This window comes from Helianthus annuus, chromosome 10 (genome assembly GCF_002127325.2).
Source record: "Helianthus annuus cultivar XRQ/B chromosome 10, HanXRQr2.0-SUNRISE, whole genome shotgun sequence".
Lineage (NCBI taxonomy): Eukaryota > Viridiplantae > Streptophyta > Magnoliopsida > Asterales > Asteraceae > Helianthus > Helianthus annuus.
The window spans coordinates 113213568-113285656 of NC_035442.2; the positions used below are offsets into that span (position 1 = coordinate 113213568).

General features: G+C 37.9%; 1 protein-coding gene across 2 annotated transcripts; it reads left to right on the top strand.

Annotated features, from left to right (window-relative positions):
- The first annotated feature begins 5776 nt into the window (after nucleotides 1-5776).
- Nucleotides 5777-30872, top strand: LOC110884732 (G-type lectin S-receptor-like serine/threonine-protein kinase At4g03230). Of its 2 annotated transcripts, XM_035978496.1 has the most exons (7): nucleotides 5777-6194; nucleotides 28977-29111; nucleotides 29246-29436; nucleotides 29509-29719; nucleotides 29822-30059; nucleotides 30151-30301; nucleotides 30382-30872. In XM_035978496.1, the coding sequence occupies exons 1-7, from the start codon at nucleotides 5831-5833 to the stop codon at nucleotides 30691-30693; spliced, it is 1602 nt and encodes a 533-aa protein (XP_035834389.1). In that variant the 5' UTR covers nucleotides 5777-5830; the 3' UTR covers nucleotides 30694-30872. The 2 variants fall into 2 exon arrangements, with proteins under 2 accessions (XP_035834389.1, XP_035834390.1); XM_035978497.1 differs by lacking the exon at nucleotides 28977-29111.
- Nucleotides 30873-72089: the final 41217 nt, after the last annotated feature.

Genomic DNA, 72089 nt, shown 5'->3' on the forward strand with positions numbered 1-72089 from the left:
AAGAAATCTTTTGTTAGATATGTAATAAAGATTCTTTAATAATTTATCTCTTCCTGAGTATAACCTTTGACAATCAATCATGCTTCTTCGTGTCTTGACGCTTATATTAGGATTTGGTTTAGTTATGAACACTCCTAGGTAATTTAATCAAATCCCAAACATTATACGAACACATAAAATCAGTTTTACTAGAAAACAGTTTTATTCCATTCAGAAGATTGATTGACGCTAATGGCTTAATTTGAAGAGATAGGACTAGTAAACTTTTCCAAAAATCCATTTCAACTTCAGTTAGGGAGGTTATGTAATCATCAAAGTTAGGAGGTTTTTAAACCTAGATGACCTCCTTAGTTGATTATTGGGTTTGTTAGAAGTTTCGGTTTTCTGGATTAGCTCTTGGTTAGGTTGCTATCATTTTCATGATTCTAAGTTTGTAAGAGTTGGTGCAGTATGGTGTACAAGAGGTGTAATCGGAGTTAAATTTGGAGTGAAATTTAATGACACTCTTACCCCGCCTCTTGATTTCCTTGCAAGTCATGATAAGGACTTTGACTGCTCCCACTGACCTTAGAAATCTTTAGGAACTCAGCATGCTTAGGGTCAATATTTAACGACCAACAAATTCTAATAGGGAAACAAGTTAATGACGTTAGTCGTTGTGATTTCTCTTTTTGAGGATTATGTTAGTTTAGGTACGAAATCTAAGTGTGCCCACAATTAAGCAACAATGAAACTTTTGTAAGAGTAGCATTAGATTTTAAGGAGACAAGTTTTGATGGAACAGTGTCGTGATGGGACGGTGTCTTGTACAAGAGGTGCAAAGTGAGGTAATGTGAAATTTCCACTCTCCCACCTCTTGCAACTATTGCAACTTATTGTTAAGGCACTTAATGCTCTCACTGATCTTTAATATCTCTAGAATGCTACAAGAGAAGTTTCAATGAGCTACGTGACGTGGGAACCAATCACATATACGTTAGACTTTATTTGATTTCTTTAATGTCTAGATATCATAAGAAAATTTAGGGACATATTTAATAGAAATCTTATTAAGTATATATATATGAATAGATTTCTTCTAAGACCGTGGTCCATATGCGACAAAATTTAGATACAAGTTGATAGTCTTTCAAATGATAAATGAATTATGTCTGAATAATCCATTTGGAATAAGTTCCACGAATGTCAATGAATGACGTATGATGGACCCATACTTATTCCTTAAGCCAAGTAATATTTAGGGCGATTACGCCATGATTTAAAATCACATAGAATGAGATTAGATAAAAAATCATCCTCATTAACCATGTCATGATTTCTCATGAATTTTGGTTATAATGGATGAAATTTACAAGTCTCATTTTCCTTTTGTCAAATTCTCATTTGCACGATAACAAAAGTTGTGAAAATGTAAGGTATCATCTAGTTTCATCTTAGTAATGTTTCTATCCAAATATTTAGAACAAATAAGATGAGAGTTTAAGGTAAGTGTGACTTTATGTTGACTATGCAAACCTCACAACCTTCATAACATTGCTTAATTATGATACTATATTCTGATTAATCTTCAGAATATATAAGGTATTGAAAACGTTGTTAGAAGACTGCTTATTATGGTTCTTATAGCTTTCACTCTTAATTTTGTCACTAACTCTCATGTTAGTTATTTGTCGAGTTTTGGTAAGGAAACTTATGGAACTAGAGTCAACTAATCACGTGTTAATTGGAATATTAAAATTATCAGACTTAAATATCATTAGTAAATGACTATCTAATTAATTTATCCAACTGTTCTTTAGAATAATGGATAGTCTCGTTGCTTATGTCTAGTCTAATGACACAATTATGCACTGAGATTTTCCCTTGAAGAACCTTAAAGTTGGAATTTTTACTTGTAATTTGTCTATGGACCTTAGAACAATCCTCTTTTAAAGTTTAAGTGGTTGTAAGGTGAGTAACAATTTATTTTCCAGCTTTAAACATTTATTTATTTGTACATATGTTTCTTATCAACACACTCGTTAAACTTTGGTACTTTTGAGTGTTATAGTTGATTTATAAGGCATCAAATTGTACAAGTGAAAATCTTAGTATGTAATGTACAGGAAAAATGTACTTATTTCCATGCGTAAGCCCTTAACTTTATGGGTCATGGTATTGTGCATTATAATGTATTCACATATACCACTTAACTTTATAGTTTAGAATTTTAAATGAAGGCATGCATCTTAGGAGTTCTAGTGATTATTCCATATATAAGAGATTAGCCTTAGGAAAGACTTAATCTGAAATAACTTTAGTGATAGCATTTATGTTAGAGGGTTCTTGATTATCATAAGAGACATCATATTCGATTTATCATATTCATCATGCTCTAATTTTCTTCTGTAGTATCTTTATCAGAAGAGAGCAATAGGATTATCGTGTCTTAAGAGATAATCAAGGATTTAATTTAAAAGCTAATTCTTATAGAAACTTTAAATAAAGCAAAACATTTTTGGCTTTAAGAATTAGAGTGGGTGATATATTGAGTTGTAGAAGAAAATTAAAGTGACTAAAATTTATGGGTACTAAAAGATAAGGCAGACGGAATTATCATAAAATTAAAGAAGGATCATTAATATAAGGATCATTATGTGAAGAGGTTGTGATATGTCTATTACTAACATCAAAATAATAGACTTATTTAAAGTTCTACTTAAACGAAGACAAATCAGCTTTGGCCAGAAGTGTAATCATTTAAGCATGTGTGCGAAGTAATCGTGACAAATAAGCTTTGGCCAGAAATGAGACAATCACTTTAGTTATGCACTTGTTAAGTATGCTATATATGAAAGAATTAAATCAGCTTTGGCCAGATATTAAGACATTCACGTTTGTAATGCACACTTAACATAGCTTTCGTAATACTTGAACGATAAGTAGATGTATCAAATCAGCTTTGGCCAGAAATGATACATCAGAAGCTCATTCAAGTAAAGCCATTTTGGTTTTGTAAAACATTATTTGATCCTGATTAATTAACTAAGTATTTACAAAACCAATCATTTAATTATCACATTAAACAACCTAAAGTAATGAGGTTGAGATTTTGAGTTAGTCTTAGGTCTCGAGTGAGATCTTGACTCAGTTATCAGATCTCGATTCAGTTATGAGGTCTCGAGTGAGATCTCGAGTCAGTTATGAGACTTGACTCATCTTGTAACATTATGAGGTCTCGACTCAGTAAGGTATCGAGTCGCAACCTCAGTGTCTCGAGTCGTAACCATGGTCTCGACTACTGTGTTTTATGAAATCTCAAATCCATAATGAGGTCTCGAGTCGCAACCATGGTCTCGAGTTGTAAGGATTTGAGAACACTTATGATGTCGAGTCGAGACCTTGTGGTCTCAAGTCGAGATCTCGGTCTCGGCTCGTTAAAATTTATCTCGAAACTCCTTTTACAGCTGTTAATGTAAAAGCATAACTGAAAATTCGAATTCTTAGGGATTTTGAGATATGGTTTCCTGTTTTAGTGATGATCTAATTTCATCAAATATTTTGAAAATTTTATCTGTTGATCTAATAACAGTTTTTCGAAAATTTTTAATAGTTAAAACAGATCAAAACATGGAAAAACACTCAATAATCCAAATCATATTCCAAAACATAAAGGAATTTCGAATTTTCTAAGAACACATGATGAACCCTAAAAAATAAAATAATAATTCTGGAACCCAAAACCTGAAAATTAAGGCTTCTAAAACAGATTTCGGATTTGTTAATTTTAACTATTATGATTTCGTGTCATTGATTTAACATTCTTTTCCGAAAACAATGATTTCGGGTCATGACTCGAAACCGGCGGTTATGATTATGAAGTTATTCAAAATTTCTGGTTTCATGATTTTAATCCGAGAATTAATGGATACGAAAACAGAACTGATTAATCAACATATTGCTCTGATACCACATGTTGATCAGTTCTGATTAGACATAATGGAAAACATGAAAACATACCTTTGATTGCATCAGCACAGGCCAGCAGAGAATCCAGATGGAGACGCAGCAACAGTGTTTGACATGATTGTCAGCTTGATCTGGTTCCTCCTTAGGGTGCATTCTAATGATGGTGATGATGAAACCGAAAAGGGTAATCGGTTGAGGAGAGGAGGTCGATTGATGTTATGAGAGTAATTAGGTTATGTGTCTAACCCTAAAACCTCTACATAAGTCTCCTTATATATGCACCCAAGAGGAAACCGTAATTAGTTAATAAGGGTAATTAGGTCCATCAACAATTACCAACTAATTATTTAATAGGTTGTTATATATTTTGATCCATATAATGTAAATGATTATAATGGCTACTGGATTAAATATAATTTAAAAATATATTTAATCTTACATGCAGGGCTTAAGCATGCTAAAAGAATCACTAAGATCTTTATCTATCTTGACCAAAAGCCTGGAGCATCATCAACTAAAGAGGTGAACTTGGATATTTGCAGGGTTTTATATTGGAAGTTCTTATTTTTCTCACTAATGTTATGCTTTTAAAATGTACCTGATGCATATTATTTTAAGCCTACTTTTACATGTTTAATCATTATAAAGTTTAATAACTTTTTTTTTTTCAATTTTACTAAGTTTGATAATCACATGGAGGAATGGATACTTGTGTGTTTTAGGGATGAAACAACGATGAAGGATACTTTTGTTTTATGGATACTTTTGTTTGAAACGGCGATCTTCTTTTAAATATCACTCCCAAACAACGATCTTCTTATAAATTGCAATCCCAAACAGCGACCTTTAATACATTTCTGCATGAAACATCGATGTTCTGATACATTTCTGATTAAAACAGCGATCTTCTTATAAATTGTAATCCCAAACAGCGACCTTTAATACACTTCCGCATGAAACAACGATGTTCTGATACATTTCTGATTAAATCAGCGACCTTGCCTTAGATATTTGTACTGAAACAGCGATCTTGTATGAAGATTTCGTACCCAAACAACAACCTTGTAAGAACTTCAACTTTTTCTTTTTCTGAATTATGTCAGATGGGGGGATAGAAGGTCGCTGTTTGGTTAAGCGACCTACCTAGATTTGTAAACAAATTTCTGGATCACCTACAAACACTCTTTTGATGGTGAAACCACCTAATTATGCAAAAAATTCTAGCATGTGCTATACTTGTGTAGACCAATAAAAGGAAACCAAAAATGAATAGTAAAAATGCGAGGCAACACAAAGTTGTAAAATTATATAGGTAAAATTTAATATTGTCTTGGGTGGCTAGCTATATCTAATATAAGTATAGTATTCCCAACGCATCCACATCCTTAAAATTCATTGAAATCATCTAAAAACATCACTCAGTCCGGATACCCCATCCGCATAATCTAAGAAAAGCTAAAGTGAATCCCATATTTGGGGCTTCTCTATTCAACCCCAAATTCAAGCAACCAATTACATGAAGACATATAAGCATATTAGTTAATCTATAGGGATAATAATATAAAAGGATATAGAGAAAGGGATGGGGAACAAGATATGAGGGGTTGTTTATAAAATGAGATATAAATTAAGCAATGACGTTTTTAGTTAAATTATAAAGATGAAAATGAAGATTGAATTATGAATTATAGTGAGAATCATGTTGGAAAACAAAGAGGAACTTTATCAAATAGCAACTTTATTAAAGAGTAACTTTTAACAAACAAAGACAAGATAAAGACAGCCACTTAAGTGGACGTTGACGAAGAAATAATTTACGACAATCATCATATCATGCACACTTATCATCACACCCAATCTTCAATAGTAGAAATTAACTACCATGATTTCATCAACAACCAACAGCCATGTCATCTATTTGTGTACCTTCTTGGTTTGTTGTTATTGCTACTTTTGTTCAGCTAAAGACAATATAACGACCAGCGACGAACCCATCAAAGACGGTTTCAACTTAGAATCCGAGGGGAAGAAGTTTCAAATGGGCTTCTTTTCACTTGGGAATGCATCGGAAGTTAGACGATATGTGGGGATATGGTATAGAAGGGATCCAAAGACGGTTGTGTGGGTTGCTAACCGTGATAAACCAGTGCCGGATTACACTGGAGTCCTCACTGTTGCAAAAGATGGTAACTTTAAGGTGCTAAACATTAAAGATGATGTTTATTTCACGACAGACACAGACACAGGTAACATGGCTCAATTTAATTATTTTCTGAAATTTTACGTGTACTCTAAATACAGATTATCTTCACATCTTTATAAGTCTGTCCTCGTGTCATCAGTTACTTAAAGTCTGTAGATTTTTAGATCAAATTAATCAGAAAGTATATATATTCTATATTCTATATTATTATATTATATATTATAAAATAAGGGTCAAGTTATTCTACAAAATCTTCTAATTGTAAGAAGTGTAAGAAGGATTTATAGAGTGACAAGTGTCCAATAACGTAAAATTAAACCCACTACATCACCACCCAAAATCTAAACACCCACCCCCACCCCACCCCACCACCACCCAAAAACCTAACCCCCCCCCCCTCCCCCCCAAAAAAAAAACATAAAAAAAAATCTAAAAAAAAACTAAACACCCACCCCCACCCCCACCCCCACCCCCACCCAAAAACCTAAACCCCCACCCCCTTGGCAAAAAAAAAAAAAAAAAAAAAAATGGGGGGGGGTGGGGGGTTTAGGTTTTTGGTGGTGGTGGATATTTAAGGTTTTTTGTTTTTTGTAGTGGAGTTTTTTTGTGTATTGGGTTTTTTTAGGTTATCAGACACTTGTCACTCTATAAATCCTTCTTACACTTCTTACAATTAGGATCCTTTGTATTTGATCCTAATCCTTATAAAGTAGAACTTAATCAGTAAAGTTAGATTGGCTTTGAATAAAGTATAAAGGAGAACTTGATCAGTAAAGTTAGATTGGCTTTTACAATTAGTGGAGTTTTTTTGTGTAGTGGGTTTTTTTAGGGTATTGGACACTTGTCACTCTATAAATCCTTCTTACACTTCTTACAATTAGGATCCTTTGTATTTGATCCTAATCCTATAAAGTAGAACTTAATCAGTAAAGTTAGATTGGCTTTGAATAAAGTATAAAGGAGAACTTGATCAGTAAAGTTAGATTGGCTTTTACAATGTAAAGTATAACTCACTACGCAACAATAATTTATATTAGTAATGTAACTGATCAGACTTTTAATTTTCACTTTCGTTATCAATAACTATCACATTCTAACATAAAAATAACTTTGTCTGACCCTGATGAAAAATAACTGATTTTTATAACAATCATAGTGTTCTAGTTAATAGTTTTGAAACAAAGTAATGAATAAATGGATGTTTACTTCTCCGTTTGTATAATACCTGATTTTCTAGTCCAGCCTAGAGGGTGTTTGGAGTTGAGTTTTAAAGGAGATTTTTAAATTATTGAGTTTTGAAATTGTAAATAATCAATTTTGAGTTTTGAGTGTTTGGGTAAAAAAAATTAAAAAGTTGATTATTTGCGTTTAGAAAGTTACAAAACGCACTTTTCCAAAAGCATCCCCCCCCCGTGCGGCAAAAAAAAAAAAAAAAAAAAAAAAAACTATACCTCACCAAAAAACCCCAAAAAAAAACATAAAAAAAATCTATAAAAAACTAAACACCCACCCCCACCCCCACCCAAAAACCTAAACCCCCACCCCTTCGGCAAAAAAAAAAAAAATTTTTTTTTGGGGGGGGGGGGGGGTTGGGGGGTTTAGGTTTTTGGTGGTGGTGGATGTTTAAGGTTTTTTTTTTTTGTTTTTTGTAGTGGAGTTTTTTTGTGTAGTGGGTTTTTTTAGGTTATTGGACACTTGTCACTCTATAAATCCTTTTTACACTTCTTACAATTAAAATCTTTTGTATTTGATCCTAATCCTATAAAGTAGAACTTAATCAGTAAAGTTAGATTGGCTTTGAATAAAGTATAAAGGAGAACTTGATCAGTAAAGTTAGATTGGCTTTTACAATGTAAAGTATAATTCACTACCCAACAATAATTTATATTAGTAATGTAACTGATCAGACTTTTAATTTTCACTTTCGTTATCAATAACTATCACATTCTAACATAAAAATAACTTTGTCTTTGTCTGACCCTGAAAAATAACTGATTTTTATAACAATCATAGTGTTCTAGTTAATAGTTTTGAAACAAAGTAATGAATAAATGGATGTTTACTTCTCCGTTTGTATAATACCTGATTTTCTAGTCCAGCCTAGAGGGTGTTTGGAGTTGAGTTTTAAAGGAGATTTTTAAATTATTGAGTTTTGAAATTGTAAATAATCAGTTTTGAGTTTTGAGTGTTTGGGTAAAAAAAATTAAAAAGTTGATTATTTGCGTTTAGAAAGTTACAAAACGCACTTTTCCAAAAGCATCCCCCCCCCCCCCCCCCCGCGGCTACTGCAACAAAACGCAATTTTCCAAAAATTGATTACTTGCGTTTAGAAAAGGATTTTCACTTGTTTATTTTTTTAAATATATATTTGCCAAACACTCAAATAGTTGATTATCTGATTATCGTGATATCAACCAACATAATCAAATCCAAATACTATCTTTCAACATCACGTTTTGTTACACTTAATTATCTGATTCTGATTATTCAAAATACATAATTTATTTTCAAAACTCAACCCTAAACACCCCCTAGCCCGCCACCACCAGCAGCGGCCGCCACCACCCACCGCCATCAGCCATCACCACCCACCCACCACCATCAGCCGCCTCCACCACCATTCACCACCACCCACAACACATTCAATCGGGTTGACCCACTTCACTTCCCCTGACGTCTCTTATTCGGCCACTCGTGGTCGTACTGAGCGTCACCGTTAACGGGCTGCATATGCCCAACCCATGGTGGCAAATGGTGGTGGTGGAGGTGGAGGTGAGGTGGTGGTGGTGGTGAGCTGAAGGTGGCTGATGGTGGTGGGTGGTGATGGTTGATGACGGTGGAGGTGGATGGTGGCGGGTGGTGGGTGGTGGCGGATGGTGGTGGTAATGAGAGTGCCACATAAGCAACCACCTCTTCATATAACAACGGTTTGTGTCACGTCATCGTCCACGTCATCAAAAAAATAACTGGGTTAGACCTGAGTTAGAAAATGTCTGTTGATAAACAATAGAATAAAAGGTGAGACCATCGATAGTTATTTTTGTAGTTAAAACCGTTACCCACCAATCACAAATGATTAGGATTATTAAATTTCATTATTCCTTCTTTTAATAAAAAGGTCTTGTGAAAACCAACTGTGTTACGTTAGTTATGAAATTTTTACTAGTAAAATAATTTAATTATGTTATAAAATTTAAACATGTAACCGTTATCAAAATTAATTTTATCATATTAATTCTAACGTTAATAGTTTAAAAAAAAATGGAATCAAATTAATAATTTAAGGCGTAATGGATTATATGGGCGGGAAGGAGCTCGATAATGTCCCTTGGCGTTATAGAGGCATGAAGATAGATGGACGTTTCTAGCATAATGCCAAACGAGAAAAAAAAATTGGAAAATAATGCTTCAAAAAACATTAAACGACGTTAAGTATTACATATTTTTTTAAAGAGACATTAGAATACTGAGTTAATGCCCTTAACAACATTAAGCACTAGTAATGGTCTAAAAGAATTAAAGGATAAAAGAGTGATGGAGTGCCACTTCTTTACTTCCCTCACTATCCCTAATCATCTATAAACCCTTGAAATGCATCTTTTTCGATTTTCCTCACCAAGTACAATTCAAGAAATCATAACCCGGTATGAGTTTATGTGGTCTGTGTGACACCTAGGATGGTGTTCTTGTCAGTTCCGACTAGGGGTGTTCAAAACCGGATATCCGAAAATTCGGAAATCCGAATTTCGGATATCCGAAATTTTCGGATACCATATTTTACTATCCAAATCCGTATCCGAAATTTCGGATATCCGAACCGAAATTTCGGATACGGATTCGGATAGTAAATCGAATATCCGAAAATCAAACTTTTTATTTAATTTTTATTTTTTCATTATTTTTTTCATATTCGGAAACGGATATTTTGGATAGTTTCGGATATCCGAATATAAGTTTTTGGATATTTTTCGGATATTTAGGATACTTTCGGATATTCGGATATCCGAAAAAAATGAAACTTAAATTTTCGGATATTTCGGATATCCGAAATATCCGAAAATTTTGAAAATCACTATCCGAATCCGAATTCGAAAAATTCGGATATCCGAATTTCGGATGTCCAAAATTTCGGATATCCGATTTTTTGGATATTTCGGATTCGGATATCGGATATTTCGGATCGGATTTTCGAATACGGATAGTTTTGAATACCCCTAGTTCCGACCCATATGGTGGATGGGGCACCTTACCGTACCAAACTTCTAAATCTACCCCCGAGTCTCATTTAACAGGGGGAGGGGAAAGAAAAGAGATGGAAATATCACTTTTACTATGTTAGCCCAAAATAAGAATTTTTAATATATCTAGCCCCATGGTTTCTATAACTAACCATTTTGGCCCCTAAGTCTAGAGATCATGGGGGCCAAAATGGTTAGTTATAGAGACCATGGGGGCTAAAATGGTTAGACTTAGGGGCCAAAATGGTTAGAGACCATGGGGGCAGATATGTTAAAAAATCTTATTTTGGGCTAATATAGAAAAAGTGATATAACCATAGGGGCCAAAAACGTAATTTACTCTATAAAAAAATATGTTCCCGAGTTTTTTTAAGGATAGGAGGTGAGGGAAAAGGGAAGAAATTTGTCCATGATTTAGGTTTAGGGTTAAGAGATCCTAGTTAGGGTTCAACGAGTCGGTTCCAACGACGCTAGAATGAGTCCAATCGGAGTTTGTTTGAATCGGTTCCCCACTTTTTTAGTGTTCGCTAATGAACCTCACACTATATATATACATATACATATATATATATACATATATATATATATATATATATATATATATATATATAGGAGTTGGCCAGAAAGTCCAAATTTCCTAAAAAGTGTAAAAAGTCATAAAACACACCAAAAACCCACAAATAATATGATGAAGATTACTAAAACATCATGTATGTGGGTTTTGTGTTGTGTTTTAGATGTTAAGGCTCTGATTGTGGAATGAAAAATATTATTGTGTTTTTTGTTGTTTAGCATTGTGTGTTTTATATCCATAGTTCTACGATGATGTGTTTGAAGTTTTTATGGACTATTAGAGTTTGAATATGGTGTTTTAGTAATATTCATTCTATTATTTGTGAGTTTTAGGTGTGTTTTATGCCTGAAATTATTGTGTTTTATGACTTTTTACACTTTTTAGGAAAAACACACTTTCCGTAGGATCCCCACTCTATATATATATATGGGCATGATTTAGGGAAAACGCCTAAAATTGTGAAGCGGTGAGAACGCCCCTCATCCGTTGGATGAAAACAATCTATGAATTATATTGCCGCGGTGGCTTTTTTCATAAATAACCTCAATTTTATTACGTGTACGCGCTTCATTAAGGGTAAAGGGGTATTTATACTGCTCTATACAAAACGCCAAACTCATGAGTAAAACGCCATTAAAATTCTCGCCTTAAACTACAAGCCATACACATCATCTTCATCTAAATGCCATTAATATAAAACGCCAAACTTTGTGTTTAACAGATAAAAAATGAACAAACAGTAACTCAAATGACGGTAGATTCGTTACTAACATTTATTATAATAAATTGCCGCCTAAAATACGCGCCAAGATATCTTATATAAACAACGTCTCAGACCTTCCATTGAACACACAAAAAACAAACGCTATATTTTACTAAGTACCATTCAATTTATAAACGCCAAAAAGTTCAAAAACCACAGATTGCAAACGTCGTTTCTTGAGGATTCAGTTTTGTTCTCAATAAAGTTTCGCTGAATGGGATGGACAACGTTGTTTGACAACATTCTTAAGTGAGGATTAACAATGTTGTCCATCTCATTCAGCAAAATATTATTGAGTTAATCATCACCAAATTAGAGGTTTAAGGTATTTTTATTTACTGAAAGGTATTCATTTTTTGGCGTTTATGTGTGTGTCCGATGTTATATTGTTTGTTATGTAACTTCCAAATCACATGTTATGCACAAAAATGGAAAAAATGTGAGGAAAAAAACTTAAAAAATGGTATATGAAAAATATAAAACGCCAAATGCCAATATTTGTGTGTTCTGAAAAAATTAAAAAATATAAAAAATGCCCAACTGCACTTCACTTGCTCTCGAAGACCGCGTCGATTTTCTTTTAATTACAGGCTTCTAGCATGTCGATGCGTAGTGTCCGAAAGCTTTACAATTCTTACATTGTCTTTCTTTCGTCCCGGTCTTCCCTTTTTTTTTTGTTTTTTCGATTGCTTCCTCTTGTTTGGATTTCAAACGCTTGTGAGATCAAGAACATTTCAACTTATACCTAACAGGGACTCTTATCGGATTCTTGTCGTTTTGATATTGACCTGTTATCTCCGCAAATCGATCCCTGGTACTAGGAGGAGGAGCAACAATCTGCATATCTTGAACCTTCTTCATATAAGATTGAACATGATCTTTGTATAAGGATAGCTCCTCCTTATTACCAGATAGATAAACGGTTCAAAGTACACTCCGTTGCAAAAATAATTTCTCGCATCATACTTTGCACATCGGGATCAAGCTCGGTCATAAATTCATGACTCATTGAGTAATCGAAAGAGCAATTTGGCGAAGCCTCTTTACGCCATCTATTCAAAATGTACTGTTTTGGAAATTCCCTAATATCCAAACTTCTCAAAACATAAAATATATGTCTACATAGCAAACCAAACTGCTCCAAACGGCAGCATGAGCAAGTGCTGGTGCAATCAGACTTATGGTACATTACCTGAAAAACGCTAAAAACAATGTATGTATAAAACGTCATGAAGGCAATGTTTGTATAAAAGACCATCAAACAACTAACACAAAAAACTCCATGCAAAAAAAAATGTTTAAAAATATAATAAACGCCATATTCAGAAAATGCTAAAATAAAAATAACCAAAAACGCCATTGTTTACCTCAAATAAGGATGTAGAAGAATGCTGGAAATCATTCATGTAGAACTTAACAAACGCATCGGACTGATCTTCATAATGTTGATTTAAGCAATCCCCAATCCCGATTAGCTTAGTTTGAACGTCACAAAAATATTTTTTGTGTATATGTTAGCAACTTGGCCCTCCAACACTTTATAGTTACTTTTCAACTGGGGGCGTTTGTATCGAGATTCATGATCATTTTTCCAGTGCGTGTGACGCTATGCTTCTATTGCAGTTTCGTAATGAGTCATGAACTCAACAAGAGTAGATTTTGAATTGCACACTTGACCAGAAAAATGGTTCTCAATCTCTGACCTCGATCTCGTATGCATAAGGCCCGACAGTTCCTCCATTCTATCGTATGCAGGGATCCAAGATTCCCTAAGTGCAAAAATATCATAAAACCAGTTATTATCATCTAAATTGAACTCTCCAATAACCTCTTCCCATCCTGATTCAAACTCTTCAGGTGTAAGAATATCCGTCCACACAACACCACAAATACGTTCTTTGAAATTGGTGGAATTGCATAGCCTAACACCAACCTATATATAACACGGAAACGCCATGAAAATATATACATTAGAAACAACAAACTAACATGAAAAACAGTTATGATGGACAAAACACCATATATCTTAAAATGCCAAACATAATAATAAGAAAATCAACCTTCAGAGAAAGTTTATCTATCTCATGCCACATGCATAACCGATGCCTCGTTTCAACAAATACAACAGATATAGCCTTCTTCATTGATTGATCTTGGTCAGTGACAACAACTTTTGGTTGAGAACAAATAACTTTTAGAAAAATTCTCAACAACCGTATATACGTATCAGCAGTTTCTGACACCAATATTGCAGCACCAAATGTAACATTGCACTGGAGATTGTCTATACCAGTGAACAACGGTACAAACACAATAGAGTATCTGCAAATGAAACTCCATTGAGAAAATGAAACGAGAACAAAACGGCAATGCATGTAAACACTGAAAATGCCAAAAAACAAAAAAATAGAATTATAAATACTACTTGTTGGAACGATACGTGGTGTCAAACGAAATCACATCATCAAACACGTGGTAATTACGTTTGGATTGATCATCACACTAAAAAAGTCCCTTCAAACGATTCTCTTCCTCTTTGAAGTAATCGTACGAGAAATTAGGATGGGACTGTTTTTTTCATCCAAATGTCTCACAACCATCTCACCGTCGTATTCCCCTATAAACAAGTTAATTTGCCTCTTGTAGTTCTTAAAATCAACTTTACTTGCGCCCACGTCTTCAAAACCACCAAAACAAGTCTTCATAACATTAAACGCCTTAACTGGACCCAAATTCAACTTAGACATGCGATGTATAACATGCTTCTGGAGCTGAATGAGGTGTCGTTCTGATGGAAGAAAATGCTTATCAGGCTCTTCAACAAAATCATGGTTGTGCTGCTCAACAAACTTATAGACCTTCCATGATCCAGCCTCGAATATTACACATAATAGTCCTCCACAACCAGTCCTCTTTGAAAAGTTGGATCGCACAATTCGTTCCTTTTGATTCGGGTCCAACGTAGCAACCTTCTTGTCCTTATATACCTTAGATCTCATACACATGTAACACTTAATATATTTTTCTCCTTTGGTGTTTATCTTTTCAGCCCCTTTCCTGACAGAAAAACCACAAGCCGTAGCATACCTAACATACATTGAATAAGAATTATCGAGGCTTGGGAATATCATGTCCATTTTGGGCTTTATCTCTTCACTAATGTCAGGAATGATAAATGGTAAACCAGTTTTGGGCAAAACCTTTCATTCGAAGAAACACCTTCGTCTGAGAAAACACAGTGAGAAACAATTTAAGAAAAACGCCATTAAAATAGAAATTGTCTCCTTATAACATTATCGATTAAAACGCCATTAATTGAATAATAAACAAGACCTAATAAACATATAATTGAAAACGCCATAATGAAAACACCATTAGTTGATTAATTAACAATATGATGAATTAACAATATTAAATAAAACATGTTAATGAAAAAGCCATAAGCTGGATAATTAACAATAATTAACAAGATGAACAATTAACCAATATAACGTGATAATGAAAACGACATAATTAACAAAACTGATGTTTACAAATTAACAAATAGTAAGAATTGATATTCACAAATATTACTCAAAAACATTCAAAACTAATCAGGTATAAAACACCATTGATCGTAAACAATAAGCATATATTAGAACCCAAACGACAATTAACATTAATAATGAAAACGCCAAATATCAGTTCTTACTATTTGTTAACAAATAATGAAAACGCCAAATATTGGATATATGAAGAACGTCATTGAAACATAAACGCATTGTCAAATATTACTTTGACAAAAAAGACATTAAAACAAGCATAAAGAACAAAACGCCGTATCTGTTGTATATGTGTTGGATAATTTGCTGGAACACATATGAAAACGTCATCAAATATTACTTTGTCGAATGGAATCCACGTTAGACACCATAGATCTCGAAAGCTTGGAAGGGGGTAACTACAAATACAAAATTTTTGGAGTTTTATTTGAAACAGAATTATAACGTGATTTATGGAGGGGAACGTGGGCAATGACAATTGTACCCCTGCATATCATTTAGCACCCCCTGCCACGTCTTCGACCAAGATCCGTTCTCACTATTTTCACACTTCCAACCGTTTTCTCCTGATCCCGTTTCTATATATATATAGGGATTGGGTAAAATAGGAACCACCTTTAGATGCGAGAACCGTAGGAACCATTATTCACCCTATATCTCTCATGTATGAGTGGTTGGGATTGAATTTTTAAGTTTGAGTTGTCTTGTAGTGATTTTATTGATTAAAAAAGAATAAATAATACAAGAAGGTTATTTTGGAAAATTTGACTTGCGTACTATTCATATCAACTTGTCAAACTGACAATCAAACATCATAGACTACATCATTCTTCATGTCAACATTAATTACGTTTATCTATTTAAAAATATTAATTATAACACATAATTTTTTATATAAAAAAATTACACTACATGTATAAAAAGAAAACGTATTCAATCTTTGATCTTGATCTTCTTTCTTTGTTCGTTCCATTTAAACGTAAAAGCCCCAACACCTACGAAAATCAAAGAAAAAACCAGAGCGTTTACATTTCACAAACGTTTAGAAGAGCTCGGCCGGGGATCAAGGGCGTAAAAAACATTTTTTTATCGTGTATAACAAAAAAACATTTTTTACACTCGACATTGTGAGCGAAATTTTTTTACATTCGACACTGTGCGCGAATTTTTTTTACATCCGACAACGTACGAGAAACATTTTTTCAAACGTATGTAAAAACTAAACATTTACGCGTGCCGTTTTTATATACGTTTGAAAAATAGATTTACGCGTGACGTTTAGAGGAGCTCGGGCTAACGATCAAGGGTGTAAAAAACATTGTTTTTCATTCGACACCATGCGCAAAAAAAATATTTTACATTCGACAACTTATGTAAAAACATTTTTCTAACGTACGTAAAAAACTATTTTACGCCTTCCGTTTTTACATACGTTTGAAAATTAGATTTGCGCGTTACGTTTAGAAGAGCTCGGGTCGTCGATCAGGGGCGTAAAAAACTTTTTTACACACGTTGTCAAAACATTTTTTTATATAGTGGTGCTCTCATACTCAGTTTGTGCAAGTGATTGCGCAAGTTGTCAAATCTTTTTATACGCCCGTTGTTAAAACTTTTTTATGCGCGTTGTCAAAACTTTTTCACGTACGTTGTCAAAACTTTTTTTACGCACATTGTCGAATAATTTTTTTTTGTAGTGTAAAGTCATCAAACGTTAACGAATGAAATAGAAATTCTTAATAAACATATAAGACAAATATAGCTTGTATTTTATAAAGAATAATATGTCAACATTAGGGAAAATAGAGCAAAAAGAAATATATATCATTTTTGATAATTTTATATTTTCTAATAAACATATAACAAGAAGATAGTTTGCATTTTATAAATAACATTATGTCATAATTAGGGAAAATAGAGCAAAAAGAAATAGATAATATTTTCAATATTTTAGTATTTTCTAAATTATGAATACTTTTGGTGTTTGAATTTAAAATCTAAGATACTTTTTTCTCAATTTTAAATATAAAAGTGTATAAAAAAGATGAAATGAGAGAGATATTGTTATGTATGATGTGATGTGTTTTAGAGATAAAAGAAAGGGGATGTGACACGACACTGAGATAAATTTTTACTCGAATAATTTTTTAGGAACGAAATATAGCGATTTAAAAAAAATAATATATTTTCTTTTTGTGTTTTTAGGTATTTTTGGTTGTGTTCACATTGGTTCTCGCGGTTCTCACAATAAAGGGTGGTTTCTAACTGATCCTTATCCTATATATATATATATATATATATATATATATATATATATATATATAGGATTATGTTCAAACGTGAACAAAATCCCAAGAGTGAACTGCGTGAACTGATCTGGGCCCTTGATTTTTATGATCTTGAGATTAAAGTGAGTGGCATGATGGTGATTACTTGGTTAATTTTTTTCATTTAATTAAATACAAAAAGGGTATATGTGTAATTTCAATCTTAAATTGATTGCATAAATCTCTCACAAATCAAATCAAGGATTAGGAAAGATGTAACTTAATTCAATTATTAAAATAATTATTTGTTTAAATGCGATGTACACATGCGTATTCTGATTTTGCCCTCTTTTTAATGCGATGTACACATGTGTATATCGTCTGTTTTTGTGATATCTCAGGATTTTTTTTGTATTGAATGTTGATGTACACCTGTGAATTACTGTACACATATGTACGATGCTGAGTACACATGTGTACTGTTCTATTTATATCCAAGTACACATGTGTATACCGTTGAAATATGAAGGTTACGTGGATCTTAAAAATCAAAATTTGAATTCTGGTGATGAAATCTGAAATAAAAATTAAAATTGAAATCTGGTGATTTGTTGTTTGTTTTGATAATTATCTTATTAATAAATAAACATAAAATTGAAATCTGGTGATTTGTTGTTTGTTTTGATAATTATCTTATTAATAAATAAACATAATGTGGATAATGAATTTAATTTTTATTTCAGATTTCATCACCAGAATTCAAATTTTGATTTTTAAAATTCACGTAACCTTCATATTTCAACGGTATACACATGTGTACTTGGATATAAATAGAACAGTACACATGTGTACTCAGCATCGTACATATGTGTACAGTAATTCACAGGTGTACATTAACATTCAATACAAAAAAAATTCTGAGATATCACAAAAACAGACGATATACACATGTGCACATCGCATTAAAAAGAGGGCAAAATCAGAATACGCATGTGTACATCGCATTTAAACAAATAATTATTTTAATAATTGAATTAAGTTACATCTTTCCTAATCCTTGATTTGATTTGTGAGAGATTTATGCATTCAATTTAAGAGGATAATTGATTACTTGATTTGTGAGAGATTTATGCAATCAATTTAATATTGAAATTACACATATACCCTAAATGGAAAAAATTAACCAAATAATTACCATCATGCCACTCACTTTAATCTCAAGATCATAAAAATCAAGGGCCCAGATCAGTTCACGCAGTTCACTCTTGGGATTTTGTTCACATTTGAACCTAATCCTATATATATATAGAATTGCGCTAAAATAAGAACCACCACGAGTTGTAAGAACCGTGAGAACTTTTGGATCCGAGGCGAGGTGGACCAATTTTTTTTCATAAACGTAGATGCGTGTATTATAAACACATTTGTAAAAAAAATGTAAAAAAAAATGTGGTGTGTGTAGTTTTGAGCACCAAAAGTTTGTTTTTACGGGTACCGTAAATTTTCCGGTAAGATTTACGGTACCCGTAAACACAAACTTGTGGTGCTCAAAACTACACACATGACATTTTTTTTTGAATTTTTTTTTACAAATGTGTTTATAATACACGCATCTACGTTTATGAAAAAAATTTGGTCCACCTCGCCCCGTACGGTGTAGTTCTCACGGTTCTTACAACTCGAGGTGGTTCTCATTTTAGCGGTCTCCTATATATATATATATATATAGGGTAAGGTTCATGCGAGAACCACCTTTATTGCGAGAACCGCGAGAACCAATGTGAACACAACCTAAAATAGCTAAAAAAACCTAAAAAAAAACCCTAAAAAATCCTAACCCCCACCCCCCCCCCCCCCGTAAAAAAAAAACCTAAACCCCCCTCCCCCACCCCTAAAAACCTAACCCCCCCCCCCCAGCTAAAATGCTAAAAACTAAACCTCAAAAAACCTTAAAAAATCGCTACCTTTGGTAGCAAAAAAAAAAATTTTTTTGCTACTAAAAGTAGCGATTTTTTTTATTAAAAACATTAAAAAAAAATTGTGTGTTTTTTATCTATTTTTAGGCATTTTTTGTTATGTTCACATTGGTTCTCGCGGTTCTCGCAATAAAGTGTGGTTCCTAACGGATCTTTGTCCTATATATATATATATATATATATATATATATATATATATATATATATTCTAATTGTACCTCTTCTTCATTAATGTTTCCTTCCCTTATTTTTTAGTGGTTTTGATGGAGTTTTTTTAGTTTTCTCATGATCCATCCCCTCTGTGTGTTTGTGTGTGTGTATATATATATAGGGAAAAGGTAAAGGAGAACCACGTTGAGTTGTGAAACAACGAGAACTAGGTTTTCCAAAACTTCTTTTTCACAAAAATATTAAAAAAATTACATTACCGTAAACAAAATTTACATCGGATGTGAAAATACATCGCTGTAAACAGACGAAACAAAATTTACATCAGTTGTAACTATCGACTCGATAATTTTTTTTTGTTTTTTTTTGTTTTTACAGAAGTGTTTAAAATATTTTCATCTACGTTTGTGCAAAAAATAGTGGCGCAACTCCCACGAAAAGTAGGAGTTCCTATGATTCTCACACAACTCATGGTAGTTCTTAATTGAACCAAACCTTATATATAGATAGTATTTGCATCTGTTTGTTATACATAAAAATGTTAGAAGTGGATATATATTTATAATTCATTTTCCGTTGTTGAGCATGGAGGAGGAGATGAGTGGTGTGCCACGATCATGTCCTTCGTGGTATCCTGTAAGCCTCACCATAACCCCATACCTTATAGTGTTAAGAGGATTTCTTATCTAGAATGGATTGAATCTTTTTCAATTAATTATGCCTTTCAAAAAAAAATATTTCAATTAATTGTAGTTAACAAGTTTATATGATATCAGCCAGAATTTCACCCTAATTTCCCTGCCGTCTCCCTTCTTATTAAAAGTGACACATAGTCACACATTCATATTTAATGTAACAGTATATGCTCATGATACTTTTGTCATTCCATGAAATATTAATTAATAACGAGTTACCAAAAGGGTGGTGGTACGATGATAAAGGTAAAACCTTTAATGTCATTCCCATCATCTAGCATTCCCCTACCTCATCACAATATACTTCTTGACCGAATGTCATTCCCTCCCAACCTTCAAGAAAACCCATCTACAGATCACTCTCCATCCTACAAACCCCATGCACACATGACGGGTCTCAACAACGCCAAAGCATCTAATTTATCTTGGTTATATGACAATGGCGCATCTCTCCATATCACCAACGACCTCATTGCATTCTGTCCACACTCCATTGTCTCACCATATCCTACATTTGGTTCCACTGAAATAATGAATTATTATTGGCCAAATGTTGGTTCAGGCCCCTTCAAACTCACACTCTAACTCACTCACAAACCTGATGAAAATGTGAAGAGGATAAAAATATTCTAAGATGGATACACTGAAGATAAAAATGATAAGGGTTACTCTATTCAATAAAACAAAGGGCTTTAAATAGCCACAACATTACAAACGTGGGAATAAAAAAACCAATAAAAACTAAACTTTATCCTTAACAACCGGTACTATATTTGACTTCTTATTCTGCCCAAAAACTAAACTTTATCCTTAACAACCGGTACTATATTTGACTTCTTATTCTGCCCAGCGTGCATTTGCAATAATCTCGGTCAATACTAGACCAAATCTTCAACAAGTTACGTACACTTCAGGTACTAAATGACCCAGGCTGGTTCATTTGCTTCCTTATCCGCAACCCGCTGATCGAACTAAAACCCGTGACTCGTGACCCGTTGTAACCCGTGAACGAACCCGATTAATCCAACACCAAATAGGTTGTTGTAGTTTGAAAACAAGGCTAACATCTTTATTAGTGTTATAAACATAATTATTATTATTATCTGTATTTAAGCTTAGAACCTATTAGATGTATGTGTGTGTTATGAAACGTTTTTAGATAAACGGGTATGTCGGTTAGTAGAGGACACAAAACATGACGGTTATTCCCGCCAATCCTAACTGCCAACATAACCGTTTCTGTAATATGTATATATAAGGGTTGCCGGGAACCTTTTACCGGTACCAAGACAATTCCTTCACATAAGATTGTCCATTGTTTACTCATTTATCTTTCGTGTTAATTTCAATCAAATGGATTCACATGATTCCGCTGCAAACACTTATCATAATTCCGCTGCAAACACGTATGATATGCATCAATCTTTTCCTCAAGAACAAATAACAGTTCACAATATGATACAAAGTTTATGATATTCCTCCATCACTTTTGATGGAAAACTTAACTGAAGACTTTCCACATTTTGGTACTGCTGCAGAAGGAGCTCCTGCAACAGTGCTAAAGTTATTGGATACTGGAAATGCAGTATTAATGAATGTTTCATCAGGAAGCACATTGTGGCAAAGCTTTGAACATCCAACTGATACGTTTCTTCCTGGGATGAAAATGGACAAAAAGATAAACTTGACATCATGGAAAAGTGTAACCGATCCAGCACCTGGAAGCTTCAAGTTAATTCAACTAGAACAAGATGAACCCCGCTATTCTATTTTGGAGGGGTCAATAAAGTATCATTGGAAAAGTGGGAAGATGTCAACGCGTAGCTTTGACGACAACCAAATTTCCTCCAATGTATTCAACTTGCTATCAAACAACACCAAACAAAAACAAGAAAACGTGTTTCACAATGGGACAGAATCTTACCAAAATTTAACTTCTCCAACGTTAACAGCTGACCCTAATTCAAGGTTAGTAATCAATTATTCAGGGAAGTTACAGTATTTTTCTTTGCTAGAAGATAAAAATGATACGAACCAATCGCATTCGTGGCACACACCAAAAGACCAATGGGTTTTGGGATGGGAGGAACCGAAAGACGCTTGTAGCATTCATAGGGAGTGTGGGCCATTTGGGATGTGCAAGGAAAATAATAACTCATCATTGTGTAGTTGTCTGCCTGGATTTGAACCTAATTCACCTGATGATCATACGCAAGGATGCAGGAGAATTTCTACTATATGTGACAAAAGAACTAATGACACATTCACAAACATGACTGTGATTAGTATGGATGATCCAATTCTTCCCTTCTTTCCATCAAATAATGAGTCAGGATGCATAACAGAGTGCCTCAGAAACTGCGAATGCCTGGCTTATTCTTATATTTCTCGTGAGAATCCCGGTTGCTGGTTCTGGGAGTCAGAACTATATAACGTTAGAGGGAAGGGTACACATACTATTTCCTTCCGTGTTTCTGAATCTTCAAAAGGTGTTTCTGAATCTTCAAAAGGTACGTTTTTGGCACTTCAGCTTGTTGACTGATTGCATGATGCATGTACTCCTGTAAGTTCTAAGTTGAGCCAAGCAAGCACATAAACATCTATGAAAAGAATCAAAAGGAGTGCAAATCCAAGACCATTTTGTTATTTGACTTTGCAGTTTCGGGTTGAATAGTTCTAAATGCAAAATCCAAGACCATTTTCTACATGGATTTAAGATTATAAGCACCACTGGTTTGCTTAGCCTGCTCCCCCTTCCTTTGACTGCCATTAAAATGACTTATGAAAGAGCTTATTTCAGTCATATATAATTAAGTAAGCAGTTTGAATAAGTAAACCCAAACATCTTCTAAAAAGGCTCATTGATGTATTACCAAGTAATACACAGTTTTAAATTTTCAATTCCGTACACGTCCAAAGTGTATAATGAAACCGAGTTAATCTCTTAATCCATAAGTTAGTTAGTTTAGAATAGATAGTTTAGTTTTATTATTAAAGTAGCGGTTACAAGGCGGTTACTAAATTAAGGGATCAAAGTTGACAAAGGAGAACTTGGTAACCACCTCACTAATCGAAGAGGTGTATCTCTACACACACTCCTCTGCGAATCGGTGCAAGGCAAAGAGAAGGAAGGGACGCGTTGGTTGATCGAGTGGCCAAGAATCAACATACCTTTTCAAGATCAATCTCAACCACACAATCCTAGAGACATACCCTTTCACGAAGAGTTGTGTCTATTCATTCGTGCCTCTTAGAAACTATAAATAGAGATAGTTTGATTTCATTTGTATTCACTACTCTCATTCGATTTGTATGTATTACACTTATTCGATTATTATCAAGTTGTTGTTATTCAAGTTTGTTATTCACGCTCGTTAGAGATCAAGATCCAAGTTCGGGCCAACAAAGTGGTATCAGAGCATCAGGCTCTAGGCGTGGGAATCGCAAGGCATCGCAGAGAATTCGCGATCAGGTTTCAATTTCGTTTAAATTCGCAAAGTTTCAATTTCAGAATTTATTTTCGGTTCTAGGAAGTCGGTTGAACCGAACGGTTAGGAATCTAGGGTTCGTTTGTTTTGATTCCGGGGTTATAGTGCGAATTAGTTTGATTTGGTTGTTTTGGTTATTACACGATTCGGGAAATCGGGGTTGTTAAGATATATTGAAACCAAAAGGAAAGTTTAGTAAAAGTGAAGATTATTCGGAAAGAAGATATGTCAGGAACATCCGGGCAAAATCAGATAAATGGAAATTCTCTTTCCCAGTTTCAGTGTCCGATACTGAAACCAACAAACTATACGGTTTGGGCTATTCGTATCAAGACGATTCTTGAAGCAAATGGTTTGTGGGAAACGATTGAACCGGCAGAAAATGCAACGGTAGACACGAAGAAAGATAAGTCTGCCATTGCATATCTGTTTCAAGCAATACCAGAGGATGTTGTATTGCAAGTTGCAAGTTGTAAGACTGCAAAGGAAATTTGGGAAAATCTAAGGATTAGACACGTTGGCGTAGATCGGGTACAAAAGGCGCGTATGCACACGCTAATGTCAGAATTTGAGATGTTGCAAATGAAGGATGACGACACTATTGATTCATTCACCGCAAAGATCAATAGTATCGTTACCCGAGCAACAGAAGTAGGATCGACTATGAGTCAACCGACTCTAGTACGCAAACTCCTAAATGGCGTACCGGATAGGTTTACTCAAATCGTTGCGTCTATGGAACAATACTCCGATATAGAAACCATGACGCTACAGGAAGCAATCGGAAGGTTAAAGACGTATGAAGAACGTCTCAAGTTAAAGAAAGGAAATCAAGGGGAAAGCCAAGATAGGCTTATGTTTACACATCAGGATAACAACAGAGGAAGGCAATTTGGAAACCGCGGTCGTGGTAGGTTTAACCAGACGCGTGGAAATTGGCGAAACAACGGAAATAGGCAAAGTCCCAGAAACGAAGGATCCACATCAAGGCCTAGAAATGGAAATTCAAGAAACTGGAGGAAGTTTGCAAGAACCGACTTAAGTAAGATCCAATGTTTTAAGTGTCAAAAGTTTGGACACTACAGGAAGGATTGTTCTGAGAAAGACGAAGTGCAAGAGCATTCAAACCTCGTCGAGGAAGACGAAGCACCCGTATTGTTGATGACAATACAAGAAGAAAATGTTCAAGAAAGGGCTCTGCTAAACGAGGAACAGATAAAACCGACAAGTTATGCCTCAGGAGATGAAAACCTATGGTACTTAGACAACGGTGCAAGCAACCACATGACAGGAGTGCGAAGTCACTTCAAGGAGTTAGATGAAACGGTAACAGGGCAAGTACGTTTTGGTGATGGGTCACACGTAGAAATTAAAGGCAAAGGTTCAATACTACTGGAATGTATGAATCAAGAACAAAAGATTGTTTCACAAGTATACTACATTCCAAGTCTGAAGACCAATATATTGAGCCTCGGACAACTTACAGAAACTGGTTGCAAAGTGGTTATGGACGGAGACTTACTGACTATCCGAGATCGAAACAGAAAGCTACTAATGCGAGTCAAAAGATTGAAGAACAGGCTGTACAAGGTCAAACTGAAGACAGGAAAACCAATCTGCTTACTATCAAAGACGGAAGACATAGCATGGTTATGGCACGCGAGGTTAGGCCATTTACACTTCGACGCTATTAAAGAAATGACTCGTAAGAACTTGGTACATGGAGTTCCCCAAATAAGTCATGCTAGTCAAGTCTGTGACGCATGCTTATTAGGAAAGCATAGTAGGGCACCATTTCCAAATCAGGCAAAGTTCAGATCCTTAAAACCTCTGGACTTAGTCTATGGAGATTTGTGTGGTCCTATAACTCCACCAACACATGCTGGGAAGAAGTATATATTCTTACTTGTAGACGACTGTACTCGCTACATGTGGGCATATTTACTAACTTCCAAGGATCAAGCATTCGAAACATTCAAGGAGTTCAAAGAAAAGGTGGAAAAGGAAGCGCAGACCAAGTTAAAAATGCTAAGGACGGATAGAGGAGGTGAATTCACATCGGCTGAATTCAACAAGTATTGCAAAACAAATGGCATAGCAAGACAGCTTACAGCACCATACTCCCCACAGCAAAATGGAGTAGTAGAAAGGCGAAACATGACGATGTTATCCACTACTCGCAGTATGTTAAAGGCAATGAACATGCCACAGAACTTTTGGGGTGAAGCAGTACGACACGCGATATACGTACTAAACAGGGTTCCGACAAAAGCCCTGGTGAATAAGACACCATATGAAGCACTGAAAGGAAGGAAGCCAAATCTAGAACATTTGAAAGTCTTTGGCTGCACTGCTTACGCTAAGGTACTACCACTTCAACAAAAGAAGTTAGATGATAGAAGCGCACCTATGGTTTATCTTGGAATAGAAGAAGGATCAAAGGCGTATAGATTATATGATCCAGCAAAGAACAAGATATGTGTCAGTAGAGATGTAAAGTTCATGGAAGGTCAACCATGGAACTGGGATAGTTATATGGAAACGGTAGATTCAGGGAATCCCGAATGGACGAACTTTGTCATTCATGAAGATGACATACCACCAGAGTTAGAAGAAAATGAGCCAAGTAGTCCAGGCAGTAGCGGACCAGGCAGTAGCGGGCCACATCATGACGATTCAGGAGTAGATCAGACAGAAGAACAAGACTCCTATGTAACCCCGCCAGCATATTCATACAATCAGAACTCAGCAGGAAATTCAAGCAACATACAAAATGGAGGTCCATCCACTTCTGAAAGTACAACAGGAAATATCAGCAATACTCCAGTAAGACTAAGAAGTCTCGAAGAACTGTATGACGAAACAGAAGAAATTCAGTTAGATCCACATGAATTATTACTCGCTGAAGAAGAACCAAGGAATTACAAGGAAGCATCTAGTGACAGAAAGTGGATTGAAGCAATGAAGGCTGAGTTAGACTCGATAAACAAGAATAACACTTGGAGCTTGACGGAATTGCCAAGAGATCACAAGGCAATAGGCTTAAAGTGGGTATTCAAGACTAAGAAAGATGCAAATGGAAATATTGTCAGACACAAAGCAAGGCTAGTTGCAAAGGGATATGTTCAGCAACATGGAATAGACTTTGATGAAGTCTTTGCACCAGTAGCACGTATGGAGACGGTACGACTAATGTTGGCTTTAGCAGCATATCAAGGTTGGGAGGTACATCATCTAGATGTGAAATCTGCATTCTTACACGGAGACCTCAAGGAAGAAGTTTATGTATCACAACCAGAAGGATTTATAAAGCCAGGAGATGAAGGAAAAGTTTACAGACTATCAAAAGCACTGTATGGATTGAGACAAGCACCAAGAGCTTGGAATACGAAATTAGATCAAACCCTAAAGTCACTTAACTTCAAGAAGTGCACTTTAGAAAGCGCAATCTATACAAGGACGAATGAAGCCTCTACACTAATAGTTGGAGTCTACGTTGATGACTTGATAGTCACTGGAACATCAAAGAAGGAAATAGACATCTTCAAGTCTCAGATGAAGAACAAGTTTGATATGAGCGATCTAGGATTGCTAGCATACTATCTGGGAATCGAAGTAATTCAAGCAGGGGGTGAGATAGGCATCAAGCAGACAGGATACATCAATAAGATACTTAAAGACGCTAATATGTTATCCTGCAATGACACAAAGACACCCATGACTCCAGGAACTCAACTAACAAAGACTGAAGAAGGAGATCTAGTAGATGCAACACACTACAGAAGCCTGATAGGATCTCTCAGGTACTTATTGCATACAAGACCAGATCTATGTTACCCAGTCAGTCTACTTAGTAGATTCATGCAAGAACCAAAGGAGCAACACCTGAAAGCAGTAAAGCAAATACTACGTTACATCAAAGGAACTAAAGAGCATGGAATCATTTACAAAAGACAAGGAGGATGTAAGATCACAGGTTATAGCGATAGTAGTTTTGGAGTTAATACAGACAAAGGAAAAGGAACAACTGGTCTGGTATTCTACTTTGGAGAATCACCTATAACCTGGTGTACACAAAAGCAACAAACAGTGGCACTCTCATCATGCGAATCAGAATTTATGGCAGCCACTGCAGCAGCATGTCAAGCACTATGGCTTAAAAGACTGTTAAGTGAAATCACAGGCTGGAAGGAAGAAAAGATAACACTCAGAATTGATAACGTTTCAGCAATAGCACTCATGAGAAATCCAGTCTTTCACGGAAGAAGCAAGCACATTGACACACGCTATCACTTCATAAGAGAATGCGTGGAAAACGAAGATATCACTGTGGAGCACATAAGTGGAGAACTACAACGGGCAGATATACTAACAAAGGCACTAGCAAGGATCAAGTTTGCTACAATGAGGGAACTGCTCGGAATTCAAGATTTAAAGCAACTCATGGATGTTCGAGATTAAGGGGGTGAATGAAACCGAGTTAATCTCTTAATCCATAAGTTAGTTAGTTTAGAATAGATAGTTTAGTTTTATTATTAAAGTAGCGGTTACAAGGCGGTTACTAAATTAAGGGATCAAAGTTGACAAAGGAGAACTTGGTAACCACCTCACTAATCGAAGAGGTGTATCTCTACACACACTCCTCTGCGAATCGGTGCAAGGCAAAGAGAAGGAAGGGACGTGTTGGTTGATCGAGTGGCCAAGAATCAACATACCTTTTCAAGATCAATCTCAACCACACAATCCTAGAGACATACCCTTTCACGAAGAGTTGTGTCTATTCATTCGTGCCTCTTAGAAACTATAAATAGAGATAGTTTGATTTCATTTGTATTCACTACTCTCATTCGATTTGTATGTATTACACTTATTCGATTATTATCAAGTTGTTGTTATTCAAGTTTGTTATTCACGCTCGTTAGAGATCAAGATCCAAGTTCGGGCCAACATATAAAACTTCTACTAGTGAAGTATTCTCACTAGCCTACAACTCTTTAATGTCAAAATACTTTCAGAGTCTTGCTTCGATATATATCTTTAATGTCAAAATACTTTCAAAGTCTTGCTTTGATATATATGTTCTGCATAAACTCAACTTTCCTCATTTTTGTACCTAGATAAAGCAAATACGGAAAGAAAATCATCATCCCCGAACTTAGTCCTTGCAATTTCTATTGCTAGTTCAGCTCTGATTCTTTCACTACTTTGCGGCATTGGCTATATGACTTATAAACGATTGGTGAATGGAAGAAGTAAGTCTTTATGAATGCTGCAGTTATAAACATTCACATTCATTAGAGTTTGACATTTAAAGTTCTTTCTATAAATTCTCTTTTTAAACCTACAAAGTGAACACAGATCTTACCCATTGCAATTTGTCGCGCAGACAACAACCAAAATAACAGAGAGTCCCACTCTCATAATATCAATGAGTTACTTCATCTCGATGACTCTAAAGAAGATGACAGAGAAGGCCTCGATGTGCCATACTTTGAGCTGGAACGCATAATAGATGCTACTAACGACTTCTCAGAGGAAAATCGGCTTGGGCAAGGTGGTTTTGGGCCTGTCTACAAGGTAACAAAGAAATTTTTTTGGTGTTTTTTACTGCAAAGGTTAGTAACTAAAGTACTATAAATATTTGATCAGGGTATGCTTCCTGGAGGCAAAGAAATTGCAGTTAAGAGGCTGTCGAGCCTCTCAGGACAAGGATTACAAGAGTTCAAAAATGAGGTTACACTGATAGCCAAACTTCAACACAGAAATCTTGTTAGACTACTGGGATATTGCATCAGGGGAGAAGAAAAAATGCTACTTTATGAGTACATGCCAAATAGAAGCTTAGATCTATTCATTTTTGGTTAGTATATCTGGAATTCATATGCTTATATTTGTAGAAATACAGACACTTGAGAGTCCACACTGTACAAAATTTAAATTAATGTTAATCACCTTTTGCAAGATCAAACACTTTGCGCATCATTGGACTGGAAAATGAGATTCGATATCATTATGGGAATTGCTAGAGGACTTAATTATCTTCATCATGATTCTCGGTTGAGGATTATTCACAGGGATTTGAAGACAAGCAATATTTTGCTAGACCAGGATATGAATCCAAAAATTTCGGATTTTGGTTTGGCCAAGATAGTTAAAGGAAAAGATATTGAAGATATCACCAACAGAGTTGTCGGAACCTTGTAAGTTAGTACTCCCTTTTCTTAAACAAGAGACAAAGTTAACTACGGAAATAATCACTTGTTCTCTAACAATATTTTGTGTTCTGATCAGTGGTTATATGTCTCCTGAGTACGCACTTGATGGTGTGTTCTCTATTAAATCTGATGTTTTTAGCTTCGGAGTGGTATTGCTTGAAATCTTAAGTGGGAAAAGAAACACTGGATTCTATCAAGCCCAAAAGAGTATAAGTCTTTTGGGGCAAGTAAGTTATCTAAGAACTAAAATATATACTTCTTACTACATTGTTCATTTTATTGTTATATGTTCAAATATATATCTCAGGCCTGGAGCTTATGGATAGAAGAGAGACCATTTGAGTTGCTGGATCAAACCCTGATGAAATCATGCAATTCAAGTGAGGTATTGAAGTGTATGTGTGTCGGACTCATGTGTGTACAAGGAGACCCTGACGATCGTCCTACGATGACAAATGTGGTTATGATGCTTGGAGGTGATATGTCCACCCTCCCAAATCCAAAAGAACCAGCGTTCATTCCAAGAAGAGACAATGCTACTTCCACTTCCACTAGTTCGTCTAAACCGGATACGCAAACTAAAAACATGTCGACCATTACAGAGTTAGCTGGGCGCTAACCAGGCATTTATTTCAAATATGGTTTCTCTAATACTTCTCCTTACATATTGATGACAATAGCTTTTTGTGATCTGTAATAATGGTTTTTGTGTGATAAAGCTTGTTGTTGGGTAATTTCTCCTTGTATAACTCAATATTTATGAAGTATGAACTCCTGTATGTGGAGTTTATTATGCATGATGACTGATGGTTAAAAAATACAAACATGTGATATGTCTGCCCAATTATAACCTGGTTTAAGAAAATGGGTTCTAATATCAGATTGTGTTGGTATCATCGTCATCGGAAACCCAGGACCAATCGGAACGGATGGACTTGTGACCACAAACACAATCATTCACGTACAAACCACAACACTCACACGAATTCATGATAATGAATTGAAACGAGAATGACTTGCAGAAACAGTAAACTAACCGAATGAATATAACTAGATTGACTGAAACTTGAATATGATAAACTTGAAACCACGTTCGAATACAAACTGATAACTTCCGAATTGATAACCGTATGAATAGGGAGTTTGGCAGCGGCTTTATAGGGATCAAGGGGCATGTCTCCAATTGTCACAACGTTTCAGAAAGGTGTGACGATTCTGAAATAACCGCCTTCGGTTATGAGACACACCGGTTCGCTATGGCCCAAACTCCTTTACCCACACCGGTTACAAATCGGACTGGACATACATAAACTGTTCGACCCATTATGGTGGCCTACGGCCCAAACTAAATACATAAACATAACCTATTGTTCGACCCAATACTAATAGACATAATATAAACAAATGTAAAACAGGCCCGAGGCCCATGTTCTTGACTCGGATGTTTCTTGCTTACCGAAACAATCTTCATTCTCCCCCTTAAGCAAGAAATATCCGAGCTCTTCGATCCGTTTACTCCTTGCGGTTGTTGGTGACTTCGATCTTCACCACCACGTCATCATCACTTGAATCTTCGATCCATCCGCAATTGTTCGAGCTCTCGGCCATTCCAACTTTCTCTCTTGCACGCTCCTTCTTGATGTAATCAAAGTACCATTCGGCCAACTCTAGATAGTAAACGTATGCAACCTTCATTTCATAGGCGTCGTCCTTGTCGTAACCATACTTCACCGATATCTCGCCCCATTTGTCTTTTGCCATTATCTCATCAAACCCACCGTTGTGCTTCACGATGCGGTGTAGTAGTATGAGGCTAACATCACGACCATCAATTAACTCCGGTGGCATTGCCTTCTCACAAACAATTCCAAGAAAGTTCGTGATGAACCAAACTAAGATTTCTTCAAACGGTGTGTCGAAGAATCTTTGGTGCTTCTTGATTTCTTCGTGTAGTGTGATTAGATCCCCTGGTTCAATGCAACTTTCCATGATTAACCCCCTTTCAACTACATCCTCCTCGAGTTGAGAGAGAGTTATTGCCCGTTCCCGAAGCATTTGCCTTGATTGTCGTGGATTATCCTTCTCGCCCTCGAGATAAATCATTAAAGCTTTCTTTGCCTTTTTCGAGTACACGACTTTCCTTGCACTTGGGCGTTCGTCATACACTTTCTTTTTATTTTTTGACTTTTCAAATTCCCGCTCATAGTAATCGCCTAAACATTCTTGAAACTTTTCTTTTTCTTCCTTGTACCCATTGTCGACCCCAAGATTATCATAAAAGGCGTCAAGATAATCTTGTTCCAAGTCGGTTTCCGACTTGTCTTCGTAAATATCAAAACCCTTTGATCGACAACCGAACATCTTTTTCAATACGCACTTCTCACCCATAGTAACCGTCTCGATTCCTTGAAACAGGAGTTGTTCCAAACTTAGAACATTCCTGTCAAGTTTTGGTGCGTAACTAACACACGGAATTATCCTATCCTTGCCGTCCACCGGCACCTTTACTTCACCAATTCCATGAACAAATGAAACATCCTTCTTGCTTTCATTCGTTATAACCCCGAAGTGTCTTTTAAAACACTTGAACAAACTACGGTTTCCCGTCATGTGCGTCTTAAACGTGGGATCCACAACCCAGATTGAATCCCATTTACCCCCACAAGTATCCTTTACGATATAATCATTCTCGACTGGTAAAGGTGATAGTATAATATACTTACTAGGGCAAATTGACGCTATGTGGCCAAACTTCTTGCACTTGAAACACCGAACCCCCGGTTTTCTTGGCCTACCCACTGGTGCATTAGGTTTCTTCCCGTTCTTCTTCACGAAACCCCCTCGGAATACCTTCTTTGGAAACTTTCCTTTTGGTGATACCCCGGTTCGCATGGTTGGCTTCCCCTGCGCGTACTCATCCGCTTCCGCCGCCCGGCCGCACTCTCCACTACGAACAAACACATCATCACCATAATCGGTCATAACCGATTTTCCCTTGTTTCCACCGATTCGGTTCTCTCCTTGATCACAATTCCTTCCGGTTCCTGTTAAACCTTTGGCTCTGATACCAATGTTGGTATCATCGTCATCGGAAACCCAGGACCAATCGGAACGGATGGACTTGTGACCACAAACACAATCATTCACGTACAAACCACAACACTCACACGAATTCATGATAATGAATTGAAACGAGAATGACTTGCAGAAACAGTAAACTAACCGAATGAATATAACTAGATTGACTGAAACTTGAATATGATAAACTTGAAACCACGTTCGAATACAAACTGATAACTTCCGAATTGATAACCGTATGAATAGGGAGTTTGGCAGCGGCTTTATAGGGATCAAGGGGCATGTCTCCAATTGTCACAACGTTTCAGAAAGGTGTGACGATTCTGAAATAACCGCCTTCGGTTATGAGACACACCGGTTCGCTATGGCCCAAACTCCTTTACCCACACCGGTTACAAATCGGACTGGACATACATAAACTGTTCGACCCATTATGGTGGCCTACGGCCCAAACTAAATACATAAACATAACCTATTGTTCGACCCAATACTAATAGACATAATATAAACAAATGTAAAACAGGCCCGAGGCCCATGTTCTTGACTCGGATGTTTCTTGCTTACCGAAACAATCTTCAGATTGGAGCGCTTAGTAAAAACAACTCCGATTTATATGTAAATAACCATGCTCTATTTGCCTCGCCGGTGTTGTTGAGTATATATTTAGGATCTGGTTCAGTGTTCTACGAACAACTTGACTCTATTTTTCCCCACAGAAAATGGGAGCCGAAAAAAGAATTAGAATCCGATTTGCAAGTAAACAAGTGTTCTATTACATAGTCCAAAACCCTAATTTATAACTTTGTGACACCTCTTTTATGATGATAAATATCCACCGAGTATCCATACAAGTGTCTACATAGGAAATTAAAGGAATTTCATGTATGTATAAGAATCTTGAGCCTTTGAACTAGTAGAACTTGGTGTTTGAATCTTGAGTTCCATGAAACGTGATGTCTCTAAATTCTACTGTCAAAGTTATAAAATTTATAGAATCAACATATTTACTAATGCAAAACACTATGACACAAGAGAAAATTGTGGCCTAACTGTATAGTAGCATAACTACTCTATTGAGTAATGGAACTGTCAATCACAAGGAACGATGCAAAATTCTAATACTAAGGTCAGCTTCCGTAGTTCGATGTCTAGCCTAAAAGAAATAAGTTATAGAAAAGCATTAGCCAATCAAGGTAAATTAGAAAACAATAAAAAGCAAGGGAAAGAATAAAAAGATACTTACAATGAATGCACCTCTCCTTCGGGATGATTAACAATTGTTGTTAAGGTGATTAAGATTAAAAAAACAAAACAATAAAAACACTGATTGATTTCATTAGTTTCATAGTCTAACGTCCTATTTCAAAAATAACTAATAATCCATAGTTCTTATGTCGCCAAATATTCTTAAAACAAACACTAGACTCAGTCACTCAACTATCACTTATGAAATATCACGGGTATACTTAAAAAACAGAAAGGTGTTTTGCGGATGGGGTTGCGCTTACCTAAACCACTAAATATAGGAAACCTGCTAAGAGGTTTCATGTTGCTAACCACCACTACAAGAAACGGACACCTTTAGCGGCGTCAGGTGTCGCCGCTATTGCCCTATTTTGTCGCCACTATTAACCTTTAGCGGCGACGTGTGGCCGCTAAAGGGTTGTCGGTATTGATGGGTCGGTATTGCCCAGTGTGTCGCCGGTAGAGGCCTATGTCGTCGCTATTGCCTGTGTCGGAGACTTTGCCGGAGATGTGTAGGTCCCGAAATCGGAGGATCGATAACACAACCTAATCCTTGTTTATAGCAAACAAAGTCACGTGTGCGGAATCCACGTAACTAAGCCAAATCAAACATAGAAAACAGTAACAACAATGGTTTAACCAAAGAAACACAATCGTTTGATTAAACTGGATGAGAATACAAACTGATACAAACACAGTCTAGACAGAATGACTTTTTGGGTATGCTCTCATCTCTGACTCTAAATGAAACATCTGGTGTATATTTATAGCAGCTGGGCCATATTAATCGACGAAACCAAACTGGGCTTAACGAAACGGAACTGGGCCACAATACTAAGCCCATCAGACGACGAAACACATCTGTTTCGTCGTTGATCATGACGAAACAGAAACAAAAGACCAAGGCCTGTTTCGTCGACATGTGTTCCACGAAACAGCCTGTTTCGTCGAAGGCTGCAACTTGTAAGATGTTTGCTGCAAACAGACAACAAACAGCAGACAACATAAACACACCTGCAAATGACAGAACTACCCTTTACATGCAACATGCATTGTTCATAGAGCATTACAAACCAAAAGGAGACAAACAAGTCGGACACAAGCGGATAGGAGGATATCCGACTTGGTCGACGGCAAATACAGACTCGATAAACGATAAAAGACCGTACAAAATACATCGTAAATTACAAGACTAGTGACAGACACAAAAATGCATCAACAAACTCCCCCTTGTCTGTTACTCGTCTTCGGTCTTTAAATCTTCCTTCTTCAGTGTCGTTCGGACCACGATCTGCCCGAATGTATTCCCCGATAGTAGCAGAAACAAGCGACGCGCTGAAATTTCAACGCCTGATGCGCGTCCTTGTCTTTATAGAATATGTCATGCCAGTATAACTTGTTAATGTCAGATGCGGACATATTGACGATCCACATCGGATCCAGCATCCTGAAATTTTCTTGATCGCCATTAAAAACGATCACTGCCTCATGTGTGTCGGAATCATAACACCATAATCGCATTTCACCAAGAAAATCTTGTTTCATTGGCATCAAATGAATCTTATCCACCACTTTCGCTGGCTCATAAACAAGCTTGTATCTGCCAGTGTTGGTTGCCGGATCAAGCGTAAACTTGATTTGTTGATAGACGGGGAACTGAGATTTGTATGACTTGTCTTTCCACCCGGACTTCTTGTTCAACTTAATCAGTCGCTCGAATAACGTTGCACCATCATATTTTGAGCGGTTTATGAGCTCTATCTTTGTCAATGCGGCCACATCATAAAATGGCAAAGATAGAATGCTCAGTAAAGACCGAAAGTACTGGATTCCAAACTCCCGCTTAATGGCAACGCAATGTATTTCCTTCACAAACATCCAACATAGGATTCGCCCACTAGGTTTCGCTTTTTCAAGCCGTAAGTAGTCAACCTGAGCAGCCTCTGGCACGGGCTTGGAGACCTTTGACAAGAACCGTTGACGCCACGCAGAGAACGCATCGGTTGCATTTTCTGATGTATCGCGGTTCTTCAGATGCTCATCAATGTCTTCTACATTGTCTTTTAGCCAATCTTCATCAAACGGGGCGAACTCAGTTCCGTCTTGTCGAACATACGAAGACTTCTTCACATTTCCCTCGAAGACAATTTCTTCAATGTTCTCAACATTAGAAGATTCCGGCTCACTAGGCATATTCTCAATCTCATCGTCATCAATATCTCTCATTGCTTTCAGAGTAATCAACTGCTGATGTGAGAGATCTTCAACAATTTCACCTTCTTCAAGAAATTCTCCGGTAACTGGATGAATAACCTGCAATGCCAGATCAGCTGAACTAGGAACAGAGGATATACCAGTCAAAGCTTCAAGCAGTTGTTCTTCAGCAACTGTTCCACTGGAGGTTCCTTGAGAAGATCCGATCACTGATGGCTGAAAGACGACCATTGCAGAGGATGTAGTGGCTGGTGGCTGCTGAGATGTAGCAGAAGGATCAGGATTTCCTTGATCTTCAGGATCATCATCCCGTTTCTGCATAACTTCTTGTTGTTTACATCTATCATCCCATAGTGTAGCAACCCGCTTTCGAAGAAAATCATAGCTAGCAGTTATCTTCCTGACTCCCTCGGCTATCGTTGTATTTCTTGACTCGTACCAATCTTTTATGAAGTCACATCTACCTTTCAGATCTTCAGCTAACTTTTGAAGTACAGAACTCCTTCTCTCCCTTTCTGCATCTGCAGCTTTCAAGCGAACGTTTTCAGCCTTAAGTTGATCAATCTCAGCTTGTTGGCGTTGTATTACAGCTTGTTGTTCGCCAACAGTGGACTTCAACTTATCTATGTCCACCTGATGAGTGATCTGATCGTTTTTCGTGATCCTGATGAAGTCCGTCTGTCTTTGAATACGATCTGCCGCTGCTTCAAGTTGAGAGAATAGGAAGTTATTCTTCTCGTCTTGAGTCATTTCCGAGAAGATTCTTTGATGCTCACCACTAGGCTAAGAAGTTGTTGCTCTAATTGCTTCAGCCATTGATCTTTGTGGAATAGCCTGAGGAGATACTGTTTGAGTTTCAGGAGCTGAAGATACCACAGGTGGTTCTTGAACTGGTTCTTGTGGAACAGATTCCCGGGCAGAGGTACTCAAGTATCTTTGAGCTTTCTTCTTTTTCTGATGTTCTGCAGATTTTTCTGCTTTCCTTTTCCTTAAACGTTCCGCTTCAGAATCAGAAGGAACGTATTCTGGATCATCTTCCTGTCGAATCTTTCTGAATCTTTTAACGCCACGTTCATCGAGATACATTTCGTATCCAGGCTCTATTAGATGATCATCATCAGAATCAGAATCAGCCTCGTGATCTCCACCGGCTGATGTATCACCTGCTGATGCACCACCCGCTGATGTACCACCTCCTGATGTACCACCTGCTGATGTACCAGCAGTAGTTCCAACACTAGATGCACCAACGACACCAGTATCGCCACCATCATCACCTTCATCATCACTATCACTCCCCGAACTATCCGAATCAACCGGATCTGGACCAAACTTTTCATTCATTCTTCTTTTCAACTCCGGCTCTTCGTCATCGGATTGGCTATCATTGTAACGCCATTTATTTTCTTCAGGAGCAATGTAATCAGTGTTTCCTAGCGCACCGAACAACTTTCTTGGAGGATCGCTTTCTTTGTATCTTTTGTGCGCAAGATTCTTGATTATTCTTAAAGAATTGAAGTTCATCGCTTCTATCTTCAGAATATCATTGTCGGCTTTAGGAAGACCAGGATGTTGAATATTCATAATCATTTGAAGAAACCGCGGATACATCCAGAACTTGTTCCCGGTTATTCTACTTCCAGTTCTCGTCATGTTTTCTTTCATGTTGCCGAAGATGTACTTTGAGATGCTAAACGGTTTGTTTAGCACCAACGCCACCATGAAACCAACTAGATCATTTCCAGCCATGTCATATCCGGCACGTCTATTGCTAAGGCACTGAATGAGAACGTGTAGCAGAAACTTGTAGCGTAACGGCAGATCACCCTTGTTGATTTGAGTGCTGAAGATGTCTCCTGTACACTTCATACGTAACAAGCAGCCTCGCGTACACATGATTGGAATAGAATCTGGAGCGTCCGGATGGTCTTGTAGTTGTAACACTTCGTTCAGAATATCCGGAGATACTATCACATCTAAATTGTTCACACGGCCTTTGATAACATCCTTTCCATCCACTTGCACAACGCTTGCGGAATCCCAGAACGCTTTGATAAGAGACTTGTAAACCGGCGTCGAGAAAGTGACAGCATAATTTATCCGCGACTCCCTGATCCATTTCGTGATATCTTTTAGTTCAGCAAGCTTTTCTTCCAGATCCAAATAGGTGATTTGATTATGACGCTTTTCAGACATAATCTCCTCTTCCGTCTTGTTTTCTTTCTTTGTCGCGGGTTTCCGTTTGCCTTCTTTCGGTGCCATCTGAAATTGAAAATGTCCACAATAAGTCATAATGTCACAATAAGTGTATTAGGTTTATATATAAACATGTTTGACCATCACATGGACATTAATCACAAAGTTGCACATGTTCTGTGAACAAGCACCAAACTGAAAATTTCACTAAGGCATGGACGACGAAACAGGATGTCTTCGACGAAACATAAATATATGTTCGACGAAACAGAATTTGACAGTTGACCAGCTCTGTTTCATTGACCATTTCGTTTCGTCGATCAGTTCTTCGATGATACGGATCCAATTCGTTTCGTTGACCAGTTACACGACGAAACAGATTCGTTTCGTTGACTGTTCCGTTTCGTCGTTCATCTCGTTTCGTCACAGTTAGGGTTTTGAATTTGGGCGTTTCGCCGTATGGGGTTTAAATGAGTTGCAGATCATCATAAATCAAAATCAGTGCTTTGAATCACCCAAACCAAGTAGGAATAACACCCAGAGACTAATGAAGATATGGTTTCCGGTCAAAAACCCATTTGAAACGACAAACCCATAACAATCAACAACCCCTGTTTTAGTCACATAAAGCCAAACCCAAAACACAGTACATAATAGCACATACACCCTAAATCTATCTGTTATTGACAGAAATCAAGACAGGTTCAACATCAAAACATAAAGTGTCAAGGAAAATAAGATCTCAAAGGGTCTCCGAGGGTTTCCGACATAATCGACGGTGCAATATGTGAAAAACATGAACATGAGCATTTTTGTACCTTTGCATCTTGCAAGATTTCGAGGTAAAATGATGATTTTAAGTGATTGAGTGGGTATGGTAAAAGGGTATGGCAGGGAGTGTTTGGAGAAGATGAACAGGGTGTTGTTTGAAAAAGTAACCAAATATCTGACCTGGGACCCTTATATACCGACTCCACTTCGACGAAACGGAAATATCAACGAAACAGAATTTGGGCCTCGACGAAACAGAAATTTGGGCTTGGACTTGGGCTTTCAAACTTAGCCCACGACGAAACAAAATTGGGCTATTCCGTTTCGTCATAACATCGACGAAACGGGCTGTTTCGCCGAAGACCAACAGGTTTGACCAAGGTTGAAACTTTGACTTTGAGCAAGCTCTGTTTCGTTGAAATGAATTTTGTTTCGTCGATCATATTTTGATTCGTCGACTACATTTTGTAGAAATACCAAGGCATGACAATTTGGCACACACTGAACAGATTTTGATTAATTGAAACATTTTTCATTTTGTTTGAGTTTTCAAATGCTTGGACGTTTTATGAAGTAGGTTTCAGGCTTCCGGCAGAAAACACCGAGCAGCAACTTTGGCTTAATAAAAAACGAACTTACAAATTTACACTAAAAACGAAATTAAAGCGCGGAAAACTAAACGAAAGTAATTTAAAGAAATAACCAACTGTACAAGTGCAACCTTTTATGAGTTTCAAGGATAAGGAATCATACCAGTTTACGGTCTTAGTCAACATGATTTTGATTTTCTGTTTAAAGCTCTGGATAAGTATACTACCTCGATTATCGGTATTGTTATCCACATAAACTCAAGCTTATCAAACGTAATCATAATTAGGAGATACGATTTACGGTAAGGATTATACTTACAAGTCGATGTGAATCTACTCACGACACATTCCCGTATCAAGGTATGCACGAGGATTCATCTTACCGGTGAGTATACCAATTATCATCTGTTTGACCGTATAAAGATGTGAGATACTCACTTATTTTGATTTGAAAACCAAGCCCTATGTGATAGAATCACTTATTGATGAGGAACTTGATTTTCGATGCATGAGGGCACAGGAGCAAGTCCGTGAACAGGTCAGTACTTTCGTACAGCAGAGAGACGAACTTGACTCCCGGATAAATGTGATATTTTATCACTTATTTGTTTGGACATGTGATTGTTTATCACTTATTGAGGTCGTATGCAATATGTACACGTATGTATGGTATCATGGAAGATCTAGACTTGCATCCCCGTTATTTTTCGGTAAAAGATACAACCATGATACCCAGGTGATAAGCAGCATAAAGACCGAATATCTCAGAATCTCGGCAATCTATCAAACGAAATTTCGGTACCAAGACCATATGCCAATGAATGGTTCCCACCTGACTTGAAGTCTGTTAGGTTTGTATCATCCTGCATATTTTAGTTTGATTGTGAGCCTACCGATACATCGTTAGTAGAGATACTTATCATTTGTTTAACATTTTTTAAATACGTTGACCGACCACACCAGTGAATAGCATCATCTTCCTTTTTCCAAGAAACTCATTTTTGGTTTTCTAATTTTTTTTGAATTTTTTGAATTTTTTTTTAATTTTTGAATTTGTCAAACGAAAAGACATAACTTAAAGACATGTTTTTGGATTTTTTTTTTAATTTTTCAAATGTTTTTGTATTTTCTTGAAATTTTCTCCCCCTAAAATGCTAAAAGGTTACGAAAAAGAAAATCTTTTTGTATTTTTAGAGTTTTGAAAGAAAATATTTACAAAAACGATTAGCCAAAGAAGTTTACTCGGGTATCACCTTAATGCCATTGACCAAAAGTAGATAATCAAACCGTGATTTATCAAAAGCTTTTGTAAACAGGTCGGCACCTTGGTGATCGGTGGGGATATGAACGACATCGATTAATCTTTTGTCAAAACAATCACGTATGAAGTGATATTTAATTTCGATGTGTTTGGTCTTGGAATGCTGCACAGGATTTCTAGTGATCTGTAAGGCAGCATTGTTATCAACAAAAATAGGAGTAGATAGGAATTCAAAACCGTAGTTGCGGATTTGTTGTTGTATCCACAAGATTTGGGAGCAACAACTGGAGGCAGCAATGTATTCTGCTTCACAAGTTGATGTAGCAACACACGTTTGCTTCTTGCACTGCCACGTAACCAGGCGATTTCCTAAGAATTGACATCCTGCTGTTGTTGATTTGCCATCAATTTTGCAACCACCGAAATCAGAATCATTGTATGCAGTCAAATCAAAGCTATCATCCCTAGGGTACCAAAGACCGGTGTCTGGGCATCCCTTCAAATAGCGAAAAATCCTTTTAACAGCTGACAGATGAGAGGCCTTCGGGTTGGCTTGATATCTTGCAAGAAGGCACGTTGGATACATGATGTCAGGCCTCGAAGCAGTGAGATACATGAGAGATCCGATCATGGCGCGATAATATGAAGAGTTGATGCTTTCACCCTTCAAATCTGGAGTAATCCCGTGATTATGCGGAAGTGGGGTACCAATGGGCGTTGCATCTGACATCTGGAACCGGCTCAAGATGTCACCAACATATTTAGTCTGAAGGATGAATATCCCAGACTTGGTTTGTTGAACTTGTAGTCCCAAAAAGAAAGTCATCTCCCCCATAACGCTCATCTCGAACTTTTCCTGCATAATACGTTCGAATTGCCTGCACAAAGAATCATTAGTAGAACCAAATATGATATCATCAACGTATACTTGTACCAACAGAAGATCTCCATCTTGTTCCTTGATAAAGAGAGTGTAATCAATAAGACCTCGTCGAAATCCATTCTCCAGAAGATAGTTGGATAAGGTTGCATACCAAGCTCTAGGTGCTTGATGTAAACCATAAAGAGCTTTGTTGAGCAACCAAACCCGATCGGGATGAATAGGATCTTCAAAGCCTGGAGGTTGTTCGACGTACACCTCTTCTTGAACTATCCCATGAAGAAAAGCACTTTTGACATCCATCTGGTAGACTTTGAATCCTTTAAAAGAAGCATAAGCAAGAAAGATCCGAATAGCTTCCAGACGTGCAACTGGTGCATAAACTTCATTGTAGTCAATCCCCTCAATCTGGCGAAAACCTTGAAGAACCAGTCTCGCCTTGTTACGAATAACTACTCCATGATCGTCCTTCTTGCATTTAAAAACCCAGCGAGTGCCAATTTTCTTGTAATTTTTCGGCCTTTCAACAAGCTTCCAAACACCAAGCTTTTGAAATTGCTGCAGTTCGTCCTACATGGCTTCAACCCAAGCATTATCTTTTAAGGCTTCTTTCCAAGATTTCGGTTCTTCTTGTGAAATGTAACACGTGAAGGACCAATCATTTTGAAGACCAGATTCTCTAATGGCTGAATATAAACCAGCATTCTGGTTATTTCTCAGCTGATTACGCGTCTGCACACCGCGATGGACATCTCCTATAATGTTCTGCTGAGGATGGGTATCGTGAATCCTCATTTCAGGATTTTCAGGAACACGAGCATTGATACCCAAATTGTTAAGATTAAGATCAACAACCAATTCCACACCTGGAATATGCGTAGAAGTGGATGCATTCCCTTCAGCGGTATCTGCATTCTGCACATGAGGAGTTTCCAAAGAAGCACCTTGAACAGGAGCAACTGGAGCTGAAGATCCTTCTGCCGCATCATGATATTCATCATCTTCCGATGACTCATTGTAATCAGTAGCATCTTCAAATACCTCATTTTGTACCGTATTGTTAACCGAAGAAGAACCTTGAGGGTTAACAATAACAACCAATGGCGAGTCAGCAGCATTGTCACTGTCAAATAACATTCTAGCAGCTGCAGATTCTTCGTCAAGGTTGGCAGATTAAAGGAGTCAAACAGTCCATCGTAATCGAACATCCAAGGATCACCCGGAGCTCTAACAGGACTTGTGTACCTTTGAACCCTTACTTCACTCCATAGTTCAATCTTTTTGGTTGCCAGATTCCATACACAAAAATTTGGAGTTGCATATCCAAGGAAGAAACCATCGATGGCTTTCGCGCCAAACTTTCCATCCGGCTCAATCATAGTACATGGAGCGCCAAACGGTTCTAAGTAAGAAAGATCCGGTTTCCTTTTCTGTAGAAGTTCGAAACAAGTTTTGCCATGTCTCTTAGCTGTAAGAACTCGGTTTAATGTGTAGCAAGCAGTCGACACAACCTCTCCCCAGAATTGAACAGGGAGTTCCGACTCTACCAACATTGTTCTTGTAGTTTCAATTATCGTCCGATTATTCCTCTCAGCGACACCGTTTTGTTGTGGAGTGCAGCGAGAACTGTATTCATGAAGAATGCCCTTAGAAGTACAGAACTCATCCATCACTTGATTCTTGAACTCCGTTCCATTGTCGCTTCTGATCCTCTTAACTTTCAACGTGTATAGATTCTCCAGCATTGTAAGAAGATCTTTGAGGATGCCAGGAGTTTCACTCTTGTGTGCCATAAAAGATACCCAAGAAAATCTAGAATAATCGTCAGTAACCACCAGACAGTAAGCATCCCCGAATGTTGTCTTGTGTTTCATAGGTCCAAACAGGTCCATATAAAGACGTTCGAGAGGCATGCTAACAGTGTTGATTTTCTTCAAAGGGTGAGACTTCTTTGTTTGTTTCCCTTTCTGGCACGAAACACAGATATCTTGTAGATGAAAACTTCTCACAGGCACACCATTCACAAGATTGTTTTTCACCAAATGGTTCATCTTCCTCAAGTGAATGTGCCCCATTCTTCTGTGCCAAGATATAGACTCCTTTTCTGTGGCTTTTGAGACAAAACAAGTGACTTGTGCAGATGTCGTAATCGCTTGGCTCATATCAAGAATATAGAGATCATTAACTCTTGGAGCCGATAAGAGAATCCATTCTTTAGGAATCTTGAAACCAGGTTTAAGCACATAACAACCGGCATCATCAAAATGCATGGTGAACTTTTTATTGCAGATTTGTGACACACTGATAAGATTATGATCAATTTGACGAACACAATTGATCTTATCGAAACACAAAATACCATTGGAGATACTTCCCTCTCCAGTGATGTATCCGCCTTTGTCTCCCGCAAATGCGACATAGCCTCCTCGAATATTTCTCACATCATACAGAAGCCATAAGTCGCCTGTCATGTGCCTGGATGCTCCACTATCAACAATCCAATGACTATTAATAGTTCCTCCTGGAACATCCTGCACATATCATTCAAAGATCAGTTAAGGATGGGGACCCAAGCCTTAGTGGTCTTGGGTCGTCCCTGAGCATCACGAAAAGTGATCTCAATTTCTTGATGATTTTCAAAAACAGCAGCTCCCCCTGAACTATCACCCGTCTTAGGTTTCCAAGTTTGTTTTTGTTTACCAGATTGAGTGTTGTAAACAGATTTTGAAGCTTCTGGTTTTAATGGTTCTGAAACACTTGGTTCCCTTTTTACTGTTTTGACTTCAGATTTTAAAGCCTTTTCAACAGCTTTGATGTTCTTACGTCGTTGCTTCGTTTCTTGTTCTTTAACAGTTCGTTTATCATGTTTTGGTGAAATGGGACGACGTTGAGGGTGAACCTTTTCAGGTGGCTCTTTCTCAACAAATTTATCTTTTGGAGTGTTTGTGCAGTTCTTAATGATATGCCCAAACTCCCCACATTTAAAACATGTTCTCCTTTCCACAAACTTAGGAGAATTTGATTGACCAACAGATGTTGAACCTGTAGAACCTGAGGTATTTGCTTTCTCATCACACCCGTTTGTATGTTGAGTGTAATTGTTTTCACTGTTACGTTTTAAAATCGTGACTTGTTGTACAAAATCGGTGTTTGATTTGTTTTCAAAAGTCTCAATTTTATCCGTACCCTTTGATGCTACAAATTTGACATTACTGTTTTTCTTCTGATAACGAGCTCCTTTTGTTTCAGATTTTGATTGAGAAACGTTAGGCTTTTGAGCTCGCCTTTCTGGTTGTTTACCCTTAGAAGCAATAGGTTGTTGCTTTGTTGGTGGTTTTTGATTTCCAAATTGTTTTCTAATCTCAGCCTTTGGAACTGGATCACATTGAGTTACAACGACTCCTGGAATTGTTTTTCCCAAAAATTTGTTTGTATTATCTTCAAAAACTTTATCAATCGAAGATGGATTGACATTTTTAATTGGAAAATCGTGATCTGAATAGATTCTAGAATCACCAACCAAAGTGTACAACACGTTACTGCTCTTAATGGTAGACACAGATGTCTTGTCATTCTTAACAGATCTATCACTTGTTTGACAACAGGTTGAACAGCAGGAGTATCAGGATTACAAAGAATATGATTTTCAAGTGGAATTTCTACTCCTTTCATCTTGTCAAGTGATTTATCCTGATCACTAATATCTGATTCTGATTCATCATCTGACGACTCATAGTCCTCAATGATTGGAGGACTTTGTTTCGTAGATGTTGAGGTTTCTGGTTGCTGAGATGATGTACTTGAAGAACTGTCCGGTTTGAACCCTAGGCCAGTAGAAAATTCCTCATAATCAAGAGGCACACTGGGTTCATACCGTGGCATATCCTCTTCCTCAGGCATATGAGTATAGTTATGTCTTAAAGGGGGCGGACATTTCGCAACGCCTTTCTTGTTTCCTTTCAGTTGTTGAACATCAATGATGTGATCAAGCACGAATCGGGAGTTAGAATAACTCTCCAATTTTTGCTTGATAGCATCATGCTCGCATTTGGCAATGGCTAGTTCCTTTTTGGTTTCCTCAACAATGTTAATGTACTCGTTTATGCTAACTTGTTTATGATAAACCACTTTGTTAACCTCGGAAACGCTTTTCTTTAAGGTTTCAATTACAGTTTTAAGTTCCTTTTCGTTTCGAACTAAAGCCATATTTGCCTCTTTGCACTTAGACAGTTCAATAACCAAACTTTGATTATGACTATGAAGCTTTTCGGATTCAAGCTTCATATCTGCACAAGATTTACAAACACTAGGAGCAGGAGTTTCAGAATTTACCTGACTCGTAGAGGCTAAGACATTTGCCATAAAGGCAGTATGAAAAGAAAAAGATCCATCTTCAGAGAAGAACTTCTCCATTTCCTTAGATGCTACAGTAGCCTTCTTGATCAGAACTGATTTCTGACATTTCAACTCCTCAGCTTCATTTAATAAGTCTTCAACACCAGAACTTGCTTCTTCCTTCACATCAGAATTAGAATGATAATCACCCGAAACAAAACTTTCTTCATCAGAACTCCCGGTATAACCCGAACTGTCGTCACTTTCAGAAAATTCCTCCTTATGAACGTGCTTGATGTGATTGATGATCTTTGCATAACATGCTGTTCCTCCTCCTTGATCACCTTCCCCAAACTGTACAGACCAGTCACACCCTTCGTCAGCTTGGACGGTCAATGCTCGATTGGGATTTGATGGTCCAGACTGGTTCTGATTGTTATTCACTACTACCATCCTCCTTTCACGATTCTCTTGATGGGCATTGACATTGGAAGTACTCGTCTGATTTCTGAATGGGTTCTGATTGCCTTGTTTGGTTGGTCGGGTGCACTCACGTTTGAAGTGCCCCTTTTCGCCACAATTGAAACATGTGACTGCATTTATATCAAACCCGTACTTTGTATCCTTTTTGCCTTCCAATGAGGTTCTTCCGGTTCGAGCCATAAAGTCCTTTGCCCTTCTAACTGCACTTGCAAATGCCCATTTGATATCCATTAACTCCATTTCATCCCTGTCGATCTGTTGATAATCTTCATTGGTCATATTGATGTTTCCAATTTGACCTGCGACCAACCCGCAGTAAGCACTGACCATTGTATTAATGAGTTCCATATGCTCCTTTACTACTTCAATGCTAACTTGTGAGAGGTTTGAAGTATCAACTCTGACCGTGTTAGGGTTTAGGGGTGGAGGATTGTTGGTATAATAAGCTTGTTGTTGTTGTGGTTGGGCTTGAGGTGTGGGTATTGATTGTGAAAGATAGGCACTTTGATCAAACTGTGGTTGAGTAGTGGTAACTTGAGGTGGAGGAATGTATTGTGAAAGATAAGCACTTTGATCCCACTGTGGTTGTGGTTGGGCTTGATTGAACTGTGGAAACGGAGAAGAGTTTGTATTGGATACAAACGCCGTTTGAAGCTTCGGTTGCTGAACGGAACTAGAACTAGCTGAAGGACCAAAACCAGGAAAATACATTTCTGTGTTTTGAGGAGGTGCAGCTGCAATTCTTTTAGCCTTCCGAATTTCCTCTTCGTTCTTGTGCTCCAACTTCTGAATGAATTCATAGAGACTGGCATTAGCTGCATCCAGTGCACCCGTATGTTTCAGAAGCTCAACGAATGGACCCCACTTAGGAGGTAGAGAATCCGCAAACCGAGCAATCATTTCCTGATGGGTTGCATTAACATTATAAGAACTCATTTCACTAATCAAATGATAGAAACGAGAAGTGATATCATTTAGGGTTTCATTTTCCAAGAACTGAAATGATTCAAACTCTTTCTTTAACAAATCATGGTGTGTCTTCCTAGAAGCTGCATTTCCTTCTCCTCTCGCTACCAATGCATCCCATAAGCTTTTCGTGGTCTTACAATATCCAAATTGATGATAGATTTCTTTGTGAAGCGCTTGTGTAAGAATAGCAAACGCCTTTTTCTCCAAGTCATAGGCTTTCTTATCATCTTCAAGCATATTAGCATAACCTGCTAAAGTTGATGCTGCTACTTCGAGGGCAGGGTTGGCTGCATTAATGAAACACGTCCAAAGTTCGGTGCTTTGCCCTTGAACGTAGGTATGGAAACGTCCCTTCCATGATGGATAGTCATTCATGTGATTTAACTTTGGCGGACGATTGTTGCTACCCGTCTCACTCTCGCTCAGCAAGAGATTTTGAATGCTTTGATTTTGATTTGATACCAAGGCCCATTGACTTGCACTTATGGAAGGTTGTTGTTGAGGTATGGAGTTTGCTAAGTATGAGGCCATAGAGGTCTGATTCGTATTTTGACCTGGTCGTGGGTCCGTACTCCAGTCCCACGGACTTGTGCAACTCATCTTTGATGTATACAAGTTGAATACCTGATCAAGTACTTGAAAACACAATGTTAAGATAGCTTTGCAAACCTTCTGTTTAAAAATGACACGACACACGACGAAACACTTTCCCACGAAACAGATTTCGTTTCGTCGAAATCACCTATGACGAAACCCAATGTGTTTCGTCGATGGAGTATGGCGAAACAGAATGTGTTTCGCCGCAGATTGTTATCGGCGAAACGCTTTTGTTTCGTTGATTGTTTGATTCGCCGTTGGTCTGTTTCGTTGAAAAAGGTAACCAGAGAGTTGGTGAGGTAGGTGAAACCTTATCCTCAAACAGACAAAGTACACGACTTTTGTCAACTCAAACCATGCTTAGACTACCAACCTAGAGTATGGCTAACCAATTTTTAATTGTTTTAATTCTTTTCTGTTTTTAACATTTTAATTTAAATTCAACTATTATTCAAGAACACTTGAATGATACTTGAACATATGAAGACCAAGACCCAGAAATATGAATTTTCCGGTCACCGGAAAAATTTTCAAACAACAAGTTTTGCACAATCTTTCACCAAAAACCCCGGTTTAACACGTGAACGATTACTAACAAGGTTTTTAACAAAACTTTTAGCAAAACAAGCAAGAACTACAGATTTTTCAGAGAATTTTTCAGAAAACTTGAATGTTTGAAGATGACAATTTCAGATAACACTTGATAAAAACCGAACTATGTTTGATTTTAAACAAGGATAAGAGCCAAGGCTCTGATACCACTTGTAGGTCCCAAAATCGGAGGATCGATAACACAACCTAATCCTTGTTTATAGCAAACAAAGTCACGTGTGCGGAATCCACGTAACTAAGCCAAATCAAACATAGAAAACAGTAACAACAATGGTTTAACCAAATAAACACAATCGTTTGATTAAACTGGATGAGAATACAAACTGATACAAACACAGTCTAGACAGAATGACTTTTTGGGTATGCTCTCATCTCTGACTCTAAATGAAACATCTGGTTTCTATTTATAGCAGCTGGGCCATAGTAATCGACGAAACAAAACTGGGCTCGACGAAACGGAACTGGGCCACAATACTAAGCCCATCAGACGACGAAACACATCTGTTTCATCGCTGATCATGACGAAACAGAAACAAAAGACCAAGGCCTGTTTCGTCGACATGTGTTCGACGAAACAGCCTGTTTCGTCGAAGGCTGCAACTTGTAAGATGTTTGCTGCAAACAGACAACAAACAGCAGACAACATAAACACACCTGCAAATGACAGAACTACCCTTTACATGCAACATGCATTGTTCATAGAGCATTACAAACCAAAAGGAGACAAACAAGTCGGACACAAGCGGATAGGAGGATATCCGACTTGGTCGACGACAAATACAGACTCGATAAACGATAAAAGACCGTACAAAATACATTGTAAATTACAAGACTAGTGACAGACACAAAAATGCATCAACAAGATGGAGTCAATAATCGAACAAAACACAAATAATTTTCATTAAAATTTGTCTACATAATTTCTACAAATTCAACTTGTTTACATGCCTACATTACAAATCTGTCATCACGCTGGAGATGGTGGTCACATGCCGGTGGAGCTTGATAGTGGTGGTGGTCTGGCGGAGCTTCACGGTGGTGGTGGTCCGGTGGAGCTTGACAGTGGTGGTGGTCCGGTGGAGACATTGGTGGTGGTCCGGTGGAGCTTGACGGTGGTGGTGGTGGTGGTACGTTGTAATGCCGGAGATGCTTGCTGGGTGGTGAATGGTGAAGATGCTCGCTGATGACGGTGACGAAGATGTTTGCTGGGTGGTGAACGGTGGAGTGCCGGAGGTCGATGGTGGCGGGTGGCGGCTGAAGGTGGTGATTATTGCTTGGTGGTGAATGGTGGAGTTTCATGAACGAAGATGAAGGTTGAGCAGGAGGTTGATGATGGTGTTGATATGGGTTTGTGTTTTAGGAGGATAAGGTAGGGGTGTGTGTTTGTTTGAGTAGGAGGTTGATGGTGACCATTGGATCAACTTTTAATCAACGATCAGCAACAAATCTAGAAGCAGCACACGGATTGAGCCCTTTAGCGGCGACGACAATAGTGGCGACAAAGAGCCTTTAGCGGCGACGCGTGTCTAGGTCATCGCTATTGCTCTTGTCGCCGCTATTTCCGTCGCCGCTAAAAGTGGTAGTTTCTCACCTCAAGGCTCAAGCTACGTAAATTAAAAAGGTTCTACAGTCTATATATTAACACCATCTCGTTTTTGCAGTTCCACTACTAGAAAACAATCAGATTTACGACAAGCATATTTGTAGCAAATCTGTGGAAAATTGGCCTTAGCTACAAATTTGCGACAAAACAGGTCCGTGTGAAAAATCCTTGTCGGAAAGTATGATTGCGACAAAACTACCGCAAAACAAGTATTTTATTTATTAAAATTGTTTAATTTACTAAAATTAAATAACCAACTTCATTTTTGTGGGAAAACCGTAGGAAACTGGCTCAAGTTGCTACAAATTTCCTACAAATTCATGCTGTGTGGCGATTTTGTCTGAAAATTGCGGAAAAGTTTTAGGTTTTTTTTTGTTTCTCTTTTTTGTCGCAAAAACTGTAGGAAAGTTGTGGGAAACTTTTGTAGTAAAAAATGAAGATTTCTAGTAGTGTTCATCGCGTGGATTAGATTAACACATAAACATTTATGAATAACAGGTGCCTCATGCGTGAGGCTAGCGCTTTCTCCTTGTGCCTCGGCTTCTAGACCTAAAGGGTGCGTTTGGTTCCCTGGAATTCAATAGAATTTAAGGGAATTGGAATCTGAATTTCAACTCTTAAGATGTTTGGTTCACAGAATTTGATGGAATTGTAATCTCAATTCCAATCTATATGTGTTTGGTTCACAATTGAATTAGAATTGGAAATTTACATAAATTCCTTCAAATTACTAAAAAAAATAAAAATCCTTCCTATTTGTGAAGGAAATATAGTAAATTCATTGGAATCTTCGACCGTTTCGACCTAAAGGTTTCGACCCGTACCGTTTCAATACGAACCATTTCGACTAGAACCGTTTCATTCAACCCGAACCATTTCGACATGTACCTTTTCGACCCGTACGGTTTCGGTCCGAACTGTTTAGACCCGTACCGTTTTGGCTTGAACCGTTTCATTTGACCTAAATCGAACTGTTTCGACCCGTACCATTTCGAATCGAACCGTTACAACCGGTACTATATCGACCTGAACCGTTTCGACCCGAATGCTTTCGACCCGCACCGTTTCGACCCGTATCGTTTCCATCCAAACCGTTTCGACCCGTACAGTTTGATCTGAACCGTTTCGACTCGAACCGTTTCATTTGACCCGAACTGTTTCATTTGACCCGAACCATTCCATTTTACCCGAATCATTTCGACCCATACCGTTTTGGCTCGAACCGTTTTGAGCTGAACCATTTCTAGCCGGACCGTTTCGATGAGAATCGTTTCGACCCCAAGTGTTCGACGTGAACTGTTAACCTGTACCGTTTTTACGAGAATCGTTTTGACCCGAACCATTTGAAGTGAACCGTTCGACCCGTATCATTTCGATTTGAACCGTTTCGACCCGTACCATTTCGACTCGGACCGCCCATACCGTTTCTAACCGAATTGTGTCGACGCAAATCATTTCGACCTGAACTGTTTAGATGTGAACCGTTTAGACCTGTACCATTTCGACTCGAATCGTTTCGACCCGTACCGTTTCTGCCTGAACTATTTCGATCCGAACCTTTTTGACTCAACCGTTTAGACGCGAGCCGTTTCGACCCATACCGTTTCCACACGAATCATTTCCACCCATACGGTTTCCACCCGTACCGTTTCGACCCGAACCATGGGTGATGTGTGTCGGGGTGATGGATTCCAATTCATTTGAAAACAAAGACATCAAAAATGGAATTGAGATTCCAATTTCAACAATTTCCAATTCCAATTGGAATGTTTAAATTTCAAATCCAATTTCTTCAAATTCTAATTTATACAAATTCAAATTCCAATTCCAAAACATTCTACAAACCAAACGCTCCCTAAAAGTATAAGGGTATCTAAAACCAAGGATAAGGCATATGGATTTTAGAACAGGTCAAAGGGATAACTTCTAGTTATGATAACAAGTCGATCAAACTGGATCAGTTAGCAAGAATCTTTTACTCTGTTTAAAAATTACATAACTAATGTGGTAATGTGAGAGAACTCATAGATACCATATTTCAAGAAGTCTTGCAACAGTATGTGTAAGGTTCATCCATTGTAACACCATTGTCTTGTTGGCTGCTTGATCTTCTTGAAATAATTCTGATTTTGGTGAATCTCTGAACTAATCTCAGATTTACAACTTTATTTTGAACAAAACCAAAATAAATGAGGGCTTCTTGTCTTGGATCAAACATAGTATATCTGCGCTGAAGTTTCAATACATTTGGAAATCTTTCGACCCGTTTCACTCATTCCTTTTATGTTAAATTTTTGGTTTAACCATTTGACCCACTGAAGATATAACATAACCCAAGTCGACCCGTTTCTATGTATAAAGAGGAATTGCTCCTAGTCTCCTGTAATCTCAGGATAATGAGTCATAAAATGCAAAACACACACAGATTGTACAACATATGTTTGTACATTTGGAAATCTCTCGAGTCGAGACCACAGATAAAATGCAAAACATACACAGATTGTACAACATATGTTGATAGTATTGCATAAATAGAACACAAAAACCTTAAAGATTTGAGCTTTTATTACTACAAGAGAGGAAAAGGTTCATACGCTCTTATCTTTTGTAAGCCAGGCAAAACGGGTGGGTCAGGTCGAATCAGATGAGTGGCCATAACAGCAATTAAAACGTCACACTTTTGGATGAGTCAAAACAAGTTCTGAGTTCTTTTACCATTCATCCTTTCTGCAACAGTAATAAGCCCTTGAATCCCAAGCTTCCCATCACCGTTAGCAACCACACACGAAAACAACTGTTTCGACAGACCAGCACCAGCCAACACTTCGACCTTCTCAAATGTTGGGTTTTGGAGTCTTGATTGGGCTCAGGTTTAATGAATACAAGAAGACACAAGGGAGGAGCCGACCTGAATTCTAATTAGGCCCATTTATCTGTTCTTGTTCATTAAGTTATAAACCTAGTGTAATCTCTATGGTAGCGTTTGGTACGAAGGAATAGAAGTGGAATGAAATGGAACATTCTGATGGAGGATATTTTTACACGCATGGTCAGGGCCTAATTTGGGATTTAGTGTCCGGTTGTGTCACACCCCAACCGATGGTGGAAACATCGGGGCGCGGCACTAGGCAAACCAGATTGCTCAAGAGATCCATATTAACTAATTATTACCAATATTTTAAAGGTTAATTGTCCCATACCAATCAACAAATATTCAACAAGTAATTATGACAGATAACGAGTTTCTCTCGAACAAAACAAGTCCGACAACCTAGATTTCTGTTGGTGTAGTTTCTAGACTGCCTATCTTGATTCGTCAAAGCAAAGCAAAGCATAGCGTCCTATCAACCTATCACATACGTTAAAATAAAGTCAATACATAAAATGTAAAGGTGAGTACACAATTTTGCATAGCATATAGTATAGAGAAAGCGTTTACGCATAACTAGCATGTATCACGTAACGGGCAAAGCAAGTAACTATCAAAACTATGTTCACACTTAACCTCAAGACTGCGTTATAGAGTATGCGCGACACATGTCCAGCGGACACGTGAAGTAAAGATATGTGATCCCTAGCAACCCCTGTCCACGACAGGTGCTGAGTCCAAACTATAGTACTATCGTTGCTAGAGGCAGTATAGTGTAACACTGTATAAGCATAGTACAATCATTCAAAGTACACGTATAACATGCGGGAGTGGTTAGCGTTATAAAGTGTTTGCCTTGTGTGTTGTAGTGTTTTGATAGGGAACGTATGTAACACCCAAAGTGCGTTAAAAGAAAATGGGTTCGAGTATACTCACAGTATGTGTTTAACAATTAAACACAGCCTTGATTGGATTGAAGGGAGCGCGTTGGAGTTAGCCTGAGCATAGAACAGTAGCGTAAGCGATGAATGGTGCGTAACAGAGTGTCGAATGGTGGGGTGTTCGGATGGTTATCTGAACAAATGTGTACCCATTCGAATGAGATGTGGGTATTTGTAAATCGTTTTGAAAATTTGAAGTTTTCGTTATAGCATTTAAACAATGTAAAGTACAGATGCCAAGTCGTTTGGTCGGATGGTCATCTGGATGGATGGCCATTCGATCGAATGGTTATTCGATCGAGAAGTTGGTAGTTTGAAGTTTGGTCAAATCGCTTTGAACAAGAGTTAGTACAAAGGACAGGTCAGATGGTCATCCGATCAGATGGCCACTCGAGCGGCAATCTGTTGTTTTGAAAACTTTTTTAAAATGTTCTAAGTAAAAGTTTGAAGTTTAACGAAGACGGTGTGACGACCTGTCAAACAACGGAAACACACCAAGTCCAGCTCATTCGATCGGATGGGAATCACCCCATTCGATCAGATTCACTGTCCTTGACGACGTTTCATGTCTGACCCGTTAATCGGTCATCTCTCCGGTGGAAATCCATTTTCAAGTCGGCTTTCCACTAGAAATGAGTAGAGACTCTGAATGAGTACAGGTTCCATCGGTTATGAGTAGAAAAGTTGAAGAAAGTTGAAGAAAAGTTTGAAAACAGTTGGAAATGTTGAAATCTTGTTGAGATTCGTGTTGAATAGTGTGGAAATCCTTTAGATCTGAACTAATCTTGATGAGATGATATCACACAACAGTTTGCATAAGCAACTGAGTGAGAACCACCTTCAAGGAGTCCAAATCAGGTGATTTCAAGAAGAAAATGTGTGATTTTGATGGAGAAGATGATGTAGAAGTGTGTAGTGATGATGATTGTACAAGACTTAAGGAGAATTACTTACGAAACAGCCTTGAATCAAGGGAAATAGTACCTGAGGGTGACTTGAGAGCGTTTGGTCGGATGGAGCTGTCAAATCAGTGATAGGGATGTGTACGGCGGGTATTTATAGGGTGAGAGGAGAGCTAAGTCGGTGGAGCAAAGTATCGAATGGATTTCCACTCGGATTGCCATCCGATCGAATGGACATCCGTCCATCGGATGGTCATCCGGACGGATGTCCATTCGATCGGATGTCCATTCGGACAGCCGTGTTGTGCGAGTTAGTTTTCCAACTTTCGTTTCGTATGTTAAGCATTGCGTTGCGTTTAAGCGAGTTGCGAGTAAGCGTTGCATTGAGATAACCACAAAACAAGTAATCACACAAATAACACACAAATAACTAAGATGCATAAAAGTAAATCTGCGTTTCGAGTTGCGTTGAGATTGCATTGCGATTGCGTTGTGATAGCGTTTAGTTTTATCAAGCAATAATATGCGATAAAATGTGTGTAAGTAGTATGCGTTGTAAACTGCGTTAAATGTGATAACTGCGTTTTGAATAAGCGTTGTAATAAGCGTTTAAAATGCGTTTGAAAACATAGTTTAAAATGTAGCTTAAACCCTTAGCGATTATCGGAATCTCGAGAGTACAAGTAATTAAGCATGATGTCACACCCCGACCACGTAGGACAACAAACCGTGGCGGAAACGTCGGGGAGTGTTGCAACAGAATAATTGTTTCACAACCATGGATACAAAAATAGTTTCATTTTATTGATAAAATTAAACATTACATTGTCTTGACACAAAACAAACAAGTTAAATATCGACTATCATTGTTATTATGTCACTAAGGCCATGTCCGGATCCTATGTGACGCATGCATCCTAAAAATCACATCAAGCAACAACACCTGAAACATATGTAAAAACAAAGTCAGCAAAGAAATGCTGGTGAGTACATACGTTATATAAGGGTATTGGAATCATGGCTCGTTTATATGTTGCAGTACTTTATTAGACTACAAGAGTCAAAATACAAACCTTGTTTTGAAAAGTGTATTGCAACATAATTAACCAACTCAAATCAAGTGGGTTATAGTTTGTAAAATCCCGTTGCCATGCTTCTTAACCCAAAAACATTTGTTTTAGAAAACCAACTTGTAAAATATCTTGTAAAAACTCGTTAAAAACTCGTATGGTTTATATCTTTTAGAAAACATCGTTTGTGTGACGTCGTTTGAAAATCGTTTACCCAAGTGAACTAAATAACGCCACGGTACGTAATATGATGAAAACACTTATATATAGGAAGTACCAGCGGCGTATCCACCATGCTTTCATCACATTACACCCGTCCCGTTATCTAATCACTAACCAAAAACCAATCGTTTATCCAATTTGTTTAACTTGTTCAAATCGTTTCAAAAATTGTTAACTCGTTTAAAATCGTTTAAATCATCCTTGTTTTAATTTGTGAAAACTATATATGGTCATCTCGTTAACAACATTCAAACGTTTGTGACTAGACCACCTCGCTTCTCGCTTCTCGCTTCTCGAGTTAACAAACCACCAAAGGGTAAGTTAACAAACATCAGATTCAGTCGTAACCCACAACCCCCACACATAACCATGGGTGCAGTAAAATAACGGGATTTGTCAGATCCTATGGTACCATAACCTAATACTGGTCGGTTCGGCCAAAATTAATGAATGTCATTTGTTATGTAACTACAACCAAAAAGTTTTGTTCACTTTATTGAAATCGGTATTAGTTTTGTATAAACCATCTTAATTGTTTTTGAAAAACCATTGTTTAAACCTTGAAATCATTTTGTACATATGAATCACCCCAAAACAATTGAAAACAGTAAAATAGGGGAACTATGTACTCACATGAAGTGCAAAGTATCCTCAATCAATAGAACTCAAGCAAACTCAAGCAAACCAGAGAAATCAAGTAGCACCTAGTAATCGAACCACTAGTCAAACAATACACGCCTAAATCGGACGATTGGACAGAATGAGGTCTTGTAAACCAAATGAGTGTTGGAACACATGTGTGGTTTAACAAAGCCTACATCCTAAATTGAAACCTAACCTAAGTGCTTTCGACCCATCGCGACCTATTAAGGTAGCTTACGCTACTTTAACGCGTCGTGCGCGCAATGCGCGTTTGAGACGTCTAACTAGTCCTATGACAAGTATTATATGCCCATACATGCTTAATTATGTTACATAATCAGTTACGTGACAAAAGTTTAGGTTACATATGCTTAATTACCAATTATGTATGAAAAGGGTATTTTGGTAATTTACCAAAGGCATATAAACTACCTATCATGCGACTAATTAAACCTAAGTGACCATAAGGTATAACCTTAGAAGGTTATTCCCTACGCTACTATGCTCACTAAACATGTTTGGTCAGATCCTAATGATCGACCAAACGGGTCATGTTCGAAAGTCTAAGCGGGTGTTTAGTCCGCTTGACTTACGACTCTACACAAGCACTAATCTAAAAAAGTGACGAGCTAAACATGTCGAAACATGTTTAGTTAAGTTAGAAAACAGTTTTTGATATCAAAACAAATGGTTTTGATACCCTAGAGTAGTTTGGTTACAAAATACGCGTAAATACGCATTTTGGCCGAAACTACGACTCGTCACTGAGCCTAGATAACGTGGTAATCAGTAGGTATAGTCACTAGGGACTATAAACATCGTGATTACGCTCACGTTATTAAGTTCAAACGAACTTCGCGTTGACCATAAACTGGTCAAAGCAGAAAGTCAAACGCAGATTGACTTTAACGATAAAAACGAATGAAAGAACGAAAGAATACTTACAGAAGGTCCCCGCAAGCTCTTGATCCGATTTACTCTCAGGTATGAAGCATAAACTTCAACTTAGAGAGCCAAAATCAGATCAAGTGTGCTTTTGGGAGGAAGTGAGGGTGGGTATTTATAGGAATTCAAGAACCGTTAAGATCGTTCATCGAAAACTGAGCTTTGATCTGGACCTTACATGTGTGCCCATGGTTTTCTAAAACCATGGGAGCCCCTAATATGAGTCATAATGGACTAGGTTCATTGAATACCAGCCCATGGTTTTGCAAAACCATAGGTTAAAACCATCAACACTTCAAAATGGACTAGGTTCATTGAATCTGGTCAGAAATTTCAAAAATGGTCCCTGCACTTGTAAAACTTGATTTTTTTGCACTTTTAAGCCTCGTTAACCCCATTTCAAGGCTCTAAAATAAAGTTAAAGTATAGGAAACTCAAAACATGCCTAAAAATATCTCGGATGTCGGTTCGTTTGGTCGTACGGTTGCGTTATTCGCTTAATTACGACGGAAGTCGTAACGAACGCAAAAACGATCCAAATTAAGCGACGAATGGAATTTTATCATGCCAAACAATACAATAAAATATTTTAATGCTTACATAAATTTTTGGATGTCCGAATATATTCAGAACGTAAGATATGCGCGAAAATGCTAACTTGTGCTCTTTTTGACGCTTTTAGTCCCTATTGATCAATAAAGTTTATTTTAGCATACCGAACCCCTCAAAGCCTATTTCTAAGCTATGTAAAGGTTATTTACGGTATGTTTAACTTATGATCAAGTTATGGAATGTTCCTTACTATACAAACCAGTATAGTTTCACAGTTTGACACAAATAGTCCCTGCGATCGAAAAAACTTGATTTCAACACACCAAACCATCCAAAACTTATTTCTAAGTTATGTGGAGGTTATTTAAGGTATGTTAAGCCTATTTCACTATTCCGGAGCGTTTTTTGTATTAAATTGGTTATATTTACGCATTGGTGCGCGTATAACTTTCCAGAAAGCGATTTAGAGCTTGAAATCGGATGTGAATCAAATTGAAAAATCACCAAACACCAATATACACATAATAACACAAAAACACATATAATAACACCAAAGAACATTATTTTATTAATAATCAACATTGTTTTACATTGAACACCGACCAGTTGTCACACAAGAAATGACAGATACAAGTAATGACCCGGAAAGTCGGGTTGTTACAGCCTCCCCTACTTTAGGGAATTTCGTCCTGAAATTAAGGCATAGGTGTAATGAAGAGTTGTGGGTATTTAGCTTTCATATCACTTTCGAGCTCCCAAGTGAACTCGGCGCCGCGTTAGCCTTCCCAGCGAACCTTCACTATAGGAATGCGAGAGCGTCGGAGTTTCTTGGTCTCTCGGTCCATGATTTCTAATGGATTTTTCACAAAGTGTAGGGTTTCGTTAACTTGCAAGTCCTTGAGAGGGACATGCAGGTTTTCTTCGGCTGGGCACTTCTTGAGGTTCGAAACGTGGAAAGTCGGATGTACGTTGCTGAGTTCCTCCGGTAATTCGAGTCTGTAGGCTACTTTTCCAATTCTTTCCAGAATCTTAAAGGGACCAACGTATCGTGGCGCTAGTTTTCCTTTCTTGCCGAATCGGATCACCCCCTTCCAAGGCGAAACCTTTAGGATTACGTGATCACCAACTTCAAACTCAAGCAGCTTGTGGCATTTATCGGCGTAACTCTTTTGACGACTCCGCACTTTCAAGAGAATGTCTCGTATCTGGAGGATCTTGTCGGTCGTTTCTTGTAATAACTCAGGACCGGTAATTTGCGCGTTTCCGGTCTTGTGCCATACAATAGGCGATCGACATTTTCTTCCATATAATGCCTCAAAGGGTGCCATTTGTATACTAGCATGATAACTGTTGTTGTACAAGAATTCGACTAAAGGTAAATGCGAATCCCAATTACCACCAAAATCTATAATGCACGAACGAAGCATGTCTTCAAGGGTGCGAATCGTTCGCTCAATCTGACCTTCGGTCTGGGGATGGAAGGCGATACTGAGATTAAGGGTAGTACCGAGAGCGGATTGAAAAGTCTCCCAAAGGCGCTAGGTAAATTGACCATCGTGGTCAGAGATGATGTCACGAGGTGTCCCATGTCGACAAATGACTTCGTTGGTATAGATTCGTGCTAATCGTTCAACCTTATAGTCTTCTTGTATCGGTAAAAAGTGGGCGGATTTCGTAAGACGATCAACGATAACCCAAATGCTATCATGACCCGATGGTCCATGCGAGGGAGTTTCGTAATGAAATCCATAGCTATACTCTCCCATTTCTACATCGGGATCTCAGGTTGTACGAGTAAGCCAGAGGGTCGTTGGTGTTCGACCTTAACTTTGGAGCAAGTTAGGCATTTCAAAACATAGAGGGCGATATCCTTCTTCATTCCTGGCCACCAATACCTGGCACGGAAGTCCTGGTACATTTTGTCGGCACCGGGATGAATGGAATATCGAGACTTGTAGGCTTCGGTCAGCAAAATCTCTCGGAGATTATTGCGACTAGGAATCTAAATGCGATCGAGATAGTGAAAGATACCATTCGGTTTATTCACTAATTGGTTTTTGATTCCAAGTATTCGTTCTTCCTTCAAAGTGTTCTCAAGAAAACAGGCGTGTTGAGCGTCGTGAATGAGAGCTTTGTGGTCGTGTTGGGCTTGAACATTACGAACACTATGTAAATAGCTTCGTCGGCTAAGAGCATCGGCAACGACATTTGCTTTGCCTGGGTGATAGCGTATCTCACAGTCGTAGTCGTTGAGAAGTTCAACCCATCTGCGTTGACGCATATTCAGCTCTTTCTGGTTTAAGATGTGTTAGGCTCTTATGATCGATGAAGACCGTACACTTGGTACCATAAAGGTAGTGTCGCCAAATCTTTAACGCAAAAACAACTGCACCGAGTTCGAGATCATGGGTTGTGTAGTTCTTCTTATGGACTTTGAGTTGACGAGACGCGTACGCGATAACCTTGTCTCGTTGCATAAGAACACAACCAAGACCTACGTTAGAGGCATCGCAATAGACGACGAAGTCGTCGATTCCGTCGGGTAGTGCGAGTACGGGAGCGTCACAAAGCATACGCTTGAGAGTTTGAAAGGCATCCTCTTGTTCAGTTCCCCAAACAAAAGTCTTTTCTTTATGTGTCAGAGAGGTAAGAGGAATGGCGATTTTAGAGAAGTCAGAGATAAGTCGACGCATTAACCCGCCAATCCGAGAAAAGAACGAACTTCGGAAGGGGTTTTCGGTGTAATCCAACTCTTAACTGCTTCAATCTTCGCAGCATCAACGTGAATACCTTGACTGTTGACGATGTGACCGAGGAATTGAACCTCCTCGAGCCAAAATTCACACTTGGAGAATTTAGCGTAGAGGCGATTCCCTTAGAGAAGCTCGAGAACCAAACGGAGATGTTGCGCGTGTTGGGCTTTCGACTTCGAATAGATAAGGATATCATCGATAAACACGATGACGAAGCGATCAAGAAAGGGTTTACACACACGGTTCATCAAATCCATGAAGACCGCGGGTGCGTTTGTAAGACCAAAAGGCATAACGATGAATTCGTAATGGCCATAGCGAGTGCGAAAAGCGGTTTTAGGTATATCTTCCTCCTGAATTCGCAGTTGATGATAACTAGAGCGTAGATCGATTTTAGAGAAACATGTAGCGCCTTGCAATTGATCAAATAAATCGTTGATTCGAGGTAGAAGGTAGTGATTCTTGATAGTAAGCTTGTTGAGTTCCCTATAATCGATACACATCCGGAACGATCCATCCTTCTTTTTCAAAGGACAGGTGCGCCCCATGGCGATGTGCTAGGGCGTATGAAGCCTTTATCAAGTAGTTCCTGGAGTTGACTAGAAAGTTCACGCATTTCGGATGGTGCGAGGCGATAAGGAGCTTTAGCGATAGGGTTAGCTCCAGGAATGAGGTCGATATGGAAATCAATATCACGAGTCAGTGGTAGACCGGGTAAATCATCAGGAAAGACATTAGGAAAATCACGAACCACAAGTACCTTTTCCACCGGTTTGTTTTCCTTCACCGCTACTACGATGTGAGCTAAGAAAGCTACGTATTCCTTTCGGAGATACTTGCTTGCTTGAATGCACGACATAAGTTTCAAACAGTTAATCGGTTATCTCTCCAGTGGAAATACGTTTTCAAGCCGGCTCTCCACTAGAAATGAGTAGAGAGTCTGAATGAGTACAGGTTCCATCGGTTTGAGTAGAAAAGTTGAAGAAAGTTGAAGAAAAGTTTGAAAACAGTTGGAAATGTTGAAATCTTGTTGAGATTCATGTTGAATAGTGTGGAAATCCTTTAGATATGAACTAATCTTGATAAGATGATATCACACAAAAGTTTGCATAAGCAACTGAGTGAGAACCACTTTCAAGGAGTCCAAATCAGGTGATTTCAAGAAGAAAATGTGTGATTTTGATGGAGAAGATGATGTAGAAGTGTGTAGTGATGATGATTGTACAAGATTTGAGGAGAATTACTTACGAAACAACCTTGAATCGCGGAAAATAGTGCTTGAGGGTGGCTTAAGAGCGTTTGGTCGGATGGAGCTGTCAAATCAGTGAAAGGGACGTGTACGGCGGGTATTTATAGGGTGAGAGGAGAGCTAAGTCGGTGGAGCGAAGTGTCGAATGGATTTCCACTCGAATGGCCATCCGATCGGATGGTCATCCGGACAGATGTCCATTCGATCGGATGTCCATTTGGACAGCCGTGTTGTGCGAGTTAGTTTTCCAACTTTCGTTTCGTATGTTAAGCGTTGCGTTGCGTTTAAGCGAGTTGCGAGTAAGCGTTGCGTTGAGATAACCACAAAACAAGTAATCACACAAATAACACACATAATAACTAAGATGCATAAAAGTAAATCTGCGTTTCGAGTTGCGTTGAGATTGCGTTGCGATAGCGTTGTGATAGCGTTTAGTCTTATCAAGCAATAATATGCGATAAAATGCGTGCAAGTAGTATGCGTTGTAAACTGCGTTAAATGTGATAACTGCGTTTTGAATAAGCGTTGTAATAACATTTAAAATGCGTTTGAAATCATAGTTTAAAATATAGCTTAAACCCTTAGCGATAATCTGAATCTCGAGAGTACAAGTAATTAAGCAAGAAATGACAGATACAAGTAATGACCCGGAAAGTTGGGTTGTTACAGGTTGTCCCCCGAATCACTGGATGGACTTCCCCTTAGCAGGGCTTCTTATTGCACAAAGGTACGGTATTGGGGTGCACCTGTTAAGCATCGGTGCGAGTTCCACTTTCTTCCCGATATTAACTCCTCTGACTAATCGACAACCACTATTCATAATGCTTGCACATGTTAACGAGAACCACTTCATACATGTTAAGCTAGAAGGGGATTATCCAATGCCACCAATAAACGGGCTATGGTTGAATCACCGAAGACCTCATGTGGGACAATGAGAAGATATGTACTTGCCACGTCTAGTATGGTACGCATCGATAATGAATCCGCCACCAAAATCAAACCCGAGTCTTAATTAAATCGACAGTGACACGGAAGAATGATTATTGTAATTAATAGGATTTTTTGTATCGATAATTATTCTTATTGTAATTAATAAGATTTTTTGGATTAATTTCTATAATTTTTTTATAATTACAATTGCATAAAACAATTTCATAAGATTTTTTTTATAAATTTCTATCATTTTATTATAACTACAATTGATTAAAACAATTTAATAAGATTTTTTTTATAATTACAATTGATTAAAACAATTTAAAAAGATTTTTTTTTAAATTTATATCATTTTTATAATAAAAAAAAGATAACTAAACGCCTCGTACAGCCCTAGACGGGTCGTCTATATTGTGTCAAAAGACCATTTTACCCCTGATATTCCCTCAGTCTAGGCATAAAACAGGAGCATAAAGGTCATTTTACTAAAAGACAACGCCTCGTACAGAGTTAGACGGGTCGTCTATTTTGAGCGGCATATTTTGTTTTGAATATTTAAACAGGACTTGTACATTTACCATTTTACCCCTGAATAACCCCAGTATAGGCCACAATCAGGGGTATGAATGTAAATTTACAAAAAGTGGACGCCCCGTCTAGATCTGTACGGGGCGTCTATGTTGAGCAGCAATATTTATTTGTTTAAAATTTGAATTTTGAAAAGTTTTTTTAATTACCATTATACCCCCTACCCCCTGAGATGCCCCTAGTATAGGCCTCAGTCAGGGGTTTAAAGGTAATTTTAGAAAGTGGACGCCACGTACAGATCTAGACGCGTCATGTACGATGGGCGGCAACTTTGTGTTTTTTATTTTTGAATAATTAAAAAAGGATTTAGGAAATTACCATTTTACCCCTGAAATGCCCCAAGTATAGGCCACATTCAGGGGTAAAATGGTAATTAACCATTTCAGAAATATCTTTTTGGAATGGTTAATTACCATTTTACCCCTGAATGAGGCCTATACTAGGGTGACAAAGGGGTAAAATGGTAATTTTGCTGCCACTCTAGACAGGTCGTCTAGGTCTATACGAGGCGTAACAGGGGGGAACCTAGATGCCGTTGCATAACACCCCCAAATCAATACATACGCCACACATACGGATATAGCGATTGGATCGTATTCGGACCGTATTTTCGACGATTGAAGCATCCTTGGTACGTATTGCAACCCGTAGTTTAACATTCTTCATTTATTTTTGACTTTAGACTGTAGGATTGCCCTGATTTTAAGATTTTGGTGGGTTTAGGAGTTGTTGATTGTTGTTGAAGATGTAAGGGTAGAACAAGACGCCCCGTCTACCTCTATACGAGGCATAGACGGGGCAGTGAATTTTTTTTTTGTTTATTATTATTAATGTTATTATTATTATTATTATTTTTGTTTTTATTATTATTGTGATTATTATTATTATTATTATTATTATTATTATTATTATTATTATTATTATTATTATTATTATTATTATTATTATTTTACTTCTTCTTATTATTATTATTATTATTATTATTATTATTATTATTATTATTATTATTATTATTTTATTTTATTTTATTTATTTATTATTATTATTAGTATTATTATTTTATTTATTATTATTATTGTTATTGTGATTATTATTATAATTATTATTATTAATATTATTTTATTTATTTAGTTATTATTATTATTGTTGTTGTTATTTTATTTATTATTAGTATTATTATTTTATTTATTATTATTCTTATTGTTATTATTATTGTTATTATTATTATTATTAATAGTATTATTATACGTATACGGTATTTATTTGCAGATTGATTATGGAGGACGATGAGATTCAGATGGAGATGGATGGGGCACCGCTGGTGGATCAGCCGGTGCCACGTGATCCGCGACAGAGACGGCCAATGCCGGTGGATCCGCTGCAGGGTCACCCGTATCTAGAGTTTATTGACGACACCCCCGCGTCCCGTTATTGCCAGAAGCTTAGGAGGATGCACATTGGAGCGCATGCAGCGGTCGACTGGGATGCGATAGATGATATTAGTGAGATGCCTAGAGTTCGTCGGTTTATACATGTGGATTCGCCGTGGCATCGTCTTTTTTAGTTAGTGCACAAGCCGAGCTACAGGGAGCTGCTGGTCGAGTTCCTATCAACATTCACATTTCACCCTCCTCGGGCCAACCAGCCGCCTGCACAGCTAGATGCTCCTCCCCATCGGCTTGAGGTTTCTTTCAGGCTTGCTGGCGTTTGGCGTTCGATGACACTTGCACAGTTTGCGGTTCATTGCGGTTTGTACATGCAGAAGGAGATCGAGACTGACGTTTATACACGGGGGCTAGTGGTGGCTGATAGACCCACTTTTTTAGGGTTTTGGCAGGTGATTGCGGCCCCAGATACTTGGGAGCACGACAAGTCGAAGGGGAGGGTCCAGCGATGCCACAGCCACCACCACCTCCCGGGCCGCCTCAGTTTCCACGTCACGTTATTCCAGGTCATGCCCCGGGAGCTGCAGTACATCCGGAGATACGAGCCGAGCTTGACAGGCTCAACGATTTGATAGGTTGGTTGGTTCGGCCCGCAGCAGCCAGATCCAGATTGGGATCATGAGGCATAGACCAGTTGTAGTTTTTATTTTTGTTATAGATGTACAAACTTATCTTATATATTTTTGTTATGGATGTACAAAAGTTATCTTATATATGTCATATTTACTTTTGTTTTCAGTTATTCGGTTACTTAATGATTGTTGTCTTAAATTGATATAATACGGAAACAATATATGTTTTGAATATAATACGGAAACAATATTTAAACGAGATAAAATTTTAATCGGAAGAATAATATTTAAAAAAGTAAAATTTTATAAACAATATAATATTTAATCGATCAAATATATTTAAAGAGCCGATTTTGAAAACGGTAAATTTTTTTATAGTGTAAAAAATAAAACTTTTTTTAAAAATACAAAAATTTTCACTAAAAAAAACACCTCCAAAAACTATCAAAATACCCCACCAAAACACCCATTCTTTCAACCAAAAAAACACTCAACACCTGGACGCCTGTACGAGGCGTCTAGGGTTTCTTAAACTTTATGCCTGACATTCCCTGCAGACCCCTTTGAATTCTGTGCCTAGACGCCTCGTATAGGCTTATACGAGGCGTCTAGGGCACCAAAAGTGTGGAAATAGGCTGTGAGGGTGTCTAAATAGTTTGAGCCTTAGTTTGAGCCTATTAGAATCAGAAAATTTTACAAAGTTAATCTTTCAAAAACGTTACAAACATGAAAAAGATGAGTTCAGAATCTGTTTCAGTTTCATAAACAACGAGTTTTGAGGATTAGATCTGAGAAAAATCTGAAGTGATTGTTTGTTGTGTTGATATTCTAAATCGTTTCTTACGAATCTTTGAGATTTCGGATCTGGTACAGTGATCTTAGCATCGAAATTGCAGGTTTTGATTGTTCAACGAAGAAACTGTGACATTCAGATTTGTTGTTTGTGATAAAAGTTTGCTGTTCTTGGTTGATTAGTAGACAAAGAGAGATTTTGTCAACTTGATAATACACAGTCCTTCATTAGCTTCATCCAATATTCATCTTTGATAGTCAAAAAAAAAAAAAAAATTTCAAATTTGAATTGGTGTTAAGTTCAAACCTTGAATTGCAGGTTTGTGTGGTTTCTATATAAAGAAAATGAAGAATATTTTTTTGTGACGTTGAGTTGGTTTAGTGAAAAGTAGGGGTGAGCAAAAGGAAAAACCCGACTTTACCTGACCCGATCCAAGAACCAATCAAACATAAAATACAAAACCGATTCACTACCCTAAATATAGGTTCGGTTCCGGTCCATAGGTCTAAGTCGGGTTTCACCATGAAAAGAACCGAGAACCAACCCGACTTGACCCGATTTTATATGAAAAATTGGAACCGATCTAAATACCTAGGTACTTGGATTCAGGTCAGGTTAGGTATATTTTAGGTTCGGTCCTCGGTTATTTTCGGTCCGAACCTAAACTTGCTCACCCCTAGTGAAAAGGTTTCAGTGAAGGTTGACTTGTCACTAAAAGATTAATAATAAAAAATATCATAAAAGGGTTCGAATTATTAATATATGATAAAATGAAAAGTGAATGAACAATATCATTCACTTTTCATTTTATATATATTAATTCTTTATTTATTATGTGCTTTTTTTTTATATTGAGCAATACCTTATATTCATTTATTAGACTATGAGGTATGGGGTGAGGGTTGGGGCATGGTTTGGATACAAATGTCCAAGTCACCACCCCGGGTGGGTTTGGGTTTCGGCGTGACCCCTTGAGCGGGAGTTTCAGCCCGGGTGTTGGGCATGCCTAGCGGTCCTTCGTGGTCGGCTCTCATTGGCTGGGTTGGCTAAGCCTTAGCGGCTAGGTTTAAATTTTAAAAAATAACCGTTTTGCAAGTCACTATAAAACCCCCCAATCCCACCGTCTGTCCACATCGCTACCCCAACCCTTCACTCCACCTACCCGAACCCGCTACCCACACTTGATACCGGCACAACGCGATGAAGGGCCGCCAACCCGGTGAGACCCGTTGCTGGCCAGAAGCTTTCGCTAGCTACCGGCACAACGTGGGGAACGACCGGCATAATTTAAACTCGTGCCAACACAAGTGGCGCGAGCTACGACCGAAGCCCTACCGTTTTAAAGCCTACTACGATAGCAGCCCGGGTAGCGGTGGCCAACATCGAGTTCCGGGGCAAGGAGCGGAAGCCGTTTGACAAGCTCGCCCTATTTGAAATCTACCTAACGCTTTAGGCTTTTTTTATTAACCGACCCAACACGTCACTCACCAGCGGGGAGGCTCGAAGTCCACGTGTCAACCCATGCCCCAAACATGAATCCTGTAATTTTTACAGTGATTAAGTGGTGAAACAAGAGTTAGGATCTACGTTCAGTCTTTGCAAGAAGTGAGACAGTTAAAAGAATAGTTGCAGGATGATATCGGTCGAAAACACCAATGCCTTTCGCGCAACACGCGTTATTGAAAAACACTAGTTACATGAAATTTTGAAAAGAAATTCTTGATAGAAACATTATGGTAGGGTTTTAATATAAATGCAATAATAAAAACAAAGTGACAGTTCATTAAAACGTTATGTGAATTGGTTTTCGAAAAAGACAATCTAAAAAAAATGATGACGTTTTCTTAAGTGTTGATTTTGTTCTCTGTGTTTGCAAAGATAGATATCTAAAAAATTCAAAACAAACAAATGATATAAAGTTGAAAGAATCATTGTGTCATGATTGGACAGATTTGAATCTGGTAGGTTTAAGACGAGATTTCTTTTGGGCCGTATATCTTGAGTTTCATCTATAGTAGGCTCTTACAAGTTGAATTAGTGGGCTACGATATAATATTCAGTTTTGGGCTACTAAGTTTGTTTGAAGTATAATTGGGCCAATGTTTGGATATTGAGTTGCTTGTTGGGCCGATCCTAATAATCAAACTTTTTTAGACCGAGATTGTGTTAGAATTTGAGCTTCTAGCTTAAACGAGGTTTCGATTAGTGGGCCGCTAGCTTGTGGATTAAAATTGGGATACAAACGTTTAGTGGGCCTCGTGGAAGTTAAAATTTGTGGATTTTGAGCTAAAAATAATTTTTGAACCAAGTGGTTTAACAAAGAAATTGTGTTTAAAATATTTGACGAAAGGGAAAACGATAAGCTTGAACTAATAAATAATTGGTTTCAAGATCTTTGGCATTTGGAGTATGAAGAAAAGAAAAACATTACGTTAAGATATTTGAACATTTTATGTGTAACAAAAATGAATCATTGTATCGGTTGAAAGATCGGTATGGTAGTTTACTTGAAATTTTAAAAGAGTTCAAGATAAGAATGTCGAGTGTTGAACATATATCAAAATTTGCAGAAGCGTTACCTTCAGAGTGGGATGAATTTTTGAATGAATTAAAAAGGATTCTAGATTTTCAAGTTTTTCTCTACGTGAATTCTTCAATGAGCTTCAAAACCACGATTACGAAACTAATAAGAAAAGGAAAGAGTTGATAAAAAAAATAGAAGAGGAGCTAGATAAAATAAGTTTGGATGTGGTTCTTGAAAAAAAACAGAAGAATCAATATATGTTTTGGAGCAAAATATTTTATGAAATATGATATTAAGAGGGGTTGTTATATAGATGAAAATATGAATCCTCTTTATTTTATTAAAATCTTTTCTGCAGGTACATTCAAGACCGATTCAACTCCAAAGAATGAAGAATATGAGAAAAGACATGTTGACAATGATCACCAAGAAAACTCTAAACAAGATGAGTCAACTAAGTTGTCACAGAACGGTGAAGTCAAAGAATCAAGTTTATCAACAAATGAAACTTCTAAGTTCCGAATCTGTGTGCTCAAATTGTGAAAAATCAAAATCTGAAAATGTCAAACTGTTGAGAGAGGTGGAAAGTTTGACATTAGAAAACAAAATTTTTATAAAATTAGAAAATGATTTGACAAACTTTTTTTTTTTTTTTGGCCAAACAGAAAATATTTTTCATTCATATTTGCCAAGTTACATCAAAACAAAAGGTAGACGGGCAACAAGCTGCGCCACCACCCCTTCCCTTTCTGAATGGCAAACCCTAATCTGCCAAAGACAAAATCTCGTCCCTTTGGTGCCGAGCAATTGTTGTGGATGACCCGTTGGACCCTGGTCAGGAATTGGATAGCTTCTGGCGCTAGAGAGCCAAATGTGTCAAAGGCAAAAGGGACAAAAACATGCTGGTTCTCTGCACAAGCTTTAGCGTGCTTGTCAACTTTCTTCGATTCTGCCTTTCTTGCTGCTTGACCAGCTACAAACCCATTTTCCCTTAAGCCAACCAGAGGGGAAACCCCCGTGAGGTCAACACAAGCGTGTTTCCCCCTAGCCCAACCAAAAACGAGCAGATCTGCTGGTCGCAGAGTAGATCTCCCTTCCATGGGGTCCGTAAGGAAATTCACAGGAGCCTCTTTCTTAGCTGAAATCCCAGCTCTTCTCAGGATGTCCCACAAAACATCTCGTACCCAGTCATGCCGATATTTGAACCCAGGGAGCTCTTTACAATGCACTGCGTGCTCTCCGTATTTATCCATACAAGCTTTACGGCATATTGGGCATGTTTCATCTTCTGGATACATAGGGATCATCAGCCGGTATTTAAGGATTGCTCTGTATTCTACTGCTGACATACATTGTCCCAGCCCCTCAATTGGGATAACGGTCAGAAAATCCTGAGCATGGGGACCCTTCAGGCACTCCCACACCGCCCTTTGGCGAGGTGACAAATCAGAATTTTCTCCCAGTCTTTGAGCGATTTTGCTAAACAGAGCATTCGCCAAAGTTATTTGTGGTTTCGAGGGGGCGGTGTCCTTTTTAGAGAAACCGCCGATATCAAAGTCTGGGAGATAGACATTTAAGCGTTCAAGCGCCTGCAGATAGTCCACGTCGAGCTCGACAACCCCACTGTTCCGAAGGATATGATCCTGTAATTCCCAAGACTAAGCTCTGGACGCCACAAAAGCATAAACCCCGACATCTCGAGCTGAGAGCAGACCCAAACCACCTAGACGCATTGGCAGGGATGCCAAACGCCATTGGAGGTCCCCAAAGAATGGGCCACTACCTACGACTATGTCTTCTATAGCCTCTCGGAGGCCATCATCGAACCGAGATGATGCATCCTCCATCAAATAAGGTTGACAAGTTCGCAGCCCGAAAAGTAACTTAGCAACCCCCATGCACGATCTTAGTAGAAGGAGTTCACATTGAGGGTCCCTAAGGCATGGCAAGAGTTTCATGAGTTCAACCGCCCCCGTCGCCCGCCGCCCTGCCAACTCGCCAACGAAGCTAGGGTCACGGCTAACAGCTCCACCCAGCAGCTTAACCCCCCTCTCTGGTCTGCCAATCCCTTTCGGGAAAAGCCCGTCCTGAAGTTTCTGCCCATCACATGTCGGCCAATATACCTCTGTTTTATTAATGTTGAGGTAAAGTCCTAGGGATGGCCCTTCCTCGTTAATA

Bases quoted from the DNA above. Each gene is read 5' to 3' on its own strand.
- LOC110884732 (XM_035978496.1), top strand. From the start codon at position 5,831: ATGATTTCATCAACAACCAACAGCCATGTCATCTATTTGTGTACCTTC. The intron at 29,720-29,821 runs GTTAGTATATCT...ACCTTTTGCAAG, and splicing joins CTTAGATCTATTCATTTTTG to ATCAAACACTTTGCGCATCA. The intron at 30,060-30,150 runs GTAAGTTAGTAC...TGTTCTGATCAG, and splicing joins AACAGAGTTGTCGGAACCTT to TGGTTATATGTCTCCTGAGT.